Source organism: Chlorocebus sabaeus, chromosome 17 (genome assembly GCF_047675955.1).
Source record: "Chlorocebus sabaeus isolate Y175 chromosome 17, mChlSab1.0.hap1, whole genome shotgun sequence".
NCBI lineage: Eukaryota > Metazoa > Chordata > Mammalia > Primates > Cercopithecidae > Chlorocebus > Chlorocebus sabaeus.
In genome coordinates, this window is record NC_132920.1 from 27,893,078 (window position 1) to 27,962,304 (window position 69,227).

At 40.9% G+C, this 69,227-nt stretch overlaps 2 protein-coding genes and 1 pseudogene across 5 annotated transcripts; 1 reads left to right on the forward strand and 2 right to left on the reverse strand.

The window, feature by feature from the left end:
* Window positions 1–456: 456 nt before the first annotated feature.
* Window positions 457–1,697, reverse strand: LOC103221922 (protein Tob2-like; annotated as a pseudogene).
* A 6,062-nt stretch (window positions 1,698–7,759) lies between these two features.
* Window positions 7,760–16,303, forward strand: ZSCAN9 (zinc finger and SCAN domain containing 9). 3 transcript variants are annotated; one of them, XM_007973364.3, is made up of 4 exons: window positions 7,760–7,865; window positions 9,514–10,006; window positions 10,193–10,325; window positions 15,375–16,303. In XM_007973364.3, the coding sequence occupies exons 2-4, from the start codon at window positions 9,587–9,589 to the stop codon at window positions 15,989–15,991; spliced, it is 1,170 nt and encodes a 389-aa protein (XP_007971555.1). In that variant the 5' UTR covers window positions 7,760–7,865; window positions 9,514–9,586; the 3' UTR covers window positions 15,992–16,303. The 3 variants fall into 3 exon arrangements, with proteins under 3 accessions (XP_007971555.1, XP_007971553.2, XP_072861862.1); XM_007973362.3 differs by having other exon boundaries at window positions 7,778–7,865; window positions 9,518–10,006; XM_073005761.1 differs by lacking the exon at window positions 7,760–7,865 and having other exon boundaries at window positions 9,238–10,006.
* A 7,546-nt stretch (window positions 16,304–23,849) lies between these two features.
* On the reverse strand, window positions 23,850–35,666 carry ZKSCAN4 (zinc finger with KRAB and SCAN domains 4). 2 transcript variants are annotated; one of them, XM_007973357.3, is made up of 5 exons: window positions 34,565–35,666; window positions 32,491–32,638; window positions 30,868–30,950; window positions 29,789–29,912; window positions 23,850–28,804 (listed from the first exon to the last, which is right to left on the reverse strand). In XM_007973357.3, exons 1-5 carry the CDS (start codon window positions 34,985–34,987, stop codon window positions 27,945–27,947), a joined length of 1,638 nt encoding a protein of 545 aa, XP_007971548.3. In that variant the 5' UTR covers window positions 34,988–35,666; the 3' UTR covers window positions 23,850–27,944. The 2 variants fall into 2 exon arrangements, with proteins under 2 accessions (XP_007971548.3, XP_072861863.1); XM_073005762.1 differs by lacking the exon at window positions 34,565–35,666 and adding an exon at window positions 34,430–34,519.
* Between the last annotated feature and the right edge of the window lie 33,561 nt (window positions 35,667–69,227).

The window sequence follows — 69,227 nt, forward strand, 5'->3', positions numbered from 1 at the left end:
CCAGCTGCAGCTCTTCCTTCCCTGTGAGCTTGGACACACCAATCCTAAACCAGGAGTGTGAGGAGGAAGGGAGGAACAGGGAGCAGAAATTCATTTCTGGACCATTCTTAGCAAAGGAAGCCACCAATTAAAGATGTTATATAGAGAACTACATGTTAAAAAAACAAAGACAGAAAAAAGAAATATAAAACCCAAACCAACCAAATTACAGGCCGATGGGCGAGTAGTAAGTGGTAGGGGGTAAGTTAAACACATTTTGGTGCTTTGGGAGCCCCTCCCATTCCGTGCCTGCACTAGATCTTTTTTTGTAGAAGTGAGAGTGAGAAAATTGAAAATCTTCTTGTACATTTTTCTTTTCCTTTTTTTTTTTTTTTTTTTTTTTTTTTTTTGGCCTTTCCTTTTCTTTCTCTCTCTTCTCTGTGGTCTTGGGTGCCTGGCCCCAGGGCAGGTAGACGGTCAGTTGGCCAGCACCATGGACTGGAACGGCTGACTAGGATATTGCATGGTGTTCAGGTTGTAGCTGAGGCCTTCCATGAAGGGTGGCTTCTCCAGGAAGAGGCGGGTGGTGCCACCTCCAAATATCTAGACCATGCAGAAGCTGCTGTTGTTGCAGGTGACAGTCCCACTGCCTCCAAAGGGGGATGGGGTGCCACTGCCCTAGCCATCGGCCCCATCAAAGAAGAAACTGAGCGAGTCGCCACTATTGTACTTGAGACTGTACGTGGCCTTCGGCGAGAGCTAGGATTGAGGGCCTGGTTGAGCGGGATGAAGTTCAGTGAATGCATAGACAGAGAAAGACTCTTGTGTTTCAACAAGCTGTTGGTGCTGAAGCGGGCCATGGAGGCTACTGTGGTAGCTGCTGGCCACCTGCCTCACCGCTGGCTGCTCCTCTACCACTTGCTGCCCCACCCCTCTTCTTTATCTTCATGGAGCCTAATTTGGTGGCAGCAAAGGAGTCTATGGTGAAGGTGATGGGCTGGCGAGGCAGAGGATGAAGGTGGGGCTGGGTGATGGGAAAAGCATGGCGACGGGGAGTTGGACAAGGAGCTGTCCTGGCTTCCGGTAGGCACGAGTATCTGGTCGTCAGGGTTGAAACTGCTCTTGATCTCTATGTCCAGCTCTGGGGCCCCGCAGCCCTCACTGTCATCCAGGTACAGCACTTTCACTGCTCCCTTCTCGCCAATCTGGTTGGACACCTCGAAGGGGTCAATCCATATGCTTATCTCCTCAGGCACATTGGCCCGCACATCTTCCACTGCCAGGCCACTTCGCTTGGCGGCCAGCTCCCCAAAGGGGTCCACCATCTCCCCAGTGTGGACTTGGTGGAAGCCAGAGCCCTTCAGCGGTTTGTCAGGGTACCAGTGGACTTCTTATTTCTTTTTCAGAAGCGCCAGAGCAGTTTGTTATACAAGAGTAGAAAATGATGAAGTTCAGGGGTACTTTGATCTCAAGCTGCATGGTCCTTTCCTAGGCAGAGAATCAGCACAGGGCCGGTGCACAGCCTTGGGCTCCGGAAGGCTTCCGGTCTCCGCCGCGGCTGGGCGCTCTGCCGGCCTCGGGGCGGCTTCTCGCTCTAGAGTGGCCCTGAGCGCGCGGCGGAGGTCGCTCTGTTTTCCTTCCCCGGAGCTGCGCGGCCGGGGGCCGAAGTCCTTTTCGTCGTCGAGGGTTGGGGGACGAAGCAGGCAGCTATGCGTCATGACTCTCAAAAATGATTCTTTCAGCTCTTACTTAGGAGGTCGGGCGATTGGGGGATGGAGGGCTGGCGGGCGGCGACCGGGCGGGGAGAACAGACCGGAGGGTGGCCCGTGTCGAGGGGCTGAAGAAGCTCCGGGCTGTGGCCGCGGCGCGGTCCTGCCCTCCTGGCCCTGCGTCCCTCCAGCTGCTGGCTTTTCTCCGCGGAAGACCGCCACCTTCCAGCGCCCGGGCCCGAAGTCTATACATTTTTTAAATGTGCATATTCTTTGACGCAGGAATTCTACTTCTAGGAATTTATCCTAGAGACAGACTCACACGTATGTAAGATAATACGTGTCTGAAGCTCAGCAGCGTTTATAAATGGAAAGTGATAGGAAATATTAATAGCTTAATTGCCCATCAATAAAGGACTGGCTGCATAATGAAATAGTATGCAGCTGTCAAAATAGAGATGCAGCTTTGTATGTATGGCTACAGGAAAAATTTCTACTATTTCTGTAAAATCCCAGGGCAAAATTATATATAAATATTTGCTTCTACATACCTAAAATATCTCTGAAAGGCTGTATAAGAAATGAAGGCCGGGCATGGTGGCTTACACCTGGAATCCTAGCACTTTGGGATGAGGAGGGGAGCATATCACTTGAGCTCAGAAGTTCAAGACCAGCCTGGGCAATACGGTAAAACCCCATCTTTACTAAAAATACAAAAATTCTTCAGGCATGGTGGTGCATGCCTGTGGTCCCCAGCTACTTGGGGGGCTGAGGTGGGAGAATCTCTTGAGTCTGGGAGGTGGAGGTTGCAGTGAGCTGAGATCATGCCACTGCACTCCAGCCTTGGCGACAGAGAGAGACCCTGTCTAGAAGAAAAAAAGGAAATCAATACCTTTGGCTGTTTCTAGTAAATGAAATTAGGTGACTAGTGGTAGAAATAGATTGTATATTTTTATTTAACAAATTTTTATTTTGAAAATGTTTAAATATGCAAAAAACACAGAAAATAGACTAGTGCATATCCAGGATCCCTTAATCACAGTTCTGAAATCTATAAAATTTTTAAAACGCCAAATCTTTCCTCCATAAATTTGGCACTACAATCTATCTGAGGGGAAAACCTGAACTTCTTTATAGCCTTTAACTCATTTAAAGTGACTAATCATAAATCTCAAAGCAGAAATATTGAAGTGTTTGATATGCTCTGAAACTCTGCTGGAGGTTACATTATATACAGTGTATGCACATTATCTTTCTAAAAAAAAAAAAAAAAAAAAAAAAACCTGAATTTGGAAACACATCTGCTCCCAAAGGTTTATGTATTTTTAACTTAAAGAAAAGATCACAAGATACAAATTTGGAAAAAGAGAGAAAAGACTGTATTTCTTCTTAAGAGTTACAGCCTGCCAGGTGGCCAAACTGCAGGCCACATCCAGAGACAGGCACTTTGAAGGAGAAGGGGTTGAAGTGGAAGCTTTATACTGAATGAGTTGACCAAACATACATATTCAACAGGTTACTGAAGGAGCTATGAATATTCAGGAAGGGGCCGTGACACATGCACATTGAACAAACATGCATGTTACATGTTCACTTTGAAGTGGAGACTTAACATTTGCATGTATTACAACTAGGCTCTATATGTCAAACGGTCACTTCAGGACAGGAGAGCACAGAAGTGCGCAATCTCTGTAAAAGGGCTAGAATCAGTCCATGATTGGTCTTATCAGGAGAAAGCTACTGAAATCAGTCTCATGTCCAATCAAAGCTATAGTTACAGTTGATGGAAGAGGGTACAGTTAGTCAGCATCTAGTGTAGCTGCAAATTGTTTGAATATTGCTTATCTCAGGGCCAGTGCTTGTTTAGCTGCCAGAGAAAAAGGAAAACCTGTGGCAGTTAGAACATAGTTTCTTCTTTAAGTGAAAGGATGTGTGACTTAACCCTTCCCTGGCATGGACTTAGGTCCTGCTTATAATTTGGTATCTTATTGCCACAAAGAGTCTATTCTATCAGTCTAATGATCTCTATTTTAACTTTAATGCTGGTCAGTTGTGTCTAAACCACAAAAGGGAGGAGGGTATAATGAGTTGTGTCTGACCTCTCACTCTGTCAGGGCTGGGAATTCAGTTTTTAAGTTTTTTCTGGTATCACTTTTGCCACAAGGGGTCTGTTTAGTTGGCCAGGGTTGGGGTGGGGATTGGATTTTATTTCTAGTTTACGTTATATAATGTGTAATGAACATCTATATACTTATCATTTAGATTTTATAATTGTTCATATTTTGTCATATTTAACTCCCCGCCTTTCTTTCTCTCTGCTGAAGTATTTTAAATTAAATTATAGACATCATGGCATACCATCTTTGAATACTTCAGTACCCATCCCTAAAAAGAACATTTTCCTACAGAACTACAATATCATCATCACACATAACAAAATTTAAAATATCACAGAGATTTTTCAATGCATGCCCTTTTGTACCTCTTATATTTTGAATCCTTGGCTATGTAACTTATTCAATAAACAATAAAATTTAAAATTAAAAATAAACTGAATAAGACCTTTAATACTTAAAATTGCCAGAAAGCTATGGGAGCTGCTCAAGACACCATTAAGGGACAGGAAAGGATTTACAAGAACAAGTTGAACTGTCTCAAAAAAAAAAAAAAGGAAAAAACCGAATCATTATATTTTAATGCCCACCTAAGTTGAGGCTGGTGTAAGTGGGGCTTTCAACAAGTCAGTACTAACAGAGCATGGTAGGTATGAAAAGTCAGTCCAAATCCCAAAGTGTCTATTGCTTTGAAGAAAAGTTTTGTCCTCTCCATCATGGAAAGAGTTGAATGTAATCAATTTACCATCAGGTGACTGGCTGTTTCCACTGTGATATTACATCATATCTAGGGATTAGGACTGGTTTTGGCTCTTGCAAATTGGATTTCAACAGAAAAGCTTTTGTCTTGTTTTTTGAGCCTATGTACGGCCTTCATCATGGCAGGCATGGTCACTATGTTCAAAAGTTTCCTGAGCAAATGCTGAAATAGCTGAAACAAAGAGTTGCTGATATCCATAGAGCAGATTGTTAAGCAACAAAACTTAGGTCTGCTTCTCCAGTGCAGCAAAGCCAAACATTGACACTAGGATTTGCAGTGAGAGAAAGTAAGGCATTTATTGCAGAGCACCAAGCAAGGTTAATGGGCCATTAACACTTAAGATCTGAAATCTTTGTAAGATGGCTTACAAGCAAGAGTTTTAAAGCCATGGATGAGGGGGTTCTCCAATGTGAGTTAAAGGCTGGAAAATTTCTAGGACTTCCTTATCCATCTTCTGGTTCCTGTTTGTCAAGGTCTATATGACAGTGACCAACATTTTCCATCTGGTAGAGGTCCTGGTTTTTGAAAAACAACTCAACTCAAGGACATATGTCAAAATGTTATCTTTAGTTTCTATAAGGAAACAAACATCTCATGACTGACTCACTTGAGTGACTATTGTTTATGCTATTATTATCTTCTTGCTTAGCAGGTTATTAATTTATTTCCCTAGTTGCTGGTTGCAGGGTGCCCGGAATTTCCCTTGAAGGGACTCACAATTTTTCCTTTATTTTCAAGCTTAAGGAAGGATCCCAGTAGGCTGTGAAGAGGAGGAGTCCATGTTCTCTTTCCACATCATCTTGTTTACTTGCTTACTGAAACCCTTTGACACAGTGGGTTAATGAAGATTCATATAGGATACAAATATTTGTACATTTGGTATCCATTCTAAGAGATCTATCCACATGCGAGCTAGTTCCATCAATAATCTCTTTGTCACCAATCCTCCAAGTCCTTCCTTCCTTCCTCCCTCCCTCCCTCCCTCTTTTCCTTTGTTTCTCCCTTTCTCTCTCTTTCTTTCCTTCTCTTTCCTTCTTTCTTTCTCTTTCTTTCTTTCTTTCTTTCTTTCTTTCTTTCTTTCTTTCTTTCTTTCTTTCTTTCTTTCTTTCTTTTTTTTCTTCCTTCCTTCTTTCCTTCCTTCCTTCTTGCTTGCCCTTTCTTTCTTTCTTTTTCTTTTTTTGCTTTATTTCATTTTAATTTTTTTTAGCTATGGCATAACCCACAGCAGAGTTAGTATCCCAATATGTCTGCTTCTAGATTCAGGTAATCGTCAACCTTTTGGGTTGATCTTGCAGTCAGTATTTCTTGTCTTTGAGTTGGTATGGCATTTTCAATATTCAGTAGGGATTTCCAATTATAAGTTAAAAATAATCTCTTCTGTCCCAGGACACTCATCAAAGTATTGCTATAGTGGAATCTTCCCCGAAACAGACAAATGAAAGCTAGTCTCTATCAGGGCTGTTTAACTACTGTGAAGTCCAATGTGCTGCCCATTTGACTCTGAGCTGGAGCCTGCCTGAGCCCTATAGTTGACCCACTTAGCAAACACGTATAAACCAGTGAGAGACCCTAACCAACTGCCAGTGAGACATTTAAGAAGTTTCATACAAATATTAAATCGCGTTTACTTGTCACAGATCGTCATCCAAAATGAATAACATATTTAAATAGTCTATTCAAGTCCAAGAGAAGTTGAGCATTTACTCTCATTTCATAGTTTGTTAGGAAAGTTTGTAATGAGGGATTTGCAAGTGAACATGGTATGGTGGAAAAAGTGATGAGAATTTTTGAGCAAATTTTCTGCATGTTAGTGCTCTTGATGATTATATACTTATTGGATATTTGAAAGAAATAGAAGTAAAGCATAAAACTCAGGTTTATTTAATGCCCTCAGAAGGCTAGGCTGAGGAAAACAATAAAGAAATTTTCAGAGCTACTTCTGTTTTGGAGTTAAAACAGATCATGGAGCCTCCATTAACACATAAGATACTTTCTTACTGCTTTAATAAAATAAATGATAAGATTCTGTTAAAACAAATGAATATAGTTTAATCTATGCGACACCATCATTCTAGTTGGCATAGTAAAACTGATGAATGACTAACAGCACCTACAATTATGCTCTTTTGTACCAATAAAGTTTATTTAAGGCTGGGCATGGTGGTTCATGCCTGTAATTCCAGCACTTTGCCAGGCCGAGGTGGGAGGATCGCTTGAGGCCAGGAGTTAGACACCAGCCTGGCCAAGAAATCGAGACACTGATCTCTACCTCCCCCCGCCAAAAAAAAGCTGGGTAAGGTGGTGTGTGACTGTAGTCCCAGCTACTCAGAAGGCTGAGGCAGGATTGCTTGAGCCAAGAGTTGGAGTCTGCAGTGAGCTATGATGGTGCCACTGCACTCCAGCCTGGGTGACAAATTTATTTAATTGGTTTTGGTTTGATTTTGTATTATCATATTATTACTAAAACTCCAGAAAGCTTTTATAGCAAAAACAAACAAAAAAACAAACAAAAAAACAAAAACAAGAAAGAAAGAAAAGGAAAGGAGGATAGGAGAAAGGCAGGCAGGGAGGGAGGGAGGTAGGAAAAGAGGAAGGGAGGGAGGAAAGAAGGCAGGCAGGCAGGCAAGCAGATGCCTAAATAAAGAATACGTAGGGGCCTGGACAAATAAATTGCTTTATGGACTATTATGCACCCATAGAATAAGTTAGACCTACATGATGAGTAAAGCTGTTTAGGATACATGAAGTGAAAACGTTAAAATAAGCGGGGGAGAAAAGGCTAAATATAAAATAATGCCACAGTGTGTGAGAGGATCACAATGATATACAAATTCCAGGCTAACGGTGACAAGTGGCTGCCTCAGGGAATGGGACTAAGGAGGGGTAGGTGGGGTTTGACATTTTACTTTATTAATTTTGGTATTGTCTGAGGGTTTTCTTTAACCATAAATAATGTATTAATTTTAAAAATGCTTTTAAAATCAGCATTTTCAATAGTTAACGGTCTATGCTTCATCAACGTTTTCCGTTTAAAACCTGTGTGCGGCCCACACACGTATGACATTCTGTTTATGTGATTCACTGGTGAAACAGAACTGGACGCCAGGAAATTGGGGGTCGACTCCGAGGCAAGGTGGACGCGAGACAACGAGACACGGAGTCCTAGAACGGCCCGGAAGTGCCTCTGCTCCGTCCGCCTTCGAGGAGGGGTGGGCATCTTCCCCGCCCGGCCATTGTTCGTGCCGCGCGCCTAGCAACGCCGGGCCGGTAACCCCCTCTCCGTCCTCGCGCGTTCCGGGTCTCGTGAGTTGGCTGTGGGGGCCGGGAATGGAGGAGTGTTGGGGAGGGTGGGGCTGGGAAAGGGGTGTGGAAAGTGAACCTCAGCCGCTGGGAAGTGGGAGACGGAGGAGGGGGCGGCGGTCAGTGCCTGCCGGCTTCAGGCGCCCGCTAGACCAGGGTGGTCATCCCCAGCTGTGGGGACATTGTACAAGAAAGGGTTGTAGGAGGACTGCGAGGCGGAAGGGTCACCTCGGTGAATAACGACAACAGGCTTAGGACTCAGGGAAAGAAACACCCGGGAGAGGAAGTTAAGGACAGTTAAGACTTTGGCAGCCTTCAAGATGGAGAGCCCGTATACCCTCTCACCTCTAGATTCTAAAAGCAAATTAAGGGGCGTTGAATGGACTGGTTTTAAAGTGCAGAATGTAACAGTTTCCGATTTCCTTAGTTCTTTGATTCTCAAACCTTATAATACATACAAATCACTGAGGAGCCCGTTAAAGGTGCATATTCTGGGGCTCCCTGTACTTCTCTCCACCTCCCAATTCAGATTCCCCAGATGTCTGCCACAGAGCCTGTCAAGCTGCAGTTAAGCTGCTGCGCTGTGCTTTCTGACATTTTGGAGACCCACATTTTGGGAACACCCCCTGGGTTTCAGGCGCTGCCCGGGTGTCTGGAGAAAACTTCTCCCTTGGGCTTCTTTGGCTTCTTAGGATTGTCCTCACAAAGAAGTTGACCTTGGGCAATCTACTTAACTTTCCCTGGCTTCCATTTCTTATCTAATGAAATAATTATTATAATAAAACCTCAGTGGGTAATTGTGAGGATGAAATATGGTCTTGTATCTGAAAGCATATTGTAGACTTGTGCAATGTTGACTGTTACTCTTAAGTAGCAGCAGGACGGTGTGGAAAGCTCCAGGGCTTGGAATCCACCCAAGCCTTTCTTTCTGTAAATTTAGTGTAAATAATACCAACTTTAAATGGTTGTTTTGAAGATTAATTTAAGAAAACTGAAGTAAATAGTAAAGTGAATGTTGGTTCATTCGTTTAGTCAACAGTAACAATATTTCCATTTATTCTTTCTCTAATTTGATGTTTATACAGTGAGCTCAAACTTTTTATTCAGACTTTCTGAGTGATCTGTGGAGTCCCTAATTCTTGGGCTGTTTTCCTCCACGAACTCTGTAAAGTATTATTGCTATTTCTTTTTCACATAAAGAAACAAAGACTGAAAGAAGATTTAAAAACTTGGCACAAGGTCACACGATTAGTAAATGTTAGGATCAGAATAAAACCTAGGTCTGGGTCAGGTGTGGTGGCTGACACCTATAATCCCAGCACTTTGGGAAGCCAAGGTGGGAGGATCACTTAAACCCAGGAGTTTAAGGTTGCAGTGAGCTGTGATTATGCCACTGCACTGCAGCCTGGGAAACAGAGTGAAATTCCCCGTTTTTAAAAAAGAAAGAAAGAAAACCCATATCTAGGTAACTTAAAAGCCTATACTCTTTGCATATTATGAATATATATATATTTCCATTATTTCCATCCTTTGGTCACCAAATCACTTTTCAGAAGAGAGCTTTAGGGCCTATGATAAATGCTTATATTATCAGTTTCTGTCATCAGTTATTGTCATTTTTCCATATAAATAATTTATTTTTACTGCTTAGGCAGGTGCCTCCAAGGTTTGTCTTGAAGCATAGCTGCAGTTGGAGGGTACCTTTTAAGCTGTTCAAGGTCAAGATGAATACAAACTCAAAGGAGGTTTTATCCCTGGGTGTTCAAGTTCCCCAGGCATGGGAAGAACTTCTGACAATGAAAGTGGAAGCAAAAAGTCACCTCCAAAGGCAGGAATCCAGACTGAAACGCAATAATCCACTGGCAAGGGAAATCTTCCGAAGGCACTTTCGACAGCTGTGCTACCAAGAGACCCCTGGACCAAGGGAGGCTCTTAACCGACTCCAGGAACTTTGCTACCAGTGGTTGAGGCCACATGTGAGCACAAAGGAGCAGATTTTGGATCTGCTGGTGCTGGAGCAGTTTCTGTCCATCCTGCCCAAGGAGCTCCAGGGCTGGGTGAGGGAACACTGTCCAGAGAGTGGAGAAGAGGCTGTGATTTTGCTGGAGGATCTGGAGAGAGAGCTCGATGAACCACAACACGAGGTAGGAAGGGAGATTTGCTAGAGAAAAAAGTGTATTTTGGCATGCCAAGAATCCTTGTATCCTCTGCTTTGTGTCTCCTTGACATTGGTGACAAAATACTCTCCTTCCTGTTTCCTTCTTTCTTGGAAGTGTTTATTTCAGACAGTTAATTTCTTCAAAAGTCAAATCTTGTCTTTTTGTCTCCAGATGGTAGCCCACAGACACAGACAAGAAGTCCTCTCTAAAGAGATGGTGCCTCTAGCAGAGCAGACACCACTGAGCCTTCAGTCCCAGCCCACACGTGACTCTGCTCAGAAGTGCCATTCTATTGGAGAGACAGGTGAGGGATAGCATTTATTTGATGTTGAACGAATCTTGCCTGGTCAAGCAAAAACAAACAATAAACCCAGAGCTGGGAAAACAGGAGATCCAAAGACTCCTTACCAGATAGCAGCAATGTTCCGTGCTTCTTAGACCCTAATGTGCTCATCTTTGACCCTTCTCCCTGTGTGCAGACTTCTCTCTGAGTGCCATCCTGGAAGCTCTCTGGACTTCTGATGCATGGTACATGAGGAAGGCTTTCAGGGATCGCTGTGGAGCACAGCTTCAGAGAATGGACTTCAAGGTTTGACAGACAGGTTCAGATCCTGGCATCGCCTCATGGAAGCTGCTTGTATTGGGCAGATTACTTAACCACTTGACCTCAGATCCCTCATCTACAAAATGGGGTTGATAATAGCTTTGGTTTAGTCTACTTGCGCTGCCTTAAGAGAATACCACAGACTGATTGTCTTTAACAGAAATTTATTTTCTCACATTTCTGAAGGCTAGTAGTCCAAGATCAAGATGCTATCAGGTTTGGTTTCTGGTGAGGCCTCTTCCTGGCTTATAGATGGCCATCTTCTTGCTGTATCCTCACATGGCCTTTCTTTGTGTGCCTACAGAGAGAGAGCAAGCTCTCTCATCTTCTTATAAGGACAGATACCATTCCTACCAGATAGAGCCCTACCTTATAACCTCATTTAACTTTTAGTACCTCCCTCAAGGCCCTATCTTCAACCATATTGAGGGTTAGGACCTCAACATATGTGAGGGAATACAATTTAGTCCACAACCAGTATGTACCTCAGAAAGTCATTGTGAGCATCAAATACAAACAATTTATGAAAAGCACCTGGCATGCATTATGCTTAATACATGGTCGCTATTGCCACAAATCACCAGTGCCACCCTTGCTGATTTGGGTTCATAGTTGCGGTAGAAAGATATGAGATATGCTTACTAAGTGGCAGACTGTATGGGAGAATCCAGTGAAATCAGACTTTACTATTTCCTTCTCTGTAATCTTCTGAATGGTGGCAGTGGCCACCCGTGTGGATATAGATCTGAGCACTTGGGACTGAGTCAGCTGCTTCCCCATTCTAGCCCTCCCTGCAAGAATTATCTCCAGCTTGTCTGATTTCCCACACATAAAATCGTAGCCTCTTACTGACTTTTTGTTAATCTTCTGACAATCAATCTGTAGCAAGGTTCTGCTGTTTTCAGTTTCATATTACCCCCATATGCATCAAAGCTGCCAATTCCCTTGCCTCTTTGTCTCTAGCTTCTGTTTATTTCATTTACCCTAGCAATTATGGATTTCTGTTACATGGAACATATCTCTCGATTTAAATTAAAGTGTATGTGTTGAGTAAATTCTGTGCAGACCTTCCTATAGCTCCCATGACTTTATCAGATTGAAATTGCTTCTGATATCATTTTTCCTCTTTATGAGCATCTTTCCAGTCAATTTCTTTTTCTTTTTTTTTTTTCCTGAGATGGAGTCTCGTGCTGTTGCCCAGGTTGGAGTGCAGTGGCTGGATCTCCGCTCACTGCAAGCTCCGCCTCCCGGGTTTATGCCATTCTCCTGCCTCAGCCTCCCGAGTAGCTGGGACTACAGATGCCCGCCACCTCGCCTGGCTAGTTTTTTGTATTTTTTTGTAGAGACGAGGTTTCACCATGTTAGCCAGGATGGTCTCGATCTCCTGACCTCGTGATCCGGCCGTCTCGGCCTCCCGAAGTGCTAGGATTACAGGCTTGAGCCACCGCGCCCGGCCTCCAGTCAATTTCTTTCTTTCTTCTTCCTCTCTCTATGAACTTGGACCTTTTATTTTCTAGCCACTTCCTTTCTTCTACCTTCCAAACTGCATCTAAAACCCTGCTGAGAACCCCCTTTTCCAAGAAGCATGTCTACATTTTCCATCTGTCCACTCATCTATCCATCTATCATTCAACAAGTGTTTATTAAGCATCTACGGTGGCTGTAGGAGAGTATCCAGAGGGCATCTAGAGATTGTAGAGTTCTCCTTGTAGAATATCAGTGCAGGTATGTGTTACAAATTTAGGTAAAGCCAATATTATAAAACAACATAGTGTTTGAAATGACAAGGACCAAATTCAAGTTCCAGCTTTTCAAATTCTTAGCCAAGCAATATTTAATAGGTAAGTTTGAGTTTCTTTTTAAGTAATGCTGATTATTTAAAAATCCAAATAATACAAAAGTTTATATAGTAAAAAATGAAAGTTCTGCACATCCTACTCCCTAGAGGTAACTACTCTTGTCACTTTGCTGCATATTTTCCAGATGTTTCTCTATATAGTCTGTCTACACATATATATGTATCTTGCCGTATTTTTCTGTAGTTCTTTAAAGAGATGGGATAATAACATCAAGGAGTTTTGTGGTGAGTCAGTTTGATAATATATTTGAAAGTGCTTCATAAGTCATGAAAGTTATATAAATGGTAATCATTAAAAGGTGGGAAATGTCTGAGTTTTTATGTTCTACCCAGCTCCCTTATGGATTTCAGATTTAATATGAAGTTTGAGCAAAAGGGCACTACTGATCCCACTTGGGGCCCATCTCTTCTCTACAGACACATTTTTATTTTCCAAACCTGTTGTGATCCCCCAGCTAAAAGGAGGAGTAGAACCACAGCCTAACAACAGAGGAGTCCTAAGAGGTACTTATTCTTTTGTGTGAGAGACAGGACAGTTAGATATGGGAGAGAGATGCAAATATTTTGGTCAAAAGAGGAGGTCTGGGTCTGTTGTCCTTGGCCTTTTTCTGGGTTGTAAAGTGAAATCAGACCTGGGGAACCCAAGACATCCTAAGGATACCATAGCATCTGCTCTTTAGTGTTTAGACAGTTTGGGTCTGTTTCTCTCCATTCTTACCTTCAACTCCTCCAAGCAGAAAGGGTTTGATTGGGTTGGCTGGACACTGTTCATTATGGACCAGTCCTGTGTGGCAGCCTTTGCTCCAGATGCCAGTTCCTGGGCCAGTTGGTTGAGGCCATAGTAGTAGAATTGGTTTCAATCCTTTCCCTTTTATTTGTTCAATCGTTCAACAAATATTTTTTGAGCAACTACTGTGTGCCAGGCATGATTCTCAGGGATAAAACAGAAGGATCCTCCTCTCATAGAGATTAGATTGTAGCAGGAGGGAGACAATAATAAATATAAAAGTAAAGAGATGATACAGTGTGTTAGAAGGTAGTGAGACTATGGAATAAGGCAAAAATAGAACAGGATAAGGGAGATTAAGAGTGCTATGGATAAGGCAAACAGATCATGATATTAAATAGAAGAATTAAGATAAACCTCATTGAGAAGGTGAGTTTGAACAAAGACTTGAAGGAAGCGAGAGAGTGGGCCTTGCTTTCATTTGAGGTGAGAAGTTTCCAGGAAGAGAGAAGCACTAGAGCAAAGGTCTTATGGTGGGAATACACCTTGGATAATTGTGGATTTGAAAGTCATATACTATGGTAGTCCCCACTATTTAAGGGGATACATTCCAAGACCCCCAGTAGATGCCTGAAACCAAAGCTAATACTGAATGAACTCTGTAATACTATTTTTTTCCTATACATACCTAAGATAAAGTTTAATTTGTAAATTAGGCATAGTAAGAGATTAACAACAATAATAATAAAATGGAACAATTATAATAATATACCAGCCTGACTACTTTTGCACTTTGGGGCCATTATTAAGTTAAATAATGGGTATGTCAACACAAGCACTGTGACGCTGCAACAGTCAATCTGATAAACAAGATGGCTACTAGGTGTGCAACAGGCAGGCAGCCATGTACAGAGCAGATGTGCTGGACAAAAGGAGGACTCATGTCCTGGGTGAGACAGAGCCAGATGGCATGAGATTTCATCATACTAGTCACAATGGTGCCAAATTTAAAACTTAAGAATTGTTTGTGCCAGGTGCGGTGGCTCATGCCTGTAGTGCCAGCACTTTGGGAGGCCAAGGCAGATGGATCATGAGGCCAGGAGTTCAAGACCAGCCTGGCCAGCATGGTGAAATCTCATCTCTACTAAAAATACAAAAAAAAAAAATTAGCTGGGCATGGTGGCATGTGCCTGTAGTCCCAGCTACTCAGGAGGCTGAGGCAGGAGAATCGCTTGAACCCAGGAAGCGGAGGTTGCAGTGAGCCAAGATCACACCACTGCACTGCAGCCTGGGCGACTGAGTGAGGCTTCATCTCAAAAAAAAAAAAAGAAAGAAAAAAAGAATTGTTGGCTTCTGAAATCTTCCATTTAGTATATGTGAACTGTGGTTGACTGTGGGTAGTTGAAATTTTGTAGGGTAAAACCACAGATAAGTGAGGACTACTGTGCTGCCTGAAGCACCTAGAATAGTAGAAGTTTAATAGTTGTTCTGAAAATGAATGAATGACTACATTAAGTAACTTTCCTTGGAAAGGGTCACTTTGAGGTTATCTCAGAAAGGAGAGAGGGGTCTAAGGGAAGACTCCAGAGAAGCCACCTGATCTTTACCCATCCCTCCCCATGAAAAAGTATAAAAAAATATAGCCAACTGGGTGCAGTGGCTCATGCCTTTAATTCCAGCATTTTGGGAGGCCAAAGTGGGTGGACCACCTGAGGTCAGGAGTTCGAGACCAGGATATCCAACATGGCAAAACCTCGTCTGTACTAAAAATACAAAATTAGTTGGGCATGGGGGTGCGTGCCTGTAGTTTCAACTACTTGGGAGGCTGAGGCAGGAGAATCGCTTGAACCCGGTAAGTGGAGGCCGCAATGAGCTGAGATCACACCATTGCACTCCAGCCTGGGCTCCACAGCAACACTCTGTCTCAAAAAAGCAAAACAAAACAAAAAAACAACTCCCCAGTTGAAGTCTACGTGGGGATGGACTGACCTGCATTTTGCCAAAGAGGGCAAACTTTCCTCCTTACCTAGGGGAAGGTGTTACCATGCTAGCCCTTCTGTTTCTAGCCCACTTGCTTTCCTTTGATATATTTTTATAGACATAGTCACCTTCCCATATGCTCAGGGAACAAATGACGTTTACCTAGCCTTTTTCTTTATTTCAGATGAAATAACCAAGACTGAGGACAGAGAGTTGGTGCTAAGGAAAGACTGTCCTAAGGTAGTGGAACCACATGGGAAAATGTTTAATGAGCAGACCTGGGAGCTATCACAGCAGGATCCCCCACATGGAGAAGTTGGTGAACATACAGATAGGATAGAGAGGCAGTGGGGAAACCTCTTAGGAGAGGGGCAACACAAATGTGATGAATGTGGGAAGAGCTTTACTCAGAGCTCAGGTCTCATTCGACATCAAAGAATTCACACTGGAGAAAGACCTTATGAATGTAATGAGTGTGGGAAAGCCTTCAGTCGAAGTTCTGGTCTTTTTAATCACCGAGGAATCCACAATATACAGAAACGGTATCACTGTAAGGAGTGTGGGAAGGCCTTCAGTCAGAGTGCAGGTCTTATCCAGCATCAGAGAATCCACAAAGGAGAAAAGCCGTATCAGTGCAGCCAGTGCAGTAAGAGCTACAGTCGGCGTTCATTTCTCATCGAACATCAGAGAAGCCACACAGGGGAGCGACCTCACCAGTGCATTGAATGTGGGAAAAGCTTTAATCGACACTGCAACCTCATTCGCCATCAGAAGATCCACACCCTGGCTGAGCTGGTCTAGGGCTTGCTATGAGCAAGTTTTCCAGATCACCAGCCAAGTCATGTGGGGTAGCTTGAGGTTAGAAAATGCCTGTCTCTTCCTTTCTCCATTAAGTGTGTTTGAAACAAATAATGACTTACGGCCCAGGGACTTCCTAAAAGGAAAGTTGGGTGTTTGAAGCTACTGTTTTCCCTTTTGTTCGTTTTACCTCTTTCTTATTCTTACTAATTGTGTCCCTCTTATTTATTATTTATTATTTATTTATTTTTGGACGGCTGCTAAACCCTTCTAATAATATAATAAATGGCACTGCCAGAGCCAACATGCCTGAAAGATTTGGTGTCTGTGTTTAACTACAAAGGATAACAGAGTTCTACTGATGGTTTATAACAATTGGGTCTTTGGTGTTCCCTGTGACCAGGATCTACACTATAAACACGTTTTCCACCTTACTGCTTCTCTCTGATACCTATGTGACTCTCCCTTGGAAAGTGACCAGCATGGGCTGTGTGTTTCAGTGTCTGCAGTGTGTGTCCACTTACTTAACCATAGTTGGTCCTCACAACAGCCATACAGGGAAATGAGCATTATCATTATCCCATTTTACAGATGAGGACTCTGAGGCTCAGAAAATCCAGGCATCAGAGCCAAGGCTGAAACCCTGAACTTTTGTTTATAGTAATGCTTTAATTTTGGAATAATTTTAGACTTACAGAAATGTTGCAAAGATAGAGTTCTCATATTCCCTTCACCTAGATTCCCCTAACGTTAACTTAAAACATCACATCTTTTTAGTTAAACTTTGTCTTTTAACTCCAAATCTCAATTTCTTTACAAAGTCATGCTTCATACTGATATCAGATTTCTACATTTTAGTCACCTGGAACTCCCTCAGAGTTTTTCTATCACAACTTCAGTGTTAGAAAGTCATCTGTATCCTGAGTACCAGGCCACATCAGAGAACTGGATTAATCCATATAAGATGCTAGCTACTGTCCGAAATGTCCTCAGTCTTTCTCTTCTGTTTGCTTGGCTTAGGTCTAGAGAAAAAAATTTCTTCCCTGTATAGATCTTTGAGAAAATCGATTGTACGCCAGGCGTGGTGGTACAAGCCTAGAATCCCAGAGATTTTGGAGGCCAAGGCAGCAGTATTGCTTGAGGCCAGGAGTTCGAGACCAGTCTGTGCAACATAGTGAGACCCTGTTTCTACAGAAAAAAACTTTTAATTGGCTGGGTGTGGTGGTATGTGCCTGTAGTCCCCAGATAGGAGGTTGAGGTGACAGGATCACTTGAACCCAGGAGTTTGAGATGGCAGTGATCATGCCATTGCACTCCAGCCTGGCCACAGAGAGAGACCCTGTCTCAAAACAACAAAACAAAAACCCAGAAACCTTGTCTCAAAAAAAAAAAAAAAAACAAAAACAAAAATCAGTTATGCTGCCTCCATCAGAAAATGTAAAAAGGAAGAAAATTTTTTAAAAAACCGGAGAGGACCTTAAGTGTTCTGCCCCAGAGGAGACTCTTTCTCAGTGAAGTTTACTCGTGGAGAAGAGGAATCTCCCCTTCTTAGGACTAAAGACTTGAGACTTGAGGTTTTCCAAGGCTCTTTGCCTGCCCTCCCTTACTCCCTTTTATGATTACTAAGGCTGCAACCCCATCTCTCTCCTTTCATCTATTTGATTTAAATGTTCAGAGGTTTCCTGACAGATGGAAAAGGAAAAATGCTGCAATTAGCTTAGGATGAGTCCATACACAGTTGAGTTTTGCACTGTTTTCAGTAACTCCTAAATGTTTTGTAGAGCAGCCAACTCTTGAATTGGGGATTGTATAATTTAACTTTTTTATATAAGATTCAAACAGAAGTGGAATAACATAGTGAACCCCATGAACTTGTTGACGAAAAGAGTCAAACTCTCTAAAATATTTGAAGAGACTTATTCTGAGCCAAATGCGAGTGACCATGGCCTGTGACACAGCCCTCAAGGGGGTCCTGAGAACATGTGCCCAAGGTGGTCAGGGTACAGCTTGGTTTTATATATTTTAGAGGCATGAAACATCAATCAAATACATTTAAGAAATAGATTGATTTGGTTCAGAAAGGCGGGATAACTCAAAGCATGGGCTTCCAGGCTATAGGTAAATTTAAACATTTTCTGGTTGACAATTGGTTGAGTTTATCCAAAGACCTGGGATTAATGGAAAGGAATGTTTAGGCTAAGAGAAAGGATTGTGGAGATTAAGTTTTATCATACAGAGGAATCTCTCAGGTAGCAGACTTCAGAGAGAGAGCAAATTGTAAATGTTTCTTTTTTCTTGTTTCTCCACTGAATGAGTGGCCAAGGAAGTTGGATTTTAAGTCAAAACCCTTAGCACCACTTTCCCATCAGAGGGAAAATAAATTACCTAATACTTAGCATCACCTAAAAATGCCACAAAATATCAGCTTAAACTAAGATACTCATTTCTCCTTTTGCATCAGGAAAAAGTTTTACACATTGTAGGGAAGCATAAGAAGAATTTTTGTGTCATAGTAGGTTTAAAGGATCATCTGACAAAAATGTTAAATATAATACCTTCTTATACCAAACAAATGGTATGGGAATTACTTACTAATGATGACATTAATCATCTTGAGTGAGTTAAAATTCAAAAATTTAAATGTTAAAGTAGCGTCTTCTCTTTTTTTGTTATGTCTTAATACCACATGGTATAATTAAAAAAAAGGAGTGGACCAGGAGTTGGGACCCCTGAGATGGAGTCCATGCCTAATCAATTCTAGAGTTTGGACCTTGGATAAGTCACTTGGGTTGGGTTTCCTAGAAGCGGAGCCTAGGCATGGATTCAAGTCTAGGGAATTTATTGAGGCAAAATAAGCTGCAGAAAAAAAGCTGCAAGGCAGAGAGGGAAGCAAGATATGGAAGAGGAAATGGGCTGAGCAAGATGTGATCTGAGCTTAAGTCTAGTTTAGTCTAATTTGGAAGAAGGATCTTTGGAACAAAACTTACCCTTGAGGCAAGGGGCCAGCCTTTTGTACCTCGATCAGTGCCTTGTGGATTGAGGACTTCATGGGGATAATAGATTATCTCCCTTTTCCAAGGACAATTCTTCAGAGAAGGTGAAGACTGTGAGCCAGTAGCAGCCAGTGCTCCTGATAATCAGGGAATGGGTGCACTGATCTTCCTGGCAAATGGAGAATGGGTGTACTGACTTGGAAAAGGGGATCTGGGCAGGATACCACTGGCATCCATCACCACACTTAACCTCTCAGGCCCCAGTTTCTTCACTTATCCTCCTATTTGCAGGATTGTTTTTGAAAAACAGCAGCTAGCAATTATAGTCCTATAAATGACAGGGATACATCCTGAGAAATGTGCTGTTGTATGATTTTTGTCACTGTGCAAGCATCATAGAATGTACTTACACAACCTAGATGATATACCCTACTACACACATAGGGTAGGTGGTATAGTCTGTTGCCCCTAGGCTGCAAACCTGTACAGCATGCTACTGTGTTGAATACAGCAGACATTTGTAGCACAATGCTGTATTTGTGTATCTAAACATAGAAAAATGTAGTAAAAATGCAGTATGAAAGATAAAACAGTATACCTGTATAGGACACCATGAATGCAGTCTGTAGGACTGGAAGTTGCTCAGGATGAGTCAGTGAGTGAGTGAAGGGTGAATGTGAAGACATTATACTACTCTAGACTTTATAAACATTGTACACTTTAACTATACCAAATTTATTTTTAAAATATTTGTTGACACCATCACTACAAACACATGAATAATGCATTGCGCTAAGCTGTTAAGATAGCTACGATGTCAGTAGGTGACTGAAACGTTATGTGGCACATGACTATATGAAAGGACAATGCAATCTATAAAATGCTGCATCAAACAAATAGAAGGAGATATTACTAAATTTGCATTTAATATGCCAAGGTAAAAGGAGTATCTGACATACTGGTGAGAAAGTTTTAAGTTGAAGTTTTTGTGAGACTTTTTCTTTTGCCTCATTTTTTAAAAAAGTGTATTACAGACTGTACTCACATGGGTTTTAAAAGTAAATTAATATTAAAAAGTAAAGGTTTCTGTATTGAATGAAATTCTCCATTTTTTATATATGTCTCTACCCAACCTAATCATTTAATCATACGTAAATTCCATTTGTTCTGCAACAGTCTCTCAACTAATCCATCTAAATGTTCTTTGATCCTAACTTCTTTCCTTCCCTGCTCTTCCCACCCTGCCTCACTACCTCTATTCTGCTCTCAAAACATCTCCCTCAATTGTTTCTTTAGCTCTGTTTGAGAACTAACATTGAATTTTAAAAATAACATTGTTGTGAATAAGGAGAGTTTTATTTCTTCCCTTCCTTATTTCCCTTTCTTGTCTTGATGCAGTGGCCAATCTCTCCTGGACAATGTTGGGTAGAAATCATACTAATAGTCGTCTTATTCCTGATTTTGAATGGATTCATCTAATGATTCATATCATATTTGTTGTGAGTTTCTGATAATTATCCTCCATAATATTAAGAACATTCCTATTTAGTCCTCATTTACTAAAAGCCTTTCTCACAAATGGGTATTGAATTTTATCAAATAATGTTTCTGCATATGTTAAAATGATGGTATAGTGTTTCCTCCTTTGATCTTAATGTGAACTAACAGATTTTCTGTTGTTAAAATATCAGTTTTTCGAGTTTGTTAACTATTCAAATTTTTCTAAGTTTTTGTTTGCCCTCTGATTTTTTTTTTTTTTTTTTTTTTTTTTTAGTAGGGGGACAGAAGCTTGCTCTGTCACCCAGGCTGGAATGCAGTGGCATGATCTCAGCTCACTGCAACCTCAGCCTCCTGAGTGGCTGGGAATACAGGCCGGTGCCACCATGCCTGGCTAATTTTTGTATTTTTAGTAGAATTGGGGTTTCATCATGTTGGCCAGGTTGGTCTTGAACTCTTGGCCTCAAGTGATCCGCCTGCCTCGGCCTCCCAAAGTGCTGGGATTACAGGTGTGAGCCACCCCACCTGGCCTGATCTATTGATTATTGGGAGAGGTTTGTTAATACTTTGCTGTGGGGAAAAGACTTGTCAATTTCTCCTTGTATTATGTCAATTTTGTTTTGCATATTCTAAGGTTATGAGTTGAGGTATATAGAAGTTCAGGAATTGCATGTCTTCTTGACATGCAAAGAAATCTTGAGGAATTACTCCTTTAATCATGATGTTTTTATCGCTAACAATGCTTGTGTGGTCTGATATTAATGTAACTAGGCCAAAATCTTTTAGAGATTATTAGCCTCGTATCTCTTTCTCATCCCTTTGCATTTTAAAAAAATGATTTCCTTTGGACATCAAGTGCACAGAATTGTATTATTCATATTCCTTTATGTGATTCATAACACACTGATATCATTGGTCCATGTATTAGTCTATTCTCTCATTGCTCTAAAGAAATACCCGAGACTAGGTAATTTATAAAGAAAAAAGGTTTACTTGGCTCATGGTTCTGTATCCTGTACAGGAAGCATGATGCTGGCTCTGCTTGGCTTCTGGGGAGGTCTCAGGAAGCTTACAATTGTGGCGAAAGGCAAAAAGGGAGTGGGCATGTCACATAGCCAGAGCAGATGTAAGAAAGAGAGGGGGAAGATGCCATACACTTTTAAACAGCCCAGTCTTACGAGAACTCACTATTGCAAGGACAGAACCAGGGAGGATGGTGCTAAGCCATTCATGAGAAACCCACCCTCATGATCCAATCACCTCTCACTAGGACTTGCTGCCGATATTGGGGATTACAATTTGACATGAAATTTCATGGGGACACAGATCCAGACCATGTCAGCCCATGAATGGCATGCTTATGATTATTACTTTCTTAATTTAAGTAGTTATTTTAAATAATTAAATTAGCACTCTTTAACCTGCCATTCAAAACAAAAGACCTTGAAAACCACATATATAGCTAGTCATTTGGTACTCCTTATTTCAGCCACCTGACTTCTTCCAATTGAGGGAACATCATCCTGAATCCCAATTTTACTGTTTCTTGCTTTCCTTTTTTATATATAATTTTATTGCGTATATATGCATTCCTAAGCAGTATGTTTTTTTAATTGATTTTAATATCCTTTTACAATATTTTTATGTCCAAATCTTATCTTTTAACTATGAATCCCTTTCATCCATAGATATTTTTATGATGATTTATTTCCACCACCTGATTTTGTCATTCTATTTTTCATGATCTTTCTTTGATTTTTTGTTAGTTCCTGTCTTGTGTTGATTAATTTATATTTTCTTCTTTTCCCCCATTTACATGTTTGAGAACCATACATTTACACATGAGCATAAAGTGTCCATATACCCACCTAGCTTGTGAGATTATGAAACTAATCTTTCCCCACCCTTCTCCATATTATACAAAACTTGCAATGCCTCCTATCAACCCCCTCCAATATTATATAATGTTATTGATTAATACTTTATTTCTTCTTGTTTTTAAGCTTTCCTTTCCCCAAAGTGATCATTGTTATTATTGTTGTTGTTATTATTGGATTTTTATCATCAATGATTAACTAGGTTTCCATGTATACATTTTAACAAATTGGTTTTACTTACTGGGGCTTTCTTGAAGATTTGTTTTTCTTCTCCCTGAAGCACATGTTTCAGTGGTTTGTATAGCAACTGCAAATTCTCTCAGGCTTTGTGTTAACATGTTTTTATTTAACCCTTACCCCTGAATGGTAGTTTCCATGTGTCTGCAGTAAGTTAGAGAGCCCTCATTAACTCAGTCTGCTCAGGTTGACAGTTGTATTCTTCAACACTTTAAGTACTTCTTTTTAGACTTTTATTTTAGGTTCAGGGGTACATGCACAGGTTTGTTATATAGGTAAATTGCAACAGAGTGAGACCCCCACCTCAAACAAAACAAAACAAAACAAAAAAACAAAACGCTGAGGTCAGAGAGATAATGTGAAGCCAGACTGTGAAGAGCCTTGCCCACTTCTGTAAGAGCTTGGGCTGTTAATTTTGGTGAAAATGGAAACTATTGCAGGGTTTTGAGTGGAAGAATGATGTGTGTGATCCAACTTAAATTATGCAGGGATTTAAAAAGGGTTACTCTGACTGATATATTGAGAAGAAACTGTAGGGGGGACTCATTTGTAGGCTTCCATAGTAATAATCATGGAAGAGCAAGAGTGGCTCAGACCAGGATGGTAGCAGCGGAGGTGGTGAGAAATGATCAGCTTCTGAATCTACCTTAAAAGTGAGTTACAAATCAAAACCTAGCAGGTTAAAGTAGAGAGTAGCTCTCAAGCTTTTCCAAGGCAAAGACAACATCTTGTTCATCTTTATTTCCTTAGTGCCTGAGCATAGACATGACAAAAGCAATTGGGGGTTGCTGAATGAATGGTTAGGAATACATAACTTACTTAGAAATAGGGAAAGCCTAGTATTTCTGTAAGCAGATATGCAAATACTTTGGCTGTCAAGGAATCTTGATTTACTTAAATAATACAAAAGAAAAAGTTGAGTCAGCCAATTTCCACATTCACTGATCTAAGAGGAACTCTTTTAGGTGCTGAGGTTACAATGAAAAGCCAGTCATATATCTCGAATATCTCATGTATCCCTTGTATCTCTCAGCCCCTCAGCAGGCCTTGTATACCCTGTGCTATAAGTGGGTCTGTAAGGCTACAAACTCCATTTCCCAGGCTCCCAATGCTTATGGGCAGAACTGGTGGGAGAGAAAAAAAGGGAGAAAATTGTTAAAGGTTTTAATGCTTTAGTTAATACCTGAAATGATAGTTATTTTCTGACAGTTTGGAAATTATGCAGTCCGTTGTCTCATTTAAGAATTCATTCAGAGGAAAGGAATAATCATATGGTTTATTACTTGTATACAAATAAGTTACATTAGGATTGCTTTCCTAGATCCCTGAAAACCTTGAAGTACCAACCTTAGAAATGGCAATAAAAACAGGAATTTGAAAAAATGTGCAGAGGATTTTGGGCAATCTTCCAATTCAACAACATACACAAAACAGGCAGGAATATACCCCAATGTTCAACCATTAATTCAGAAAGGAGTCCAGGAAATCTTACTGCATTCAAATTCCAGGGTCATTGGTTGACACTGTAAATAGAAGGGGACCGCAAATGCCAGAAACCAAGTAAGAAATCTGGGTAAATACAACAATAAAAGGATATTTCTATAATAAGGGAACATGATACATATTAAAAAAAAAGTTCACAAGAAAGTAGTCATGGAAAGTATTCATCCCGAAAAATTTCTGTCATAGCAACTCCCTTTGAAATGTACAAAAGAGAAACTACTTATACAAAGCTGACTGAAAAATAAAGCTTCCTCATTTGAATCTATCAGACCCAATTTTGACTATCATGAAGAAAAACAAAAAATGGACTAGAACAGGTATTTAGAGAAAAATAGATAAAATGAATTTACTTAGTGGTTAAAGTTCTTATGAATAATTGAGGAAATGGTACCATATAGGTTTGGGAAATTATTAGAAGATAAGAAGACCAATACTGTCAAATAGTTACAGGACATTTTTAAAATATAGTCTTTACTAATAATTATAATTCCTTTATATGGAGGTTTCCATTAACAAAGTGTTCAATCTCAACTTCTCTGCCAATTAGCAACATTTTCAGAGTTTTTACATAGCACTTCTTATTTATATAAGCAGATCCTCAGAATCCTGTGAGGTAAGTTGTCACTCCTACTTTTTTTTTTTTTTTTTCCACTAAAGGAAGAGGCAGAGAAAGTCTTTTGCAGAATTATATACATCTTTGCCAAAATTAAGAACAAACCAAGAGTGCCATTCATCAAAAGCTTTTTTCATTATAACCATTCATTCTTTCGAAGTAGAAAAAAACGCTATAACCAGTTACTATTCAAGCAAAGGGAGAAAAAAGAAAATAGAGGATTTCTGCACTGCTTCAGTTACAGAAATGAAATAGAATGGCAGACTAGTCACCACTAAAATTCCTAAAAACAATTTAAGAAAATATGAAAAGTGACATTTTATTGTGCTTTATATACTGCTTATATCTTAACTAAATAGTTTATTTTACTGGATTTGATTTCACTGGAAAATAACTTTTTTGGCCATCCTTTTCAATAGGCTACAGATAAACCCATTTTATAATTCAGCTATTTATAAACACATACCTCTGTTTTATACAAAAGTGGAGTATCTAAAAACTATAAGCAAAATAATTTTCTTACTTGATATTATATAATACACCAGATAAAGTTTCCAAGATAATATTTTGATTATGAAATATCATGGCTCCCTAATGCTTACTGAATAAAATTTAAACTTTTTGTTCTGGCACTGAAGGCTCCTACAATGTCCCTATCTCTTAAAATTTGCTTTATTTACTCAATTAGACAAAGTTGTGAGTCCATTCAGCTTTCTAACATGTAAAGCTGTCCATATAATAATAACAGCTTGCACAGCTGGAAGTATCCTTTTCCTTCTCCGAATTTCTACAAGCCTCAGTTTACCACTCATAAGGCATTTATTGCACCGCCTTATTTGTGTGCAAATCTTACCAACCTGATTATACTAAAGGCCTAAGCCCAAGTGTGTATATACACACACACACAGATAGAGGCTTTATTTCTTCCCTTGTCTAGCATAGCAGACACTGAAAAGTACTTTTCAACAATATTTCCCTCCTCTACAGAGAAGACTTTTAGGCTTGGAGGCGCAGGAGTGAAAGGAGGCACAGTGGTCCTTAGTTAATCTCAGGAAGTTATATTCATATAATACTTTCTGGTTTGTAAAAAGCTTTCACATGTATCTCTTCATGTAACATCAGAAACAAATACCACAGAAAAGTGAATAGAGTTGTCTGTAATGAGTTTCAGTGTGTAAAATCAGAGCTATTAGCAAATATTTAGGAAAAGTAAAAATTAAAGGAGAAAAGGAAATGGCTAGCTTTGTGGAAATAACATAAATAAAGCTGATTTTAAAGAAATTAAAAGGCTAGGAAAGATTGAGTGGAGAAAGTCTACAGAACTTTGGAATGCTAAAGAAGTTTTAAATTAGACTGAAAAGGAGGAGATAATGAAGGCAATAAAAGATTGTAGGGAACTAATAAAGGGAGAACTTTATGGTTTTGAAAGTCTCTGGTCAGCCTGTGGTATTTCAGAGCAGAAATCCAGAAAGGGTATTTGAGAATAGACAAGAACACTATGCTGGTGACTGAATAAAACATGGTCAGGTAATTCATCAGAAGCAGAATCCATTCGTGAAAATCTGGCAGTGCTGGAAGATGGTAATAGGCACTTGAGCACTTCAGAAATCAGTCTTTAAGCACACAGGTGATTTGGGTGAAAACAGAAGATATCAAAAAATTCTTATTTCTTGTGAATAACTCACAGCATTGAGCCTTGACAGCACATATCAACACTTTGGATATTGTGAAATCCTTTTCATCAGACCTAGGATTCCCAATGTGCTTCTGAACAGACACATTTTCTTTTTTTTCTTTTTGAGACAGTCTCACTCTGAAACCCAGGCTGGAGTGCAGTGGCACCATCTCAGCTCACTGCGACTTCAATCTCCCAGGTTCAAGCAATTCTCCTACCTTGGCCTCCCAAGTAGCAGGGATTACAGGCATGTGTCACCATGCCTGGCTAATTTTTGTATTTTTTGAAGAGATAGGGTTTCACCATCTTGGCCAGGCTGGTCTCAAACTTCTGACTTCATATGATCTGCCCGCCTCAGCCTCCCAAAGTGCTGGGATTACAGGTGTAAGCCATGGCACTCAGCCCAAGCAGATACATTTTCTCCTACCACTCAAGACGTGAGTTTCTCTCCTTGTAGGCTGCCTCTAACCTGATCTTCCTGTCCCCAACTGACAGGGCAGTTTTGAAACCATGAATAATAATTATAAATATTTGGTATGAATCTTCGGACCTGGAGAAAGTTTAAGCTTAGCTGGCATAAGCCTTGATGCAGTCAGCTATAAACTGGGGAAGAGGGACACAGATGACGTCTTAGCACTTGGTTAGGCCCAAGATAACTAAAAGGTAAGAAACAAGATAGTAAGTCTTACAGAATGTCTTCAAAATTCATAATAATCATTTTGATCTAACTTGATAGGTAGGTTTTTATTTACCTGAATATGAAAGATTCCCCCTAAAGCGTAGCAAAATTAATGTAAACTAACATAATTAACGTTGACTAAACAGTGGAGTTCTATGGATGGAGCAATCTCACAATGTCTTAATGATAAAGAAGCTGTTTAAGGCATTCTTCTCATCTGTACTATCATGGTAGAGAAATATGGATTCCCCCACCCCAATTCTGAAAACAGTATGTACATGGCAACAAATACACTAGATTGACCCAGAATCTAGAACCTCAGAGAAGAATACATAAACAAAAATGGCATAAGTTAGAAATTTCTCAGAAATACAGACAACATCAAATTTTTGGAGCTACAAAGGCCATTTTACTGGTACATTTAATAGATGTTTATTAGCACCTATCATACAAGGCACAATGAAGAGTAAAAGACCTCATCGATCTGACCAATTTGTGAAAGATTCATTAGAGGCAAAATGAGTGGTCAGAGCAGCAGCCCCCCAGATCAGAAACATCCAACCAGATGTCCTAAAGTGCTAGCTGAGGGCAATTAACAAGCCCAGAAGGCCATTTAAATCCACTGGGTGAGAACAAACTATTTTAGGTCCTACAACTTTCAGACCACTCTCCCATGGCCTCCTATCAAATGACTTCTTCTTCCAATCACTTTCTAGAATGTAGAAGATAACTTATCATCTCAGCCAGACTACATTTTCCCATACCTGATGATGTATAGTGGTAAATAAAGCCCTGGTCCACAACTTCTGTAACCATTAAGGGCTCCAGGGTGGCTTCAGTTCAGTGACAACTGAGCACCAATGTTGGCATGAATACTATGGGTCACTGTGAAATAATTTTTTTCCCTACATGGCTTCTCTGATGTTGAACAAGGTATGAAGTTCGAGTGAAACCTTTTCCACATGTATCACACTGATAGGGTTTCTCACCAGTGTGGATTTTTTGATGTTCAATAAGACTTCTATTCCGGGTGAAACTTCTCTCACACTCATTACATTTATAAGACATGGGAGCCTCAATATTTTCCCAGTGGCTTTCCGTCCTACCCTGACTTTCCCAGGACTCCCCATGCTCAGGATTCTGAACATTTTTATCACCATGAATCCTCTGATGTCTCAGGAGATGTGAATTCCGCCTAAAGGTTTTGCCACACATATTGCACTGGTATGGCTTCTCCCCAGTATGAATTTTGTGATGTTCAAGGAGGCTGCAGCTCTGGCTGAAGGTCTTCCCACAGTCATCACACTCATAGGGCTTCTCCCCAGTGTGGGTTCTCTGGTGTTTGATAAGATTTGAGCTGTGACTGAAGACCTTACCACATTCTTCACACTCATATGGTTTCTCTCCAGTGTGAACTCTCTGATGAATGACAAGGGCAGAGCTCCCAATGAAGGTCTTCCCACAGTCTTCACATTCATATGGTTTCTCGCCAGTGTGGATTCTCCTGTGTTTAGTCAGGCCTGAACTTTGAGCAAAACTCTTTCCACATTCATGGCAATAATGTCGCTTACTCCCTACAGCATTTTTCTGCTTTCTTTGTAACCTGCCCTCCTGTTCACCAGCTTCTGCACATGTAGGATTCTGGGCAATGTCTTCCCTCAGGTGGCATATCTTCCCATGCTCCTTTTTTGAAAGCTTCTTGACTGGAGGCAAGTCCCTGCTCTCAGTCTGTATTTCACCACCTGAAACAACAAATGGCCAGCAACCGTGGGTTATGCCCTGCCATGGGAGGAAAGCTCTGTGATGAGTACCAGGGAAGCAAGAATTACAGAAGTCTATATATGCCCAGGATGAGGATTTAAGTGCTAGAATAAGAATGGGAATAAAAGGGGAGAACAGGGGTGCTGGGGGGGAGGGAGACCTAAGAATGAGAATGGGGCCACTGGAAGGGTTCAAACTGGGAATGGAGGGAAAGTGGTGAGGACTCAGGACTATGCAGGGGACATATGTGGTGATTCTAAGCTCTAAGAATAGTAAGGCAGGGCCATGCACCTAGGATTAGATTTTGAAAGGGCTGAGCAGAGGGTGATAGTAACAGGACAAGTGGAAGGATTTCTGAAGCATCTGCAAGAAATGGCAAAAGCAAAGACTAGAAATTGGTGATGGATCAATGACATGGGCTGTCGTCTCTAACTGTGCCCCAGGCAAAGGCAAAGTTCTCAAACAGATCTGGCACTAGCACTAGGAGTTCTGAGTTAGAGTCCCCACTATGCCACCAATAAGCTATGAAATTTCAAACAATTGAGTAATTTATGCCTCTGCACCCTCAACCCTAAGGTCAGGGTCTGTAGTTCATGTCTAAGGTTGCTTCTGGCTCTCACATTCTGAATCCATGGCTCATTGCCTGAAGAGGCCCCCCAGCTTTCCTCTTCAGTCAGGGATATGAACAAGAGGACATCAACATTTACTGAGCATCTCCTATGAGCCAGACCTGTACTAGGAGTTGTGTCAACTTCACCCCACTTATCCTAACTAGAACACTGGCATGGCAGAGGAGAAAGCAAGGTCAGAAGGAGTAAGAAGCTAGTAGTCAGTAACAGGCTTTCAGGAATGGTGATTCTGAATCCAAACATAATGGGGACTCAACAGCTTCTAACAGCCCAATAGGTTCTAATACACAAAAGAATGCCAAGCAATCTTAAGACAAATTAGTGTCTCAGTCTTACCAAGGGAGATGAGGCTGCTATGGTTCTCCTGCTTTTCATCTCTGTAGATGTTCACCTGAGATGAATCCAGCTGTGTCCACCCAGGAGAGAGGGTCAGAGCCACATCTTCCATTTTCAGCAACCCCTAAAACAATAGGTAGTCCTAACTAGCTCCTCTTGCCTAAAATTACTCCCAAAGCAAAGAATGAACATCACCTTTAAAGAGCAAGTGTGGCACACCTACACCGATTTAGCTTTATCTCTAATAATGTCTTTACCAAAAACACCTGCCAAATGAAAGAAATATTACACACATTTTAGAAGAAGTACTTTCAATAAATATCGAAACAGTCCAGAAAGTGAAAAGGTTTGGAAAACAAGGGTCAATGCAGCAAAAGGAATGAAACTATGTCGAAAATTTTCAAAAGATTTGCAGTATGCTTTGGCAAAGTGAGGATAGAGGTTCATTTACATTAATAGTTTTAAAAATACAATGAAATCTAGGACTGAAGGGAGAAAAATTAGGGGAAAAAAGGATACTACAGAGCCTCAAACACTGAAATCTTCAAGCAGGACATGAAAGGCTGCATAGTAAATTGAAATCTAGGTTGAGAAAAGATTGTTCATATTGTAATATAAATAACTTTAAGAGACTATGCCTTATCTGACCTTCCAGGTATAAGTTCTTTGAGGGCAAGGGCCAGGCCTTTATATCCCTCACCAACAGCACAGCTTATTATATTTTAAAAAGCAAAACAGAATGACCATCCCAACAAAACCTTCAGTTTGCTTTTGCGGAACTGCCCTTGTTGAAGAAGAAAAATCACATTGAGGAAGAGGCTGACCTAAGAAATGTAGTAGGAAAGATCTGAGAAGCACAAATAACATTCCAAGGTTGTTGTGAAACAGGAAAATCCTCTTAGGTGGGCACCAAAATGAAGGTAGACAATAATAGGCAACTTTGGGATAGATGAGAAAACTCAAATCCATATAGATCTAGGATAGGGGTGGAGTAGGACCAGGGAGGGAGGAACCTAATGCAGAGCCCAACAGTAGTGAAAGGTATGGGGTGCTGGGGAGGGAGAGGAGCTCCAGCTCACCTGGGACCCTGGAGTGAGCCTGGAAGCTACCATTGCATCTTCTCTGCAGCACCCTCCCTGGGCAAGCCCAGGAACCTGGAGAACTAAGAAGGAAAGAAGCTCTGGATGAGAACTACCCTAGTATTCAGCCTCCCCGCCTTGCAAAATCCAAGTTCAAAAACTGGGGCAGTAAGTTCTTGCCAATAAGTTTATACAGAATGTGTTCCTTCCAAAAATGCCTGATTCCCACCAGCTCCAGCCCTAGGGCCGAAAGAAATCTGGTGTGCTCTGCAGATATACAAAAACCACGTGCAGAATCCTTGGTAGGAGTGGTGAAATGAAAGCAACATAACAAAGCTTTCCATTTGAAGACCTTTGGGTTTTGAATTTTTCTAGGAGATGGGGAGTAAAGAGGGTTTTTTGTTTTTGTTTTGTTTTGGTTAAAATGTCTTTAGTAGACATTAGGATGCTTTCTACTTCAGGTATGAAAACCTAGGAGGAGGCCAGGCACAGTGGCTCATCCCTGTAATCCCAGCACTTTGGGAGGCTGAGACAGGTGGGTTGCCTGAGTTCTGGAGTTTGAGACCATCCTGGGCAACCTGGAGAAACCCGTCTGAACCAAAATTACAAAAAATTGGTGGGTGTAGTGGCATGGGCCTGCGGTCCCAGCTACTCAGGAGGCTGAGGTGGGAGGATTGCTTGAAGCTGGGAGACAGGTTGCAGTGAGCCAAAGTCTCACCACTGCACTCCAGCCTGGGTAACACAGTGAGACCCCCGTCTCAAAAAAAAAAAAAAAAAAAAAAAGAAAAGAAAAAGAAAAAGGAAAAACTAGAAGGAGTCAAATAAGGCTTGGTCCAGAAAGGAGGAAATGGAAGACTGCCTAAATAGGACTTGCTCAGACTCAAAAGAGAAGTAGAAGAAACCTTAGGTTTCCCTACAATAAGTCAATTTGCAAGGGGCAGAAAACAAGTTGGTTTAGGCAAGGAACTCTGCTGAGAAATAAAGATTGCATGTTGGATGGCATGTCCAAGTGTTGTATGTCTTAGGAATCAACCCAGATATTCACAGCACGTGAGGAACAGCATGGAACACACAGCTGCTTCCTGTTAAGTGATTTTCACTCTTCTAGTTATAGATCTTACAGGGTTTAGATTTACACTCTTCTATTTGTAGTAGTCCTACTATCTCTGGAATGTTCTGTCTGGCTTTACAAATTCTGCCTTATTTTCTTCATAGCACTAACCAATATCGAAAATTATATTATTATTTGCTATCCTCCCTGCTAGAATGTAAGCTCCATCAAAGCAAGAATTCTGTCTTATTGGTAGCTCTCACCCCAGTACCTACAACACTGGCTACCACAGATGAGGGCTCCCTAAATATATCTTTAATGAATGGAGATCACCATGTTGTTTAAAAAACTGATTATTTCTAGACATCAATTTTAATAAAATAGGATTTACTATGTCCTATTCTGGTTAGGAAAGTTTTTCACCATTGTTTGAAATTTCTCTTTTAGACTCAATCTTAAAATATAGTCTCTCTGTAAAGAGCATATAAACTGTAAATGGATCTTTTGAGTGATCCTTAAATGAAATTGGATGAAGTCTACAGAATTCATACAACCCAGAAGAGAATACTCACCTCTGTCTTGTAAGGGCTGGGATCCCAGAGATTCATGCTTGAACAGAGCCTTCACTGGCTGGCACTGGCTACTTTGAGACCCTTGAGTTTGTGTCAACAGTGCCATCTTGCAACAGAGCATTTCTTGCCCTTGGTCACCAACTGGAACCTAGAAGTCATTATTTTTAGTTATATACCCAACATTTCTATGTTTTCCATGTGCAAGTGATTTCTATTTTCTAGGCACTGTTTCTGAAAGCCTTATGATATTAACACAATTCATATAGATAACAACCCTATGAGCTGCTATTTTGGATTTTTGTGATAAGTTGCTGAAAACGGAGATGTGGCCCTGATCCTCTCTCTTGAGTGGAAAGTATTTTTGTTGTTGTTGTTTTTTGGTTTTTGGTTTTTTTTGAGATGGAATTTCACTCTTGTTGCCCAGGCTGGAATGTAATGGCATGATCTCGCCTCTCCACAACCTCCACCTCCAGGGTTCAAGTGATTCTCTTGCCTCAGCCTCCCTAGTAGTTGGGATTACAGGCATATGCCACCACACCCAGTTACTTTTTGTATTTATAGTAGAGACGGGGTTTCTCCATGTTGGTCAGGCTGGAATGTAATGGCATGATCTCGCCTCATGGCAACCTGCGCCTCCGGGGTTCAAGTGATACTCCTGCCTCAGCCTCCCTAGTAGCTGGGATTACAGGCATGTGCCACCACACCCAGCTACTTTTTGTATTTTTAGTAGAGATGGGGTTTCTCAATATTGGTCAGGCTGGTCTTGAACTCCCGATCTCAGGTGATCCATCTGCCTCGGCCTCCCAAAGTGCTGGGATTACAGGCATGAGCCACTGTGCCCAGCCAAGGGTGGACAGTGTTTAAGCAGCTTGCCCTTGTCACCCAGCCTGGGCAAGGTGCTTTTAAGCAAGCTGCTTAAATAAGTGGCAATGCTAGGATGGGAGCTCAGACAGAATGACTCCAGATCCCGTGTTCTTACCATTACTCTAGACTCCCTCATTATATGCATCTGTGTGTTTACGAAAACCCTTTGGACACTGGTGCTAAATTCTCAAAGAATACTAATATATTTTCTAATCTGAAAAATGAGGATAATAATTTCTATTTTATGGGGTTTTGGAGACCAGTAAATAAGATCACAGTATGTGAAATCACCTAACATAGGGCCTGGCACATAGTTATGTCCTCATTAAAAGCAGGTTTCCTCCAGACATTTATAGCTAAATTACAGTTTTCAAGTTGCTGTCTCATGTGCAGCTCAGAATTTCCCACATCTTTTATGAAGAATGAAGCTAAGAGATTTATAATGACTTCCCACTGCTACAGGGCTCGGGTGCAATAGACCTAGGTCAAGAACCTCAGTATCCAGCTCACCAGTTAGAAGGCTTTGGCCACACAGGTCCTCTGAGGGTGTGTGCACAGGGACACAGGACAATGCGAAGAGGAAATAGTCCCTCATAAAACAGGGAAGAACATGGAGGTAAAAATCGGCCCACTTTCTACCAGAGGTTCATAACCAGTGGTCCATGGACTTTCTCCCAAGTGGTCCATGAACTTAGACAAGACAAAAACTAATCTTATTTTTACTGGTCTTTAAGAGAGAGTTAACATTTCCTTCAACTATGAATGGAAGCAACCAACAAATTATGGGTAGCATAAGCAGTACCCAGGACTTTGTCACCAATAGAACCTGCACATGTTTTCACATCACATTACAACCAGGCAAATAGATGCTTATCACATTCTGAAATTGCCAATTATAAGCCCTGTCCCTAGGTCTTATTATTTAGTGCACTAATAAAAATCCACATATATTACTTTAATACAAATTTAATTCTTTGCTAACTGTATGTCATTATGGTTGTGTTCTTTTGTAATCCTTTATAGTTTCTTTATATATTTAAAAATATAATTCTGAGAAGGAGTCCAGGGACTTCACCTTACTGCCAAGGAGGTTCACGGTACAAAAAGAGATGGAGAACTCCTGGATCTTAAAGGAATGCCCCTCACTCCGATCTGGGATTTCAGGAGGAAACAGACCACAGCGCTCAGATACTAAACCTGTTCTTTCTACCTGCGGCGTCGGTTCATCCAGCTGCCTCTCCAAATACTCCAATAGCACCACCACCTCCTCCCCGCTCTCTGGATGCTGCTCCCGCACCCAGCTCTGCAGATTCCCCGGCAGGATGGTCAGGAACTGCTCCAGCACCAGCAGCTCCAGGATCTGCTCCTTGCTGTGCATCTCAGGCTGCAGCCATTGTCGGCAGAGTTCTCGGAGCCGGCTCAGCGCCTCGCGGGGACCCGCAGCCTCCGGGTAGCAGAAGCCTCGGAAGCGCTGGCGGGAGCGTTCGGGGCCCCGAGCAGGGCTGCAGGATGCGCTCACCTCCGCCGTCAAGGCGGAAGCTTCCTCCTTCTCCACCTTCACGGTCAGAAGCCCCGTCTGGTCTTCTGCAGACTGGGCGTCCAGGGCTGTGTTTTTTCTCGGTTCTCTAGCCATTCTGACCCAAGGCAGTACTCGGGTCTCACTCTAGTTGCGACCTGTATATCTTCAGAGGATTCTGGAAAGGTGGTAAATTGTCCAGTAAAACTGCAAGTGGTCCCCCCTCCTCTCATGCCCAGAGGCCCAGGACACTCCTGAGGCGCAGCTGCACAGATCTCTCTTATAGTCCGTGCCCTTGCAGGGTCGTCCTCTGCCCTTCACTCTGAATCCCACAGTAAGTATCCCCAAAGGATGTCTTTGGGAGTGAAAGTGATCACTCTCCAGACACAGGAGGGAAGTTGAGGCTGGAGCACAGGAAGCCTTGCTGGCAACTAAGGCAACTTCCTGGGCTCTCTAGGAAGCTTCTCTCAGTGGTTGTCTCCGAGTTAACCCTTTAGCTACCCTGTCCTTACCACCACACAAGGGAAGGCAGTTAAGGGAAAGAGAAGGAAAGGATGACATACACTGGATCATAAGAAATAGGACTGAGCCTTTAAATCCTGGAAGGATGCCGCTGTGGCTCATATTTCTTTCCTATGTAAAGCTTGCTTAAGCAGCTGGAATAAAATTAACACTAAAATTGAGCTGGAAAGCAGGGGTTCCCCAGAGCCCTAAAAACTCTGGCAAGATGACCAGAAACATCAAAGCAGCGGAACACATCACCAGGCACTTGCCTGGAGTGAGCAGTGGCTGCCCTTGGTCCTTCCCCACTCACCCCCTTAATCTGTCACTTTTTCTCCTCCTCATTAAGGTCAAACTACTTGAAAGAAAGCCCCCCCACCCCGACTGTAGCCCTCACTTCCCACTAATCCTTAACACACTGTCCCACTCCCCCACTCACCACTTTGCACATTCTGTGGCTGCTTCTCTGGCAATCAGGCTTATGCTGCTCTCCACCTTCAGAAACTCTCTAGTCTCTGGCTTCAGGGACCCCATTCTCTTCTGCTTTCTTCCTTCCCAGCCCCCATTCACAGTCAAGCACAGTGGCTAGATACACAGATAGCCAGGTTACCTGTGTAATCCTGGCTTTACCACTAACTGGCTGGGTGAGCTTGGTAAATTATTTACCCTCCCTGTGCCCGACTTTTCCAATCTGTAAATAGGGAAAGTAATAGTAGATAGGGATGTTACAGGCATTAGTAGGGATTAGATAATATTGAGAGCACTCTTGTGTAAACTGCTTAGAACAATGCCTGGCATGTGATAAACTAGGCCTATCCTATAATAGGAGAAAGCCTTGAGAATTCTTTGAACTAGATGGGACTCGATTTTAAGCCATAATTGACTGTAAGTTATTTAGCTGGACACTTCAGTAAGCCCCTTTCTGCCCAGTGGAATGGAGAAGCTACAAAATGCAAGTTCAGTAATTTATTAGGGGAAAAAATACCATGTCAGTACTTCCCTGAGTTTTCCTTTCTCTGCCTATGCCTCTATGTTCCAAGGATTAGGAAGGGAAAGAACTTCAGAAAATAAGAGGTCCCAAAGACTGTTGCAAATGAAAACTGCTATAAAATATCTTTCTCTTGATGAGCTACCACAGAAGGTAGAGGGCAGTGCCCCTGAAGTATCCTTATAAGTAAACTTGAATATAAGTAAGTTTCTAGATCCTAATATTTACAGAAACAAGTTAAGTTAGCAGTTTTCACACTCTGTGTCACAGAAAATCACTGGGGAGCTTTTAAAATATCCTGATAACTAGACTGCAACCAGGATCAATTAAATCAGAGTGTCACAGGATGGGACTCAGGCATGAATAACATATTTTTGTTGTTTTTGTTTGTTTTGCGACAGAGTCTTGCTGTGTCACCCAGAGATGGAGTGCAGTGGCACAATCTTGGCTCACTGCAACCTCTGCTTCCTGGGTTCAAGTGATTCTAGTGCCCCAGCCACCTGAATAGCTGGGATTACAGACATGCGTCACCGTGCTGGTCTCGAACTCCTGGCCTCAAGTGATCCACCCACCTCAGCCTCCCAAAGTGCTGGGATTACAGGTGTGAGTCACCATGCCTGGCCAACTTTCCTAGGTGATTCCAACATGCAGGTGAGTTTGAGAGTTAAGGAATTAAATGACACTTTAAAAAATCAATCAGCCAAATCCAGCATGTGGGATATTCTATAGAACAGAATGATGCAGGACAAGTGAGCCCCAAAATTAGGGCTTAGCTCAAGAGGGTGCTTTGCTTTGCCCAGGGAAGAGTTCAAGGGCAAGCCAGTGGTATGAGGCAACAACTTTTATTGACGTGTCAGTGTACAGCAGCAGCAGAGGTACTGCTCCTTACAGAGCAGGGCTACCCCCTAGGCAGTGTGCCCAGAGTAGCAGCTCAGAAGCAGTTCTGCAGTTACATTTATACCTACATTTAATTATATGCAAATTAAGCATCCAATTATGCAGAAATTTCTAGAAAAGGGGTGTTAACTTCTGAGACACCTGGTCATTGCCATGGAAAGGGGTGGCAACTTCCCTGTGTTGCCATGGCAATGGTAAACTGATATTGCACATTGGTGGGTGTGTCTTGTGGAGAGGTGATTTTGCCTCTTCCCTCTTAGCTAGTCTTCAATTTGGTCAGGTGTTGGAGCCCCACTTCTGGAGTTGAATTCTGCCTCCTACCTCATTCCTCCCTCAGAGATTAGATATGCCTTCTTAATTTTAAGCAGGCTGCAGAAGGGCAGTGGTCCATCTTCTGTAACTGCTTCCTGCTTAGTTTATGGGTATAGGCCCTGCCTAGCACTGGAAGAGTACAAATCTCTGGATACCATATCTAAGGGCAAGATGCTTTTATTTTCTGGGTCAGTAGATGGGATGGGTTGGAAGCCTTTTGACAGCATTTTCTTTATCTGGAACTGTTGTAATTTAGAAGACACAGATTTTATAAAGAGGTTAAACAAGCAAGGGCCAAAGATTAGTAATAACAAGATGGCTATTAAAGGTCCTAGGAGAGAGAAAAACTAGGTGAGACTTTGAACAGCACTTTTGATAATTGACCAGATATAGTTGGAGTCAGTGCCCTGATTATAGATATGTAACCGGGTAGCTTGCTTATAGATCTTGTGAAGGTTAAACTCAACCTGTTCAGAGTTGTTAATACCTGTGCAGCAGGTTTTATTAATAACTGCACAGACTACATCTTGTTTGGCTAGTGAATAATCTATACACTGGGGCTGGCAAGTCAGGGGCTCTTCTCTGGGCATTCCAGATACCCATCTTATGACACTTTTTCAGGATGGGTAACCCTGAAGGGTCAGGTTACTTAAAGCATTTGCTAATAATTGCACTTTTGGCTATTGTTAAACCTCTTTTGCCCTGTCCCTATTGTTGTAAACTTTAAAGGCCACATTTAAAAGGCTCATAGGGGTTTGAGGTCCTATTGCTGCTTTTTGTAGCTTCCTCCTAGTGTAAGGGGCAGATTGAGTAATAAAATGCATACCTAGGAGAGCTTGTCCTTTTTGGGAGTCTGGGTCTGCATTAATATATTTTCTGAGTGTTTCACCAAAATGACCCTGAAATAGAGTGGGATTTTCTCATTTTCCCTGAGTTATTTCTATAACCTTGTCGTAAATGACTGGCTTAACCACACAATTTTTCCTTCACTTTTTTTCTTTTCATGGCACAGCAAGCAAATGGCAATACTTGCAAGTCATGACAAGTTAAATCAAAGAATATGGTAAAATGTATAAACCTTTTGTTTTTTTTTTTTTGATTCTCTGAAAACTGGCCAAATTTTTCCTTGTATAAAACCAAATTATAGATAGACAATGCCCCTTGTACTCTAAGTGTTCCTCCATTTCCATCAGCTACCTCCTGCAATGGACGTAGGTTTGACTTTAGGGGCTTATATGGGGCCCTACTCCTGGTGGTCCTGGTTGGGCTTACTTTTTTGGGCCCTGGGGGGTAAGGACTTGGGCTAGTTGGATAAGGGGAAGGGGTGCCTGATGACCTTGAGTTAGAATCCTTCATTAGAAAACTAATGGGACTACCCTCAGAATAGGACTGAGGAGACTTCAGACAGGGCATAGGCCTTCTACAGGGGAGCTGCTTGGAGAGGATCCCTTAGGTGTGGCTTTCTGGTGTCTGGAAGTAATGTGAACCACTATAGAGCCACAGAAGCCTGTGCATAAGAGATCTCTATTTTCCTTTGTTTTTAGAGAGCAAATCTACTTGTTAAATATCACTATGATGTAAAGAACCCTGCCTAGGTTCTTTCTCTAGTTTAAATTTACTCCAGTTGTCTACAAGCCACCCTAGTGGCGAGTCTCTTGGGATACTCACCGTTGTCCCCATGTTTAATAAAAATATCTACAGGGGTTTCAATTACCCTAAGTTTATTTTATCTTACTTTTTAAGAACGAGTCTCACTCTGTCACCCAGGCTGGAGTGCAATGGCACGATCTTGGCTCACTGCAACCTCCACCTCCCAGGTTCAAGTGATTCTCATGCCTCAGCCTTCCAAGTAGCTGGGATTACAGGTGCCCGCCACCATGCCCTGCTAATTTTTGTGTTTTTAGTAGAAATAGGGTTTTGCCATGTTGCCCAGGTTGGTCTCAAACTCCTGGGCTCAAGCGATTCACCCACGTCAGCCTACTAAGGTGCTGGGATAACAGGCATGAGCCACCGCGCCTGGCCTAGTTAGCCTAAGTTTAGCAAATGCCTAGCTACTTTTCCCTTTTAATTTCTCACTTTATTCTACAGAGAAGGCATAATTGAGGGAGCAAAGTGTTACGAAAGTGCATTATGAGCTGAGCTATGAATGGGCAGTAGAATGTTGAACCTAAATTTTGCAGACACCAAGTGTTATGCAGAGAGAGGCTAAACAAATGGTGACAATGGAAGGGAGAAAGGAAAAGGGGTTGCCCAGGGGGAAATCTCGGAGGCCCTGACTTGCTGGAGAACCTACCTACCAGCAGAGACACTGAAAAAAAATGTTTGGGTGGCCACTTGTTTACTGCTGTAGGTGGTTGGCTGTCATGCCAGGGGATTGGGTACTCCCAGCTTCTTCAACCAAGAGGGCTGAGCAAGGCAGTTATAAGCTAGCACAAAGGAAGGGGACTGCAACTGGCTATTAGGGAAGTAACTTCTAACTTTAGGGAAGACAAAGGCGAGACCAATATTTTCCTAGAGGTAGGGACTGTAATCCACAATCCTAGAGGGAATGTCAATGCTGAAAACCCCAGAGCATCTGCCGGGGCAGCCGAAAATACCAAAACCCGGAGTGCCTGAGTTTCAGCCAGCGAGGGTCTCCTCACCAAATACTGAAAACCCCATGGAGGCTGGACATGGTGGCTCACGCCTGTAATCCCAGCACTTTGGGAGGCCAAGATGGGTGGATCACCTGAGGTCAGGAGTTCAAGACCAGCCTGGCCAACATAGTGAAACCCCTTCTCTACTAAAAACACAAAAATTTGCTGGGCCTGGTGGTGCATGCCTGTAGTCCCAGCTACTCGGGAGGCTGAGGCAGAAGAATCACTTGAACCTGGGAGGCATAGGTAGCAGCAAGCCAAGATCATGCCACTGCACTCCAGCCTGGGTGACAGCAAGACTCGGTCTCAAAAGAAAAAAAAAAAAAACTGAAAACAAAACATATATTTTAGGACTGAAAATGACTGGTGGAGCAATAAAATGGAGTCAGAGGAGAAAGAACTGGGGGAAGATGTGGCAAGGATGTGCTTCAAGGCACTCAAACAACAGGGTACTTTTAACTGACCGCTTACCCAAAGACTTTTACTTCCTATCTTACCCGATATTAGGGGGTGAGGTAGGGGAACACAAGGAACATTCACTTATCCTCAAGAGTCAAAATGGCTCTGACCGATCTTTCACATGGGACCCAGGTGAAAGTCTCTCCCGATTTCCTCAGCTTAGGTGGGCTCAGCTGTCACATGGGGGACCAGGATGGGGCTGGTAACCCACCGGCCTGCTGGTTGGAGCAGTGGGTCCCATATGAGGCAGCAGCATTATGACCCCTTACACATCCACTTGGCTCCACCTGTCAGGGAAAATGATGGCTCTGAAAAGAACCTCTGGTTACTGTTATAGCTCTGTAGTGTTGGCAGCTCTTTATTGTTAGAGCTCTTGCAGCCTCAGTCACAGACTGCTTTGCCATCTCTCCATTTACCTTCTCACCAATCGCCATCTCTCACTGGTCTCTTGCTGTCTTGCTGACTACCATCTCTCATCATCTCTTGCCAATCACCACTTCTCTGCTGATCACTGATCATCTCTTTTGTCTCGCTGCCTTACTACTGTCTTGCCTTCATGCTGATTGCCTCGTTCTCCACTGTCTCTGCTGTCTTCATCCCATCTGGGTTGCCAGATGATGCAGGACAGGTGAGCCCCCAAACTGGGGCTTAGATCAGGAGGGTCCTTTTTTTTATTTCTTTTTTATTTCTTTTTGCTTGTTTCATAAAATGAATGAATCAATGGTTCTCAGCTTAATTCAGGAAAGAATTCAAAGGTGAGCTAGTGGTGTTAGACAGCAGCTTTTTTTGAAGCAGTAATGTACAGCAGCAGCAGAGGTACTGCTCCTTTGCAGAGCAGGGCTAACCAATAGGCAGCATATCCAGAGTAGTATCTCAGAATCTGTTCTGCAGCCATATTTATACCCACTTTTAATTATATTCAAATTAAGGGGCAGATTATGCAGAAATTTCTAGAGAAAGGGTGGTAACTTCCTGGTCATCAGGTTGTTGCCATGGAAAGGGGTAGCATGGCAATGGTAAACTGACATGGCACATTGCTGAGCATGTCCTACAGCGACGTGCTTTTGCCTCTACTCTGTTTTGGCTAATTCTCAATTTGGTCTGGTGTCAGCCCCACTTCTGGAGTCGAGTGAAGACTCCTACCTCAGGAAGACCTAGATTCTTCAACAAATAAATGGCATTAATAAACATTCAGAGGAGAAAGGGGAACTATAGAATAAAAGACACTGAATAGACTTATCAACCAAATGTAATGGTAATGGTAAACCTTATTTGGACCCTGATAAGAACAAAACAATTGCAAAAAGACATATTTGAGACAATTGGGAAAATTAAAACACAATGATATTCATGAATTACTGTCAATTTAGTTGTCATAATGATACTATGGTTATGTTTTTGAAAAGTCCTTATTTGTTAGAAATTCACACTGAAGTACTTGTCCTTGTAAGCTGATATAATGTCTGGGATTTTGCTTTACAATACTCAGAAAATAAAAGAGGAATAAAAAAAGAAAACAGCACAAACATGATAATTGTTGAAGTTAGGTGAGACATATATGGGAGTTTGTCATAATATTCTTTCTACACTTACATATGTCTGACATTGTCCATAGTAATTTTCTTTTAAATTTAAAAAATCCTACCTTCCTTCATTCCTGAATAATTCAGTCCAAAAACCATTAGGTGGGGCCACAGGAGATGGAGGAGGAGGTGGCAGTCCAGCCTAGAGTGAACTTTGACCCCAAGTGGAGTGAGGAGAGTGTCACATGGGTGAGAGGAGGAAACTATGGTAGAAAAATTGACACATACATTACTACCATCTATTCCATAGGCCTCATTCCAATTTCACCAAGTTGTAACATTTGAGGTCTGAGCCCAACTGAGATAAGTGAGAAGGCATGGGGAAATTGATTATATACATGAAAGATTGATCAAATAATCAGTTACAGTCATCCTTTGGTATCCTTGGGGGATTGGCTCCAGGACTCTCTCAGGTACCAAAATCTGAGGATGCTCTTTTCCCTAATATAAAATGGAAGAGTATAGTATTTTCATGTAACCTATACCCAGTATACTTTAAGTAGTTTCCAGATGTACTTATAATATCTAATACAATGTAAATGCCATGTATATATTTGTTACAATGTATTTCTCTATTTGCATTATCTTTTTCATCATTGTCAAGAAAAAAAAAAAAAAAACCCTTTTTATCTGAGGACTGCAAGCCCCTTTAAATGATCAGACCCAGAGAAGCACTGATATGCAATAGCACTCATGTCACACTCCCCTCTTGAGCTAAATAATTTCCTCTTGAAGGCACTTGCTTATGTGGGCTCTGCATCACTGTCCTCATTTTGGCTTAAGTGATCTCTTTAAAATGGTATTTTGTGCCTCAGCTTCTTCCTGTTAGGTCGACAATGCATTGTTATTTTCAATTTTTTAATTTTAAATGTTTTTTTATCTGTAATTGGTTGAACCCAAGATACAGACAGCCCACTGGTCATATTAGCATCCAGGTTTCTCACTGTCAGAGAAGGGAGTTACAAACATAAAAAATAAAAGGCCAAAATGAATCCTGCAGTATTGGATTAAAATTAAAGGTGTTGGTGTGAACTCAATGTTCCACTATCTGTAGTTACTTATAGAAATAAATATAGACATAGGTATGTAGGTATGTGTAATATATATATACACACACACACACACATACACTCACACATATGTAATTCCCACATGAGCCACAGGTCTCTTGGAAATGTTATCCAAAAGACCACTAGAATGACTAAATAGTAGAAAAGAGGGCTTTATTGGTTATACTAGTTTTCAAACTGGGAAGAGATTGTCTCTTGCGTGGACCAAAGGTACCCTCTTCCAGGAAGGAAAGGACAAGTTGGGCTTTATGCTTCACAGTGTATGACAATAAAGTCATACATATTCAGCAGGTTTGGGGGAAAGCTGGATATATTTATGAGGGGAGCAGAGTTCATGTGCGGTAAGTAAACATAGATGCAACATACATCCCATGTTCACTTTGGGGTGGCGTGGGGTGGGTAGCATTAAAATGAGGGAGAATTTGGCTCTTCATGTCTAAAGGTGAACTACAGGACACAAAGACAATTTATATGCAGCCCCTATGAGCTGGCTGAAACTGGCTTAACATCTACAATTGCTAATCAGAAAATAATGCTTATAAGGCTAGTCCTCTATTCAGTCGGAGTTGTAGTGCTCTGGGTTATAAATTGGAGTTGGGATTTGCCTGATAGCTCCTGTTATTAGGGCGTTTAGTAAGAATATGGCTTTTCTTGTAGCCGTCGGAATTTAGAAATTTACTTTACCAGCAAGGCCCTGAACCATCGAACACAAGCAGGTATACATGAACACATGCAAGTAAGGTTAAGATTGTTTCCTTAACTTTAAGGTTCATCTTAGTTGATAGAGGTGTGTCTATTTTGGTCTCTCAGATCACAGAGACAAGACTCTAAAAAGATGACACCTTTTTAGCACTGATCAGGGTCGGTGTATGTCAGCCTTCCACTGACAAAAATCTCTTTTCCTTCTCCTAAATCAGAGGAGTCAAGGAGAGGCATTTCCAACTCTTGGAGCTACTGTGGGTTTGAGCATCACAACAAACAACACAAACTATTTGAGAGAGGCTCTTCCTAAGAATATCTCTTCTCCCCACTCCTCTCACTCCCATGTAAGAAATCGTCCATTACCAACAGAATTGATAAAGGGCCTAAAAATTTAAAGAAAGGTAACAAAAGCCAGTCATCAAGACACTAAAGGTAAGGTGCTCCTTATAGGAAAAAAAATAATAATAATAGGAGATCATTATTACATCATGCTTACTCCATGCAAGGTACTATTTTAGGTGCTTTACATATATTCATTTAATCCTCGCGGACACAATCCTCACAGACTTATCTAATGGGTTAGGTAATATACATTATCTCCATTTACAAAGATGTAAAATGCAGCACAGAGAGGTTACAGATTGGCCAGAAGTCACACAGTTAGCAGGACCCAACCTGACAGGCCAACTCTAAAATTCAGGCTCCTGACCAGTAATGCCAACAGTAATTTAAAGGGCTTTTAATACTGAACTTGTCTCCAAGAGCAGCAAAGATTTAAAGGCTCTCATTTTTTAAGGCCTGTGACTATAACCCAAGAATCCCGTCTCCTAACGAATTAAGGCACCAACCCAGAGAACGGAACCGCAGTCCACAACACGGCCCTGAACAAAAAGGCTCTTCTAGTGAGCCCTTTGTGGAGACCACGGCCCAAAGGCTTCCTGGGAAGACAGGGTTCAGGGAGTTGGGGAGGGTCGGAGGCGGGGGGCGGAATTCGTGAGGGAGGGATTCCCGCCCCCCACCACACACACACACACACACACACACACACACACACACACACGGACCCTAAGGACTGCATGACAGGTCAGAGAGAGCAACAGAAGCAGGCGTGACCGCACATCTATAAGCAGATTCCGCTTGAGCCCACATCTGTAAGCGGGTTCCCAACCGGCTTCTGCCATAGACCACACACTGACAGTGTCGGAAACTAACAAACCATATACACAGGGCGGAACACAAAGGCCACTTCCGTTCCTCTCTAGCCACCTACCTGACAGACTCTGTGGTTTGCCAGCCCCCAACGCGTCTTCTTCCCTCCAGTGTCGCTGTTAAAATGACTTTTAAAAATGATTCTTTCAGCAAAGGGAGAAAAGGATCAGAGATACGTCTATATTTTGCTAGATTTTTGTGAAGATAGAAGAGATTAATAAGACTTTAATATATATTTGTTTCGATCTTGTATATTCAGAAGAAACCCCAGAGAGATACATTACATTAATAACGGTGGTTATCTATGAGGGATACATTAAATTAATAACGGTGGTTACCTATGAGGATTAGAAACTGGGTAGACTAGGGGATATAGGTAGGAGGAAGAATGATTACTGTACACTTTTTAATATATTTTGAGGTGATTGCATTATCTAATTAAAACAAAGAATGATTACACCTTTTAATATATTTTGATGTAAATGAGTGCATTATCTAATTAAAACATTCAATATAAATGAATAAACCATGCTTTAAAAAATGTGTTGTAGTTTTTACACAGAAAACCCAAGATAATCTAACACTTGAATTATTTTGATTAGTAAGAGAGTTTAGCAAGGTTGCTGGATGAAAAACATCAGTATTCACAATTGCTCTTCTGGTCTACCAACAAGAGTTTGAAAATGTAATTTTTAAAAGACAGTAACTACAGGAGCAATGAAATAAGAAGACACCTTAACGAAAACATAAAATTTTATTAAGAAAAGGATAAATAATGGTGATACATACCATGTTTATGCATAGGAAAATCCAATATGGGAAAGATTTCATTCCTTCCTAATTGATACACAAATTAAATGTAATGCTAATCAAAATCCCAGTGAGCCGTTCCATGGAATTTGACTAGCTAATCCTAGACTCATAAGGAAGAACAAAAGAGTGAAAAAGACCCAAGGAATATTTTGAGCAAAGAAGGTGCTGTAACTTGCCCTACCTGATATTAGGATTTATTATATATGTACAGTAGTTAGGTAGTTAAGTCAGTGTGGCATCAGCACAATTATAGACAAGTAGACCAATAGAACAGAATTAAAGGCTGAGAAGCAATTAGGCATGTATGGATGCTTGATGTGTAACAGAAGTAGCATTAAAAATCAGTGGGGAAAAAAAGGGCTACTTGATAAAAGATATCCAAATAGAAAAAAAAAAAGTTTGGTTCATACATGCACAACAATTAATTTCTATGAAGACTTAAAAGTCAAAAAGCAAAACTGGCCAGGTGTGGTGGCTCATGCTTGTAGTCCTGGCACTTTTGGGAGGCTGAGGTGACTAGATTGCTTGAGCTCATGAGTTTGAGACCAGCCACAGCAACATGGCAAAACCCCATCTCTACAAAAAAGGAAAAAATTAGCCAGGTGCAGTGGTGTGCACCTATAATCCCAGCTACTTGGGAAGCTGAGGCAGGAGGATCCCTTAAGCCCAGGAGTTTGAGGTTGCTGTGAGCTATGATTGCACCATTACACTCCGGCCTGGATGACAGAGTGAGACCCTTTCTCAAAAAAAATTTAAATAGAAAAATTTTGACACTTTCAGAAGAAAATTAGGAGTATTTCTTTATGATCTTAAGCAGGAATTCTTTTAAAATACATAGCACATACTGTGAAGGAAAAAACTTAGTAAATTTGACCTCATTAAAATTTAAAGCTATATCAAAAGACACCAGAAACATGTGGAAAACCCAAAAGACTGAAAGAAGATATTTGCAACCCATATAATCAACAAAGATCAATAGCCAGAATATATAATGAACTTCTATGTATGAACAAGAAAAAAGCCAACAATCAAACAGAAAAAAATAACAAGGAATACACACAGGCAATTCACAGAGGAGGAATCTTAAATGGCCAATTAACATAAGTAAAGATCCTTAACCTTGTTATTAGAAAAGGCAAATTTTAAGCCAGTTCATGCCTATACCTTAGCAAAATGTAAAAGTGTTTCAATAATATTTGCTAGTAAATGTGTGAAAAAACTCTTACACAGCTGATGGGTGTATAAATTCATACGTTTATCTTAAAAAGCGATTTCAAAATACATGGTAAAGTTGAAAATGATATACATATTACACATTAGGACTCAATAAGCTTTAAATTATTTAACCTTATACAGAACAAGAATGTTGAGTTACTCTTCTGGGCTGGACACTATTTTAGGTGTTCAGGATACAACAGTGGCAAAAAGGACAAAGGTCTCTGTCCTCATAGTGTTAATATTCCAGTGGAGATTGACAATAGAATAAACCATAAGCAGAATACATACATAAACTTTAATAGAAAGTTACGAGAATGATGGTTTAAAAAAAAGAAAATCAGGATACAAGACCCTAGTCATTTTTTTTAAACCAGTCTATTCCTCAGACTGTTTATGTAGCTGGTGACCTTGAAAGATAATGTCTTCCCTTGTACAATTACCAGGCTTACTCAACCCCTTGCTATAAAAGCTGCAGATTCCCTAAGCTTAGGCTTCTCTGGATACAACACAACCCCACTGTGTGCATAGCATCCATCTGGGCCCATCATGTCACCTTCTTGAGACTTGGTGGCAGTGGCAACTGATGCAAATATGATAGCTGCTTGATATCTATGAGTAACAAATAGCAGACTTGCTATCTATGGGAAATAGACTGGTAAAAAATGATCAGAGACTTATATCCTTGGCACATACAGCAAGATGCGCAGAAGCACAAAAGGCCCAAGCGGGACTGTCTCTCCTAATAAGGTTTTTTTGGTTTTGTTTTTTATAGAGATGGAGTCTAGCTATGTTTCCAAGACTGGTCTCAAACTCCTGGCCTCAAGTGATACTCCTGCTTCAGTCTCCCAAAGTGCTGGAATACAGGCATGAGCCACTGGGCCTAGACTATCCTAATTGGGAAAAAAATAACAATTATAACTTTGAAAGAGTAGATCTGTTTGGGGTGGGTTATTAATGCAGTAGAAAAAGGCAATGAAATTCTGAAGGCAAAGTGTAAAAGTCATAGGGCCTCCTTGTAATCATAAAATTATTTTGTTTCTGACTTAGGCAATTTGTGTTATATGCCAGATTCCAGTAACAGGCTAAGCTATTGCCTTGTTAGTAGAGTAAAATCAAATCTCAGACCCCCAAAACCTAAGACTGCACCTACCAGTTCTTGTTGAACCTCCTCTGGTCTTGCTTGTTCTTGTATCCATTACTCTGATTATGCATACACATATATTTCACAATTGGGAGCACTATTTATGAATTTTCCTTAGACTTGTTCACTCCCTTTCAGTCTTATGATGATACAGCTTGCATGCCTAACTATTTTTTTTATAATTATAATTCCCTTAAGGCATAAACATGTACAGGGATAGTAGGCCAATACTCACAATAGACATACTTTAACTTCTGCACAGCTTTTGCCCCTTCAGTAGTAGTTGCCTTGTTTATAAACTGCTCATCTGCTTTTTTGACTCTTGTCTTTTACTCGTCTCTCATGTCTCATCCAATTAATCAGGAAATCCCATTAGAACTACTTTCCCAATATATCCACAAACTAAATCACTTCTCATCATCTCCACTGCTACCACTGTTTTTCGTTACCACTATATGTTCCCGGGATTACTGCAGTAGCCCGCTACTGAGTTTTCTTGCTTGCACGTTTGTCTCTCATATACTTTATTCTCAACACAACAACTACAGTGATAATTTTAAACCCCAAGCCAGATCTTAACTTTCCTCTATCAAAAAATATCGAATGGTTTCTCATTTACTCAGAATAAAAACCAAAGTTCTTACAGTAGTTTTTGAACCTCTATATAATCTGGCTACTTGCCTCCTCTCTGACCAGATTTTCCATTGCTCTCCCTCATTCACATTGCTCCAGCTATAGCCAGTGAGCTGTTCCTTGAATGCTAGACATACTCTTGCCTCAGAGCTTTAGCAGTTGCTGTTTGCTCTGCCTGGGATTCTATGCCCCCGATAACCACATGACTGGCTCTCTCACTTCCTTCAGGTTATCAGTGAGGTCTTCCTCATCACTCTATTTAAAATCTTCACCCCCTGTTGCCTGACGGAAGTCCCTGTCCTCTTTTCCATAGCACTTATTACCACCTATGTACTTAATTTTTTAGTTGTTTGTTAATTGGCCGACATACTTAATTTTTTAGTTGTTTGTTAATTGGCCGACATCCCATAGAAGTTATGTGAGTGTGAACGCAGAAATTTTTTCTGCTGTTTTATTTATTGTTCTAATACTGACGGCTCTAATACTGACGGCTCCAATACTGCACATGGTACACACAAGGTAAACATTTGTTGAACGACTTAATCAGAAATTTGAGTTGATCAATGAATGATCACCTCAACACAAATCCACTTCATTCACATTCCACATTCCACATTCTCATAACACCCCAGCCAGTTCTTTTTTGAACTGATTCTCATTCTGTTCTTTTCGCTCTTTTCCTTATCCTACATATATGCTTACTGCCTTTTTGCCAGTGTTTCCTCTTTTGGCCACTGGCACCACATATGTCACCTTTCTCATGTTCTCCTCATAGTATGCCTTCTTCATATACTTTTCAGATAAACACAAACCTCATACTCATATTTTATTAGGAAGATTTTTCTCTCCTATAATAAGCCCCTTCTTTTCATTGGATTATTGTTTCCAATGGTAAGGTGAAGACTGAGAAAAGGACAGCAGCTCCAATTAAGGAAATTACAGGAAACAGAATTATATGGGAAGGTATGTGGAACACTCAATGGGAGCATGTACCAGGATTCTGAGTGTGGAAAAAAAAATGGATCAGATTAGAACATCAGCAGGCGACTTACATTTAAAAAAATGACACAAATCTAATGAATTTGGGAAAAGCTTCGTCCAAAATACAAGCCTCATTTACCACTACAGAATTCACCTGGGAGAGAAACTTCTTAAATGTGAAGTGGACAGAGAAGCTTTCTCTTCATGATTGGTATTCTGTTATCACCAGAAAATACACTCTGGATTTAGACCTTAAAAATGTGATTAGTGTGGGAATGCTTTCAGTGGGGTTATCAGTTTTGTTCTGTATCAGAGACTCCACAGTAGAGATACATCTTATCTATGTAAAGAATGGGGAAAGGCCTCCATGAAGAGGTCAAGCATCATTCAACATCAGAGTGTTCTCAACAGGGAACTCTGTCTTTTAGAAAAAAGATGTCTAGATGTCTTCTAGACATCTACATGTCTTCTACAAAAACTCAGGTGTCGAAGCACTGAAAATGAACAGAAGATGAGCTAATACCAGAGGCTCCAAAATGCAGGCAATACAACCTACTACTGAAGAGGAGAGTTAAATTCCATACCTCTGAGGCAGTTTCTTGGGAATAAAACTTTCTTTTTACACTTTTTTTTTTTTTTTTTTTTTTTTTTTTTTTTTTTTTTTTGAGATAGAGTCTCACCCTGCTTCTCAGGCTAGAGTGTAGTGGTGTGATCATGGCTTACTGCAGCCTTGATTTCCTGAGCTCAGGCAATCCTCCCACCTCAGCCTTCCAAGTAACTGAGACTACAGGCACATCCCACCATGCCCGCCTAATTTTTAAATTTTTTGTAGAGATGGGATCTCACTATGCTGTCCAGGATGGTCTCAAACTCCTGGGCTCAAACAATCCTCCCACCTCTGCCTCCCAAAATGCTGAGATTACAGGCATGAGCCACTGTACCCAGCCTTGAATCAAAGTTTCTAGAAAACCAATTTTAAACTTCCTACAAAGCCCATAATTAAACTTTCTAGAAATGTTTCTAAAAATCCCATAATTAAATTTGCTAAGAAGCAAACTATTCGTTGTTGGTGTTTAAACCCTGCATAATTGATTATGGGTGTTAAGAGCTTCTGCCTTTTCCCACAGCTTCTCATCCCTTTTTCATTCATATTTTCTGCCACTTGTGTTTATGACATTCATCATTATATTGAATATTACACAAGATCTTTGATTAAACATTGAGGTCTCTAAAAGTCCCACAAGGGGTACATTTCTTCTTGTCTTGTGCTTAAAAGTATAAAAACTTAATGCTGACATATCCTAATATTATGATCAAATTAATTGTCCAAGTAAGAGTTGAGATGTTGGCTATAAATGTTAGAGGGCGTCTGATCCTTCTAGGGATCAGTATATATAAGTCTTCAGAACAACATAGAGGGAAACAATTCTCCCAATTCCATGGAAACTTTAAAGATGTCTAATTCTTCAGGTATTTTTGACTCACTTAGTACAAATCATACAGATCTTACCAAACTGTTACAATACAAGCTGGATATTGTTCCAACAATCCACAGCATTTTTTTTCTAGTTCTGTATGTTCTTTGTGAGACTATAGATGACTCATGGAATTTCCTTTATATGTTAAATGGGGGAAAAATGGGATGATCTTTTGTCTATCACTTATCTTTAAACAGTGCTTGAAGAAGGATAAGGCAAGAGAGGAATTTAGGTCACAAAATTTAAGAGAGTGGGTTCATCCTTTGCCGTTCTGCAATATTTGCTGTTCTGCAGCCTCCACTGGTGATACCCAGGCAAACAGGGTCGGGAGTGGACCTCCAGCAAACTCCAACAGACCTGCGGCGGAGGGTCCTGACTGTTAGAAGGAAAAATAACAAACAGAAAGGACATCCACACTGAAACCCCATCTGTACGTCACCATCATCAAAGACCAAAGGTAGATAAAACCACGAAGATGGGGAGAAACCAGAGCAGAAAAGCTGAAAATTCCAAAAATCAGAGCGCTTCTTCTCCTCCAGAGGAATGCAGCTCCTCGCCAGCAATGGAACAAAGCTGGATGGAGCATGACTTTGACCAGTTGACAGAAGAAGGCTTCAGATGATCAGTAATAACAAACTTCTCCGAGCTAAAGGAAGATGTTTGAACCCATTGCAAAGAAGCTAAAAACCTTGAAACAAGATTAGATGAATGGCTAACTAGAATAAACAATGTAGAGAAGACCTTAAATGACCTGCTGGAGCTGAAAACCATGGCACGAGAACTACGTGATGCATGCACAAGCTTCAGTAGCTGATCTGATCAAGTGGAAGAAAGGGTATCAGTGATTAAAGATCAAGTGAATGAAATGAAGCAAGAAGAGAAGTTTAGAGAAAACAGAGTAAAAAGAAATGAACAAAGCCTCCAAGAAATACGGGACTATGTGAAAAGACCAAATCTACATCTGGTTGGTGTACCTGAAAGTGACATGGAGAATGGAACCAAGTTGGAAAATACTCTTCAGGATATTTTCCAGGAGAACTTCCCCACCCTAGCAAGGCAGGCTATCATTCAAATTCAGGAAATACAGAGTATGCCACAAAGATACTTCTTGAGAAGAGCAACTCCAAGACACGTAATTGTCAGATTCACCAGAGTTGAAGTGAAGAAAAAAAATGTTAAGGGCAGCCAGACAGAAAGATCGGGTTACCCACAAAGAGAAGCCCATCAGACTAAGAGCAGATCTCTCGGCTGAAACTCTACAAGCCAGAAGAGAGTGGGGGCCAATATTCAACATTCTTAAAGAAAAGAATTTTCAACCCAGAATTTCATATCCAGCCAAACTAAGTTTCATAAGTGAAGGAGAAATAAAATCCTTTATAGACAAGCAAATGCTTAGAGATTTTGTAACCACCAGGCTTTCCTACAAGAGATCCTGAAGGAAGTACTAAACATGCAAAGGAACAACCAGCACCAGCCATTGCAAAAACATGCCCAAATGTAAAGTCCATCGATGCTAGGAAGAAACTGCATCAACTAACGAGCAAAATAACCAGCTAATATCAGGATGACAGGATCAAGTTCACACATAACAATATTAACCTTAAATGTAAACGGACTAAATGGTCCAATTAAAAGACACAAACTGGCAAATTGGATAAAGAGTCAAAACCCATCAGTTTGCTGTATTCAGGAGACCCATCTTACATGCAGAGACACACATAGGCTCAAAATAAAGGGATGAAGGAAGATCTACCAAACAAATGGAAAACAACAAAAAAGCAGGGGTTGCAATCCTAGTCTCTGATAAAACAGACTTTAAACCAACAAAGATCAAAAGAGACAAAGAAGGCCATTACATAATGGTAAAGGGATCAATTCAACAAGAAGAGCTGATTATCCTAAATATATATGCACCCAATACAAGAGCACCAGATTCATAAAGCAAGTCCTTAGAGACCTACAAAGAGACTTAGACTCCCACACAATAATAATGGGAGACTTTAACACCCCACTGGCAACATTAGACAGATCCATGAGACAGAAAGTTAACAAGGATATCCAGGAATTGAACTCAGTTCTGCACCAAGTGGACCCAATAGACATCTATAGAACTCTCCACCCCAAACCAACAGGATATGTACTCTTTTCAGCACCACATCGCACTTATTCCAAAATTGACCACATAATTGGAAGTAAAGCACACCTCAGCAAATGTAAAAGAACAGAAATTATAGCAAACTGTCTCTCAGACCACAGTGCAATCAAACTAGAACTCAGGATTAAGAAACTCACTCAAAGTTGCTCAACTACATGGAAATTGAACAACCTGCTCCTGAATGACTACTGGGTACATAACGAAATGAAGGCAGAAATAATGATGTTCTTTGAAACCAAGGAGAACAAAGACACAACATATCAGAATCTCTGGGACACATTTAAAGCAGTGTGTAGAGGGAAGCACTACATGCCCACAAGAGAAAGCAGGACAGATCTAAAACTGACACCCTAACATCGCAATTAAAAGAACTTGAGAAGCAAGAGCAAACACATTCAAACGCTAGCAGAAGGCAAGAAATGACTAAGATCAGAGCAGAACTGAAGGAGATAGAGACACAAAAAACCCTTCAAAAAATCAATGAATCCAGGAGCTGGTTTTTTGAAAAGATCAACAAATTGATAGACCACTATCAAGATTAAAAAGGAAAAAAAGAGAGAAGAATCAAATAGACACAATAAAAAATGATAAAGGGGATATCACCACCGATCCCACAGAAATACAAACTACCATCAGAGAATACTATAAACACCTCTATGCAAATAAACTAGAATATCTACAAGAAATGGATAAATTCCTGGACACATACACCCTCCCAAGACTAAACCAGGAAGAAGCTGAATCCCTGAATAGACCAATAACAGGCTCTAAAATTGCAGCAATAACCAAAAAAAGTCCAGGACCAGATGGATTCACACTCGAATTCTACCAGAGGCACAAGGAGGAGCTGGTACCATTCCTTCTGAAACTATTCCAATCAATAGAAAAAGAGGGAATCCTCCCTAACTCATTTTATGAGGCCAGCATCATCCTTATACCAAAGCAGAGACACAACAAAAAAAAGAGAAGTTTAGACCAATATCCCTGATGAACATCGATGCAAAAATCAATAAAATACTGGCAAATCGAATCCAGCAGCACATCAAAAAGCTTATCCAGCACAATCAAGTTGGCTTCATCCCCGGGATGCAAGGCTCGTTCAACATACGCAAATCAATAAACGTAATCCATCATATAAACAGAACCAAAGACAAAAACTGTCCCGACCCGCGGGATCATCAATGTAGGCCCTAGAAGAGGGAGTGGGAACTCAGGGGAACAAGAGACATGAGAAATGGAGACAAGACAGTATCCTGATCAAGTCTCGTTTATTGGTGGTAGTGTAATGCCTTATATAGACCAGCAGGGGTGGAGGTTGGGCCAGGGCGATGATGGTGGCCCTGCAGCGGGCGTGGCCAGGTAGGTATTGGTTTCTTCGGTCGGACGTCATGTTGCACCTGCGCCGTAGGTTGGTAATTTTCCTGGGCGCGGGATGGCGCCTGCGCTGTAAGTTGATCATTTTCCCGGGCGCGGGAAAATGGGTGATGAAGAACCCGGAAGAGCGCCATTTTGTACTGGCGTATGAGACAGCAGAACCAGGAAGAAAGTAAATCTAGGGAGGAGGCATAAAGTGGAAATGTAGAGCTCAGGCGTCAGTTGTCAGTTATAATCGTTATGGCCGGGCCACGCAGCTCTGGACAGGTCCCCCTTTTTTATTATTTCATGATGAGAGCCCCTCGGGAACTGCGCCTGTCTTAGGTTGGGTCAACTCATCCCCACCTTTTAAGCCCGTCATATGATTAGGCAGCAGCAAGGGCGGCCCTCCTGTCTTAGGCTCAATTGGGGGTGGTATCCTCTTACCCGTCATTGACTGTCCAGTTCAGCTCACAGGGGAGGTGGTCTCATAAGGGCGGATAAGACTCAACATGTTCAGACATCTCAAGGCGATGATAATGGACCTATATAGGCTTGGCCTGGAAGGCCTCGATTTGTCGTCTGACAAATGCCATAAGCTTATTAAGGATTATAGGCCCAAGAGTGAGAAAGAGTAGAAGGGTAAGTAAAGGACCTAAAAATGGTAGGAGATAAGGGAGAAGTCCGTGGAGTCCAGTCCAAAGCGGATTGGCGGCCAGGTCATTTCTGCGTTTTTCTAGCTCTTCTTTTAAGGTCTTTATTTTGTCTCTAACGATCCCGGATTTGTTAGCATAAAAACAGCATCTTTCCTGTAAAGCCAAACAGATCCCTCCCTGTTCTGCTGTTAGTAAGTCTAGACCTCTTCTATTTTGGAGAACTACTTCAGCTAATGAGTCTACCTGATCTTGTAGATCTTGTATAGTACTGGATAAGGTTTGTACATCGGAAATTAGTTGATTGGATAATTTAGTATATTGGGTTAGTGAGACTCCTAGGCCTGTAGCTCCTGTTGTAAATGCAGTGGTGATTCCCAGTCCGGCCAACAAGGGAATAAATTGTATGGCCCGTTTTGGTCTATATATAAAATGCTCAACAGCGGGGATGGGGATAGGTTCATCTCCAGGGATGATATCAATGTCGGGGAGAAGAGTGGCTAGAACACAAAGCCCTGTCCAATTTGTGGGTAGATAAGTATATGCCATGTTGTTTCCACAGAGGAAAACCGAGCCATTTATAGCACACAAGGGGCTGGTGATATTGATTATGGAGGTACAGCTGTTGAATACAACGTAGCCTAGATCGATTTCTTCAGTGCTATTGTAAGAGGGTGAAAAGAGGCAAGAAGAATTAGAAAACTTCATTGGTTGAACTAAGAGGGGAGAGATAATTGGACAGGAGTTATTGACCAAGGACTCACCTGAGTAATTGACATAGGATAATGAAAAGTTAGGTATAGCGAGAGGAGTAGGGGGACCCATTTTTAAACAAAGCCAACAATCGTGGGCAAGGCTTGTATTGGACATTTGGAGTAAGTTGTAAGTGGCATTAAGGATATCAAAAGTTTGAGCATCGATCATAAGGTTATCTGTAACCTTAGGCAGGGCCAAAGGGTGATATTGAATTTCAGGATACAGGGCTTTATGAATTTCTTCCAGTTTTTTCTGAACAGTTTTAATTCTTGTGGTGTCTAATGGACCTCCCCCATCAGAGATGTGGATAGGGGCTGTAGTGCTCCAGCAAACAGGCTGTCCTTTTTGGCCGTTACAAGGAGATTGTACAAGTTTATTGGTGGATCCTAATACTTGTACGTCACTGGTACCTCCAGTTTGTGTTTTTAGTAACGTAGCCGTATAGTATGTTTTATTGCCTGATTTGCATTGTTGATATGAGGTGTAGCAAGAACTATGTACAGAGGACTGGAAAGAACTACAGGGGCATTCTTGGAGTGGCCCGCTAGGGGAGGTGTCTCTTGGGGTTGACTTACATTTCCATAGCTGGTTTGGCATTAAGTAAGCTGTCTTGCCCGAGCAAGTCACTTGGAAGATTCTGTCTGATGGAGGTTCAGATACTTGTCCCCCGCCGCAGTCACAAGGCTGGCCGTGTTGCTTTTGTATTAGTTCTATTGCTCTACGAGGGTCATCAAAACCTGCATAGACTGTCACTATGTTATATAAAATGATTATTTTCCAAAAGAATCTCATGTTGGGCTTCATTTTCTGAAAAACAAAAGGGAAGAAACTTCTCAGGGAGGATTATTTTCCCTGGATAGACAATGGTTATGATTCATTTGTCTTACCAATCTTTCGGGCAGTCATCTGGCTGCATAATTTTTTTGTGAGAAAATACATACTGAGCCTCTTCCCCAAACTAAAACTGGGTCAGGGCCATGCCATGAATTATCGAGTGGATCTTTCCATTTAACCATTGCAAACTGTTTTTGAGATTCAGGATGCCAAAAACGGTCGGCAGCAGATTTTCCGTAACTGTCCAAATTTTAAAAATTAAGGATAAAGAGGGCATGATTAAGTATGTTTCTGGGGGTACCCTTCACGGGGTACCAGCTCCCCCCTTTTATTTTTTCGATAGTAGTTTTTAATGATAGATGGGCCCTTTCTACTATACCTTGTCCTTGGGGATTGTAGGGAATGCCTGTGATATGTTAAATTTGTAGGGTGTTGCAGAATTGTAAGAAAGTTTTGGCTATGTAACCAGGACCGTTATCTGTCTTAATTTGTTTGGGTATACCTAAGATGGAAAAGCAATGTAATAAATGAGTTATGACATGTTTGGTTGCCTCTCCTGTCTGGAGAGTTGCAATAATGAACCCACTATAGGTGTCTATGCATACATGAATATATTTTAGTTGGCCAAATTCTGAGTGATGTGTAACATCCATTTGCCAAATTTCGTTGGGGATGAGTCCTCGAGGGTTAACTCCTAGATGAGGAACAGGTAAATAAGTTATGCAGTTGGCACATTGTTTAACTATTTGTCGGACTTGTTCTCTAGTAATTTTAAACATAAGTCTTAAGGTCTGGGCATTTAAATGATGTACGGCATGTGCTTTTTGTGCTTGTTGTAAATTGTCTGTAGTGACTGTGGCTATGGTTTTTGTTGCCATGTCAGCTGTTGAATTACCTTGTACTAAAGGTCCCGGTAATCCTGAATGTGCTCTAATATGTCCAAGGAAAAAGGGAGTAGTCCTTTTTTGAATAAGTTGTTGACATTGTAGAAATAGGTTAGCTGTGTCTGAAATATGTTTAATTTGCGGCACGGTCTCTAAGAGGGGTATTGAATGAGCCAGGTAGGCGCTGTCTGTGTAAATATTAAGTGGCTGACAAGGGAAAGCTGATAATACTGCAATTATGGCTTGTAATTCGACTAGCTGAGCTGATGTATAAGTGGTTTGGAATTTGACAATTGTATTATTGTAGGTGTAAGCAGCGAGTCCTGTGGAAGATCCATCAGTGAAAATTAGTAATGCGTCATTGAGAGGTTCCTTACTGGTAATATGAGGAAATACAAACGCATGAAGTTTGCAAAATTGAATGAGTTTGTTAGGTGGATAATGGTTGTCAATTGTGCCAGTGTAAGAAGCGCAAGCAATTGGCCAGGCTTCTGTATTTTGTAACAGCCAATGGATGTGTGATTGACTGTAGGGCTGTATAATGGTAGAGGGTTCTATTCCAAAGTATTTTCTACTGTTTTCTCTTCCCAAGATAATTAGATCAGCTATGGCATCATAATAAGGCAACAAAACCTTTTTGGGGGAGGAGGGCAGGTGTACCCACATAATGGGATTGTTTTGCCAGAATAAACCAGTAGGGGTTATTGCTGTGTTAAAAATAATGAATATTAATGGCTGAGAATAATCAATACTGGTAACAAATTGTGTTGTAATGGCATCTTCTACCCGTTGGAGTGCCGTTAATGCTTCTTTGGAAATGGACCTGGGGGATTTTGGATTAGAGCCTCCTTTCAATATATCGAAAAGAGGTTTTAACTCTCCTGTGGTAAGTTTTAGGTATGGTCGAAGCCAATTTATGTCTCCCAGTAATTTTTGGAAATCATTTAAAGTTTTTAGATGGTCACGGCGTATAACGGCCTTTTGATTAATGATTTTGGGTCCATTAATTTGAAAACCAAGATAGGTATATGGATTTTGTAGTTGTATTTTTTCCGGGGCTATTTGCAGTCCAGCTGTTGTCAACTCTTGTTTGAGGTGGGCAAAGCACTGTAAGACTTGTCCACCAATCTGTCCTGCTATTAAAATATCATCCATATAGTGTATAATATACATTTGTGTCCATATTTTTCTGACTGGTTCTATAGCAGCGGCTACATATTTTTGACATAAGGTAGGACTATTGGCCATACCCTGAGGTAAGACTTTCCATTGGTAACGTTTCATTGGTTGTTTAAAATTTATAGATGGAAGACTAAAGGCAAACCTTTTCTGATCAGCAGGATGAAGGGGGATTGTAAAGAAGCAATCTTTAAGGTCAATAATGATTTTAAAATATTTTTGAGGAATCACAACTGGTGAGGGCAGTCCCGGTTGTAAGGCACCCATAAGGACCATAGTGATATTTATGGCTCTTAAATCTTGTAAGAGTCTCCATTTGCCAGACTTTTTCTTAATAACAAAGATAGGTGTATTCCAAGGGGAATTACTTTCTGTAATATGTCCTGCTAGCAGTTGTTCCTGCACTAACTGTTGGGCAGCACTTAGCTTATCATTAAGTAAAGGCCACTGATCAACCCAAACGGGCTCATCTGACTTCCAAGTCATAGGGTCAGCACACTTTTGGGGTGCAGGTATGTCAGTGGCCTGAGCTAAAAATTTCCAAACCCTTTTTTATCAAGTTGTCCTGAGACTGGTATAGGCTGTGGAATACCGTTTTCCTTTTTTCCAAGACCTTTACCAGGGGTGTATCCCTGAGTTAGCATTTGTGCAGTAACTATATCATTTGGGCTGCACATTATAATTTTCATTTGGGAGAGCAGGTCTCATCCCCAAAGATTAACAGGTAAGTGAGGGATGATAAATGGCTTAATGAGGCCTGAATTGTTTTCTTTATCTGTCCATGTTAGGTATTTAGAACTTTGTTTAGGATTACTGCTTTGTCCAATTCCTCTCAGGTGAGTTAAAGTCTCTGTGGTAGGCCAATGAGAGGGCCAATCTTCTTGTTTAATGATGGTTACATCGGCCCCTGTGTCTATTAGCCCAGTAAATGCCTTACCATCTAACCATAAGGTTAGAGAGGGTTTTTGATTTGTAATTGGTTGCACCCAATATATATCTGACGATCCAAAACCTTTTGTATTTCTGTTAGAGTGTTGGATATTATTATCTGTTTTAACTAAGGGTAGCAAAACTAACTGTGCTATTCTAACCCCTTGAGGGACAGTAATAATGTTGTTAATAGCTCTGGTCATGATTTTAATTTCTCCTTCATAATCATTATCGATAACTCCAGGGAGGACTTGTAAACCTTTCATGGTGACACTACTTCTTCCCAAGAGTAGCCCAAAAGTGTCAGGTGGTAAAGGCCCATATATTCCTGTATTTAAGGTTTGTGGTCCCATCTCAGGTGTTAATACTGTGTGGGCGGTGGAACTGAGGTCCAGTCCTGCACTTCCTGGGGTTGCTCTACTAAGTTTTGAAATGGATTGTTGCTGCTGGCTGGAACAAAGCTGACTGCCCCATATGCTTGTTTTGGGGCTTGGGGCTGGCCCCTCACCCCGTTTCCCTGCTGAGACGATAAAGGATTTCCTTGACTATCAATTTTAGATTTACATTCGTTGGCCCAGTGCCTTCCTCTTTTACACCTTGGGCAAAGGCCTGGAAATTTTGTTTCTGGATTTTTATTTTGATTTTCATGGCAATCTTTTGCAAAGTGTCCTTTTTTACCACATTTAAAGCACCCCCCTTTATCTTTGCCTTTGTTATTGAGGAAGTATCTTACTGTTTGACCGCTAAAGGCGGCGGCCATTGCTAGACCCTGTTGATATGAGGGCCCAATATCTGAACAAAGGCGAATATATCCTGTTAAATCTGTTTTCTTTCGATAAGGTCTGATTGCCGCTTGGCAGGCGGGGTTGGTGTTTTCATATGCCAACTGTTTAACATAATCTACACCCGTTTCTGCATTTCCAAAAATTCTACCTGCCGTAGTCATGAGTCTGTGTACAAAATCTGAGAACGGCTCATCCGGTCCTTGTTTAACTGCCGTGAGTGAGGCCCCTGGGTCTCCTTTAACAGGGAGTTTCCTCCAGGCTTTTGTAGCAGCTGCCTGGATTTGTGAAAACAAGCCAGGATCATATAGTATTTGGGCCTGAGTGTCTGCATAGTTACCTGAACCAGTTAACATATCAAAATCCCAGCCGTTTCCTGCCTGTTGGTTTCTTTTAGCTGTGTCCCTACAATTTTCAAAAAACTCTGACTTCCAAATTAAATAATCTCCCCCAGAGAGAACTGCCCTAACTAAGGTATTCCAATCTGTAGGAGTGAGCCAGTTATCGGCTACAGATTCCACTATTGCGAGAGTATATGGAGCAGTAGCCCCATATTGAGAAGCAGCAGTTTTTAACTCTTTTATGATAGTGAAATCAAACCCAGTATGATGTCTCCAAGCTTGTCCTTGCCCATCTGTGGTTTCAGTAACTGGGAAGATGTCTTTGGGGGAGGAGTCTTCTCTATGTCGGCTAGCAACTAACCCCCCTCTTGGAACATGCTGTCCAGGCCACTGAGGTGGGCGCAGGGAACCCTCCATAACATCTGTGTTAGGTACCTTTTCATTTCCTGTTTTTAATTTTTGGAGCCTAATTATCAATGATTGATGCAACTCCTCAAGTTTAATTTGTTCTTCTAGTTGAGCAATTTTTTGTTTTAATTCTTCTTTGGGATCTACTACTGCCATAACAGTGGGCGCAGAAGCCCCATTACGTGTCCCATTATATGGGGGTGGGCATGAAGTAAAGGAAGGCCAGTTGGGGTTATGATATTTAGCTGCCTCTTCCTCTAAATCATCCCAATTTATGTTTAATTGATCAGGCTTATTAGTTTCTTCCTCTTTTTGAGGTGTTTGTAAAACCGGATTTTTTTTTTGTTTGTTTTTGTGTAATATTTCTTTATCTGTTACAGAAGGAGACTTGACTCCCTCATCATCACTCTCAAGGGAAATGAGATCCTCCTCCGTATCTTGCGGAGGCTTTGTGAGGTTAGAGCGGGAACTAACCTTTAGAATATGTTCTGTTTGAGCGACCGTGGCCATGACTTGTGGATCGGCTTCCTTTTTATCTATCAAATCTTTAATGAGATTCCAATAAGAGAAGGCGGTCACAGGAATTTTTTCTGGCCCAAAAGCATTATAATAATCTTGAAAACAATCTCCTACTCTACGCCATCTTTTAATATCAATAGTTCCTTCCTGTGGGAACCAAGGGCAAGTGTCTTTTACAAAATCAAAAAATTTAAACAAATCATTACTTTTAACCTTTACTCCTCGTATCTTTAAAGCCTCTTTTAATTGTCCTACATAGATTTTATGTTGACTTAATTCTTGTCCCATTTCGGACGCGTCACTTACCTTCGATTCTGACGCAGCAGGTTCCCGCGGTGATCGGAGGAGTTTAGTTTCACCTTGACGGTCGACCATTCTTTCGCGTCCTCTTCCTCACGGAATCCCTCGTTTCCAGGTTCCACGTTGAGGCGCCACGTGTCCCGACCCGCGGGATCGTCAATGTAGGCCCTAGAAGAGGAAGTGGGAACTCGGGGGAACAAGAGACACGAGAAATGGAGACAAGACAGTATCCTGATCAAGTCTCGTTTATTGGTGGCAGTGTAATGCCTTATATAGACCAGCAGGGGTGGAGGTTGGGCCAGGGCGATGATGGTGGCCCTGCAGCGGGCGTGGCCAGGTAGGTATTGGTTTCTTCGGTCGGACGTCATGTTGCGCCTGCGCCGTAGGTTGGTAATTTTCCTGGGCGCAGGATGGCGCCTGCGCTGTAAGTTGATCATTTTCCCGGGCGCGGGAAAATGGGTGATGAAGAACCCGGAAGAGCGCCATTTTGTACTGGCGTAAGAGACAGCAGAACAAGGAAGAAAGTAAATCTAGGGAGGAGGCATAAAGTGGAAATGTATAGAGCTCAGGCGTCAGTTGTCAGTTATAATCATTATGGCCGGGCCACGCAGCTCCGGACAAAAAACCACATGAATATCTCAATAGATGCAGAAAAGGCCTTCAACAAAATTCAACAGCCCTTCATGCTAAAAACCCTCAATAAATTTGGTATTGATGGGATGTGTCTCAAAATAGTAAGAGCTATTTATGACAAACCCACAGCCAATATCATACTGAATGGGCAAAACTGGAAACATTCCCTTTGAAAACTGGCACAAGACAGGGATGCCCTCTCTCACCACTCCTATTCAACATAGTGTTGGAAGTCCTGACTGGGGCAATCAGGCAGGAGAAAGAAATAAAGGGTATTCAGTTAGGAAAAGAGGAAGTCAAATTGTCCCCGTTTGCAGATGACATGATTGTATATTTAGAAAACCCCATTATCTCAGCCTCAAATCTCTTTAAGCTGATAAGCAACTTCAGCAATGTCTCAGGATACAAAATCAATGTGCAAAAATCACAAGCATTCTTATACACTAAGAACAGACAAACAGAGAACCAAATCATGAGTGGACTCCTATTCACAACTGCTTCAAAGAGAATAAAATACCTAGGAATCCAACTTACAAGGGATGTGAAGGACCTCTTCAAGGAGAACTACAAACCACTGGTCAATGAAATAAAAGAGGACACAAACAAATGGAAGAACATACCATGCTCATGGATAGGAAGAATCAATATCGTGAAAATGGCCATACTGCCCAAGGTAATTTACAGATTCAATGCCATCCCCATTAAGCTACCAATGAGTTTCTTCACAGAATTGGAAAAAACTATGTTAAAGTTCATATGGAACCAAAAAAGAGCCCGCATTGCCAAGACAATCCTAAGCCACAAGAACAAAGCTGGAGGCATCACACTATCTGACTTCAAACTATACTACAAGGCTACAGTAACCAAAACAGCATGGTACTGGTACCAAAACAGAGATTTAGAGCAATGGAACAGAACAGAGTCCTCAGAAATAATACCACACATCTACAGCCATCTGATCTTTGACAAACCTGAGAAAAACAAGAAATGGAGAAATGATTCCCTATTTAATAAATCGTGCTGGGAAAACTGGCTAGCCATATGTAGAAAGCTGAAACTGGATCCCTTCCTTACACCTTAGACACAAATTAATTCCAGATAGATTAAAGACTTAAATGTTAGACCTAAAACCATAAAAACCCTAGAAGAAAACCTAGGCAATACTATTCAGGACATAGGCAAAGGCAAGGACTTCATGATTAAAATACCAAAAGCAATGGCAACACAAGCCAAAATAGAAAAATGGGATCTAATTGAACTCAAGAGCTTCTGCAGAGCAAAAGAAACTACCATCAGAGTGAACAGACAACCTACAGAATGTGAGAACATTTTTGCAATCTACCCATCTGACAAAAGGCTAATATCCAGAATCTACAAAGAACTTAAATTTACAAGAAAAAGTCAAACGACCCCATCAAAAAGTGGGCAAAGGATATGAACAGACACTTCTCAAAAGAAGACATTTATGCTCCCAACACACACAAGAAAAAATGCTCATCATCACTGGCCATTAGAGAAATGCAGATCAAAACCACAATGAGATACCATCTCACATCAGTTAGAATGGCGATCATTAAAAAGTCAGGAAACAACAGGTGCTGGAGAGGATGTGGAGAAATAGGAATACTTTTACACTGTTGGTAGGACTGTAAACTAGTTCAACCATTGTGGAAAATAGTGTGGTGATTCCTCAAGGCTCTAGAACTAGAAACACCATTTGACCCAGCCATCCCATTACTGGGTATATATGCAAAGGATTATAAATCATGCTGCTATAAAGACACATGCACAAGTATGTTTATTGTGGCACTATTCACAATAGCAAAGACTTGGAACCAACCCAAATGTCCATGAGTGACAGACTGGATTAAGAAAATGTGGCACATATACACAATGTAATACTGTACAGCCATGAAAAAGGATGAGTTTTCCCTGGGATGCAAGGCTGGTTCAACATTCGCAAATCAATAAACGTAATCCAGCATATAAACAGAACCAAAGACAAGAACCACATGATTATCTCAATAGATGCAGAAAAGGCTTTTGACAAAATTCAACAGCCCTTCATGCTAAACACTCTCAATAAATTCGGTATTGATGGAACGTACCTCAAAATAATAAGAGCTATTTATGACAGACCCACAGCCAATATCATACTGAATGGGCAAAAACTGGAAAAATTCCCTTTGAAAACTGGCACAAGACAGGGATGCCCTCTCTCACCACTCCTATTCAACATAGTGTTGGAAGTTCTAGCTAGGGCAATCAGGCAAGAGAAAGAAATCAAGGGTATTCAGTTAGGAAAAGAAGAAGTCAAATTGTCCCTCTTTGCAGATGACATGATTGTATATTTAGAAAACCCCATTGTCTCAGCCCAAAATCTCCTTAAGCTGATAAGCAACTTCAGCAAAGTCTCAGGATACAAAATTAATGTACAAAAATCACAAGCATTCTTATACACCACTAACAGACAAACAGAGAGCCAAATCATGAATGAACTTCCATTCACAATTGCTTCAAAGAGAATAAAATACCTAGGAATCCAACTTGCAAGGATGTAAAGGACCTCTTCAAGGAGAACTACAAACCACTGCTCAGTGAAATAAAAGAAGACACAAACAAATGGAAGAACATACCATTCTCATGGATAGGAAGAATCAATATCGTGAAAATGGCCATACTGCCCAAGGTTATTTATAGATTCAATGCCATCCCCATCAAGCTACCAATGAGTTTCTTCACAGAATTGGAAAACACTGCTTTAAAGTTCATATGGAACCAAAAAAGAGCCCGCATCTCCAAGACAATCCTAACTCAAAAGAACAAAGCTGGAGACATCACACTACCTGACTTCAAACTATACTACAAGGCTACAGTAACCAAAACAGCATGGTACTGGTACCAAAACAGAGATATAGACCAATGGAACAGAACAGAGTCCTCAGAAATAATACCACACATCTACAGCCATCTGATCTTTGACAAACCTGAGAGAAACAAGAAATGGGGAAAGGATTCCCTATTTAATAAATGGTGCTGGGAAAATTGGCTAGCCATAAGTAGAAAGCTGAAACTGGATCCTTTCCTTACTCCTTATACGAAAATTAATTCAAGATGGATTAGAGACTTAAATGTTAGACCTAATACCATAAAAATCCTAGAGGAAAACCTAGGTAGTACCATTCAGGACATAGGCATGGGCAAAGACTTCATGTCTAAAACACCAAAAGCAACGGCAGCAAAAGCCAAAATTGACAAATGGGATCTAATTAAACTCAAGAGCTTCTGCACAGCAAAAGAAACTACCATCAGAGTGAACAGGCAACCTACAGAATGGGAGAACATTTTTGCAATCTACTCATCTGACAAAGGGCTAATATCCAGAACCTACAAAGAACTCAAACAAATTTACAAGAAAAAAACAAACAACCCCATCAAAAAGTGGGCAAAGGATATGAACAGACATTTCTCAAAAGAAGACATTCATACAGCCTACAGACACATGAAAAAATGCTCATCATCACTGGCCATTAGAGAAATGCAAATCAAAACCACAATGAGATACGATCTCACACCAGTTAGAATGGCGATCATTAAAATGTCAGGAAACAACAGGTGCTGGAGAGGATGTGGAGAAATAGGAACACTTTTACACTGTTGGTGGGATTGTAAACTAGTTCAACCATTATGGAAAACAGTATGGCGATTCCTCAAGGATGTAGAACTAGATGTACCATATGACCCAGCCATCCCATTACTGGGTATATACCCAAAGGATTATAAATCATGCTGTTATAGAGACACATGCACACGTATGTTTATTGCGGCACTATTCACAATAGCAAAGACTTGGAATCAACCCAAATGTCCATCAGTGACAGACTGGATTAAGAAAATGTGGCACATATACACCATGGAATACTATGCAGCCATAAAAAAGGATGAGTTTGTGTCCTTTGTAGGGACATGGATGCAGCTGGAAACCATCATTCTTAGCAAACTATCACAAGAACAGAAAACCAAACACCGCATGTTCTCACTCATAGGTGGGAACTGAACAATGAGATCACTTGGACTTGGGAAGGGGAACATCACACACCGGGGCCTATCATGGGGATTGGGGAGGGGGAGGGATTGCATTGGGAGTTATACCTGATGTAAATGATGAGTTGATGAGTGCTGACGAGTTGATGGGTGCAGCATACCAACATGGCACAAGTATACATATGTAGCAAACCTGTACGTTATGCACATGTACCCTAGAACTTAAAGTATAATAATAATAAAAAAAAAAAAAAAAGAAAAAGGATGAGTTCATGTCCTTTGTAGGGACATGGATGAAGCTGGAAATCATCATTCTGAGCAAACTATCACAAGAACCGAAAACCAAACACTGCATGTTCTCATTCATAGGTGGGAATTGAACAATGAGAACACTTGGACACAGGGTGGTGAACATCTCACACTGGGGCCTGTCATGGGGTGGGGGGAGGGGGGAGGGATACCATTAGGAGATATATGTAATGTCAATGATGAGTTAAGGGGTGCAGCACACCAACATGGCACAGGTATACATATGTAAGAAACCTGCACGTTGTGAACATGTACCCTAGAACTTAAAGCATAATTTAAAAAAAGAAAGAAAGAAAATATATGCATTACAAAATTATTCTCAATTTTAGTTTGAATAATAATATAATTATATTGCATCAATAAAAATGTCCTTTTTCTTTTGTTATATGTATGTAATATACACCATGGAATACTACACAGCCATAAAAAGGGAATGAGATCATGTCCTTTTCAGGGACACAGATGAAGCTAGAAATCATTATCCTCAGCAAACTAACACTGGAACAGAAAACCAAACACTGCATGTTCTCATAAGTGGGAGTTGAACAATGAGAACACAAGACAGAGGGAGGGGAACAACACACATCAGGGCCTGTGGAGGGTGGAGGAGGGGAGGGAGAGCAGCAGAACAAATAGCTAATGCATGTGGGGCTTAAAACTAGATGATGGGTTGATAGGTGCAGCAAACCACCATGGCATGTGTATACCTATGTAACAAACCTGCACTTTCTACACATGTATCCCAGAACTTAAAAATAAAAATAAAAAAAAAGTTATCTATTCCTTGGAAAAATTGAACAAATTGTTGATTATACTTTATCCTTTAAAATAAATGTACATTTTGTTTTTTAAAAAAGTATGTAATAATATCCTCGATTTTGCCTCTTGGCCCACAATGCCTAAAATATTTACTATTGGCCTTTTGCAGAAAAGGGTTGCCAGCCCCTAGTCTAGGTCATAACTTTTCTAAAGATCAAAAATATATTCTAACTTTAATTTTCCTGTGTGCTACCTGAAAGAAGTATTTTCATCAATCAGCTTGTTAATTCAAGTCTACAACAGATATAAAATGGCTTAAATTTACAATTATCCAAGTAAGACATATCCATTTCATTGGCCTATCGAGTAGTTTATAACTCCAAAAGAAAATTTTCTTTACTTACACAAACTCTATAGTACTCACCCTATCCATATATTTTCACTATACATGTGACCATTCACATATAATACTCCCTGCTGTTTACCAGTTCCTAAATTTATGCATGGAACCAATTCTTATCCCCTTCAATCAAATTTACTAAAATTCTACTTAGAGCAAATGATATAATTTGGTCTTATTCAATTTAATTTCCCTGATTTTGTTGTTTAGAGTTCTAGCATCAGGCAGACATCATTCTTAAGTTTTGACCTGGCTGTCAAACAACTGAGCAGATCAACTTAATTAGAGAGAACCAAGATGATGTTAATGCCTATTTACATTTTAAGATGAGGGATAAATGATCTTGCATAAAATGTTTGTCATTTCTAAGAGTGAGATCTAATGCGTATTGAGAAAGTGGTTTCCAAACTACAGTTTCTGAAGAAATCTCCCTAGATAGAAAGACATCTGTCTACAAGATCGAGTGGGATGCTTCTGTGTGTTTCTAGGGTGGAAAA

Coding starts and splice junctions, on each gene's coding strand:
- ZKSCAN4 (XM_007973357.3), bottom strand. CDS start 34,987: ATGGCTAGAGAACCGAGAAAAAACACAGCCCTGGACGCCCAGTCTGCA. Junction 30,951..32,490: donor CCAGCCCTTACAAGACAGAG/GTGAGTATTCTC, acceptor TTTCCTTCTTAG/TTCTCCAGGTTCCTGGGCTT. Junction 28,805..29,788: donor TAGCAGCCTCATCTCCCTTG/GTAAGACTGAGA, acceptor TTGTTGTTTCAG/GTGGTGAAATACAGACTGAG.
- ZSCAN9 (XM_073005761.1), top strand. CDS start 9,359: ATGAATATATATATATTTCCATTATTTCCATCCTTTGGTCACCAAATC. Junction 10,007..10,192: donor TCGATGAACCACAACACGAG/GTAGGAAGGGAG, acceptor TTTTGTCTCCAG/ATGGTAGCCCACAGACACAG. Junction 10,326..15,374: donor CCATTCTATTGGAGAGACAG/GTGAGGGATAGC, acceptor TCTTTATTTCAG/ATGAAATAACCAAGACTGAG.